Source organism: Cryptomeria japonica, chromosome 10 (assembly GCF_030272615.1).
Source record: "Cryptomeria japonica chromosome 10, Sugi_1.0, whole genome shotgun sequence".
Taxonomy (NCBI): domain Eukaryota; kingdom Viridiplantae; phylum Streptophyta; class Pinopsida; order Cupressales; family Cupressaceae; genus Cryptomeria; species Cryptomeria japonica.
Window position 1 is genome coordinate 265,554,075 of NC_081414.1, and position 72,089 is coordinate 265,626,163.

General features: G+C 36.1%; 1 protein-coding gene across 1 annotated transcript; it reads left to right on the forward strand.

Annotated features, from left to right (window-relative positions):
* Window positions 1–52,786: 52,786 nt before the first annotated feature.
* LOC131039132 (protein Brevis radix-like 1) lies at window positions 52,787–56,414 on the forward strand. Its single transcript, XM_057971789.2, has 6 exons — window positions 52,787–52,936; window positions 53,130–53,521; window positions 54,317–54,735; window positions 55,343–55,472; window positions 55,573–55,907; window positions 56,006–56,414. The coding sequence occupies exons 2-6, from the start codon at window positions 53,396–53,398 to the stop codon at window positions 56,082–56,084; spliced, it is 1,089 nt and encodes a 362-aa protein (XP_057827772.1). The 5' UTR covers window positions 52,787–52,936; window positions 53,130–53,395; the 3' UTR covers window positions 56,085–56,414.
* Window positions 56,415–72,089: the final 15,675 nt, after the last annotated feature.

Here is a 72,089-nt window from a genome sequence, read left to right on the forward strand (position 1 = left end):
TACTATAAATCAATAAGATAATCAATCTCCACTACCAATAGGGTCATGTTATGTTTTCAATAGGGAGAAAGGGAGAGGAAGAAGGAGAGATAGGTACACAAGGTGGGGATAGATAAGGGAGATAATGAGAGAAGGGGTAAGAAAATAGAGATGGAGATAGAGATAAAGTAGAGGGATATGGAAAGGGAGAGACAAAAAGGATAGGAAGCGATATATAGAGAGAGGGAGAGAGGGAGAGATATAGGGGTAGATAGATGAAGATAAATGGAGAGATAAAATAATATGGAGAGAAGAGAGGAAATGAGATATCATATATAATTCTAGGAAGAGTGGGAGAGAGGGAGAGAGATGGATTGTAATGCTGCGCTAGAAACCCTAAAGGAAAACAATACAACTAGGCAACTAAAAGGGCATAATAATTTTTTTTTTTAAATTAAGTGCATAATCATATCAATAGCATGTTTAACGACACAACAGAAGTCTAACGTATGATTTCCTAAGGGTTACCAATGAAGATTAATTCATAGATTATATTAACACCCCGGTTAATCCAATTGTACAGCTAATTAGGAAAATTAAATGCTTAAGATAAAATCTATGCATACATCTAAATTCCATAATGAAAGAGTCAAAGTACTCCAATACATTCATTTCCCATAGATCATATATACAAAAGATTAAAGCAATTGAATTAACATGCATTCCAATGATTCCCTTTACAATATCCATAAATACATGGTCTCCAATAATACCACGGATTACAAAGTTACAATATCAAGGCTACATAAAAGTTTGATACAATGACCACAAGGTCTCAATTGAACAATGATCATGAACATGAGATGGTACATGAACCACGAACCCAGAAACACCAGTGAAGCCCTTCCTCACCTAAAGATACATTCCAGAACATCCGATGGGAAGTGGCACTACCACCTGACCATGTGATCCCAAAATGGAACCACCTCACCGTGCTAGGAGATAGCAGAAAACCCTCAAGCAAGCAAAGTAAGACAAGTACGAAAGAACTACAAGACTCCGCAAACATCCATGTGACTCAACTCACAAACACTAGTGACTCTAAGGAGAGAGTGTCATCGCATAGCTTAAGATGGATACCATGGTATAGCCTCCATAGGTCCCGGCCCCCATCCTGGGTTATCCTGGTAACCTCTCCCAAACCTCCAATTCCAACTAGGTCTCATGCAGACCCTACCAATCCTTTTGTGAAGACAAGGTGGTAAGTTTTCCATTTCAGGCCTTCTCGTAACATTATGAGCCCTGTACTAGCACTCACCTATGCACGAGGTACATTATCTTAATTAATATTTATCTCACCCATCCCAAATCAATTATTAGGTTATCACTTTTTAACTGACTTTCGACGGGTTATCTTGTCATCCTCTTCAGGCACGACCCCCACTCGAAAGCCACTCTCTCATAGGACACTACAGGAAAGGTCTCTCTATGAGAACTCTATGGTGAAAGAGACAGCCATACCTAATCCTGACAACCACATGTGAATGATACACAATCACTAACCCAAGATTGACCATTTGGACAAAACACACAATGGCTCACATCAATAAGGTTATACAACAACACCTGACCAAGGAGATATAATAACATAGGACACAATGACAACTCAATCAGAATTGCAACGAAATTTAAACTTGACTGCAAACACCATTTACACAAGATCCTAATACAGGCAATCTTTTCTTAAAACAGCCAAATGCATAAATAGCTTGCAATTTAAGATTTCCAAAAAATAGGAATTACAACTATATTAATACAAATAAAATAGTGTTGTCATTTGTTGAGAAAAGAGGTAAATGAACCAAGACACATGGGAATATAGAGAGCTTAGGTGATATAAACTTAGAATTTTAAACCATAAGAAATGTCAATATTTCTTAGCAAAAAAGAAACATATTTGCAATGTTACGAATTTCGTAACTTCTATCATGCTCCCTAACAACTAACCTTATAATATAACTAAGAGATTAAATACCCCTATTTACTACTATAGCAATTAAATTAATTAACATCTATTTCTCTATGATTTCCATTCCTCTATTTCAAACGATTAATAATACATTTTCAATAAACAACGATCTAAGCAAAATCATATACATAATTGTAACCTATATATCTAAAACTTCCAATTTCACACTTCCTTAAATAATAACCAAAATCAAAAGAAATTTTGACCTCTTTGTAAGCTTGAGCTGGTTTGTGAGACTTCTGACGCTCTTTCACCAAATAGAACTACGCCTTGCTTGCAAATCTCTCTCCAATCTATCCTATCACTCTATTCTTAAAACAATTCTCTTCTCTCTTTCTTCGATACTATAAGAGTATCTTCTCTATTCCCTCTACTATTCCCTTCTTTCCTTCGTGAGTCTATCATTTCTCCTTGCTTGTGAATGTGTGTCTTTCTTTTCAATCCTACATCTCTATTTTTTTCTAATCTTTTCTTGTCCCCCCTCTCTCTCAAGCTCATACCACTATTTATCTTACTATCCTCCTATGTTAGCTGCTATTCTTTTGGCTTTGACTGGAGTTTTTAACCATCTCAGTAGCCACATTTGTTAGTTAAAATAGTTTCAATCCTATCAAAGATAGGCCACATGTCGACCAAGCTTTGCAAATATCATTTTAAACTTTAATAGGATTGATTAGTACTACTCCACGTTGAAGTGTTCTCTTTGAATTCTAACTAATGTTTGATACAACAACAAGTGTTTGATATAACGACGATCCACTATCTCGTGGTTTCTACAGTTTAGTAGATGATACCATTTCAAGACTATCGACCTCCTCTACTAACCTATCGATAGCATGCAGAGTTTGATTTGATCTTCAAACACTAAGTGTTTGTCATTTGCATGTTACCGCTATTGTTGCCAAGTATCTGCCATGTTTGCCTGTGTCTATGGATATCGACTTGCCAACCCAAGTCTATCATTTCACTATGAGTCGTGGTGCTAGGTCAACCTCTTTTCATTGGTTCCTCTGTCTTTTACTAGCAATCATGGTTTGCTTTCAATAAAAAGAAAGGAGGGGTGGTTAAATACCTTTGTTGCCATGTCTCTCGGGTTGTCCATAGACCATCGACTTGTTGTTCACTGCAGTCGTGGGATGCCAAGTCGACTTTGTCGCTTACCGTGGGCCTTGGGGTGATAAGTTGATTAGTTACATCAGCTTCCCTATCAGCTCGACCACCAGTTCAATAACTGTCGAACTTATAACCCACCACCTTTTCAAATATGATAAATAATAATATACATGACTTTATAATATATGATATATTTAAGAAAAACCTAATAAAATAGGATATATATATATATATACGTGCATATTCAAAAACATAATATCTTGAATTGACAAGATTATATAATGATAAAGTAATCATTTAAGCATAATTTTAAAATAAATACACATAATTAAAAGTCACCTTCATGCCTATAATATATAATCCTAATTTACGTATATGCCAATATTCATAAACATGTTTTATGAATAATTATGTTTGTATCGTAAAATAATGATCATATAAATTTAATTAACAAATTCACCTCAATATATATATATATATATATATATATATATATATATATATATATATATATATATATATATATATATCTGTGTGTGTGTGTGTTCGATAAAATCAAGGTTATTAACTACCAAATATATTTAACTTGCATCAATATAAAAACGATCATTAATAAAGATGCCTTTCTTTACAAAAGACAATAATCATTCGATATATGGTACGTTATGTCGTAAACTCTAATTTATTTAACTTCCAAATAATCATATTAAAATAATCAATATAATTAAACATGAACCATATTTACCTACGTATATATATATATATTGATAACTCAATGATGAGCAAATAGTACCAAAACGGTACTGAGAGGGGGGGGGTGAATCAGTACAAGCAAAATACAGTCCTAAACTGGTTCAACAACAATTACTCCAAATGACTGGCAATCAGTGACACTGGTTTGAAACAGAGTGCAACCGGTAAAACCCAGAACAACTAAAACAATCATAAACTGATTTCTCACTTAGCTTTCCTCTCAACTCAAAACTACACTACCATTTCACCCTTATGTATGAACAGGTAATCTATCATCATATCTTCACAACAACTAGTTCAACATGTTTTATTGATAGGCATAAAACACAAAACCATCATATGCTTAACAGGTAATAACAAAGCATCACAAGATAAAAGCATCACACATGACACACATATTTTTCACATGGAAACCCAATTGGGAATAACCACGGTGGGGATGAATACCCACAAGTTTGTTGTTGAACTCTTTGGAAATCCGCTTTGTTAGGAGCCTTGTCCTGTTAAAGACAAATACAATAGGTTCTGTTAGGAACTGATCCTGTTAGGGATCACCCGGTTAGGGGATGGCTACAATACCCGGTTAAGGGTTAAACCTTGTTACAGGTTACCTTGTTAGAGGATTTCAAGAACTCAATAGCTAAAGGATTTCTAGAGCTCTCTAGCTTTCCAGATCTCAATAACTTTGAGTTACCCTGTTAAGGTCCATTCAGGCTACCCTGTTAGGGGATTTTCCACCTGTTGAGGTGGTTAGAGATCAACAGGTATTTCAATGATCTGGTAACAACACTCAATGCCAATGCAGATCCGCTTAAGCTCCTCTTCACCTTTTGCACTTACACTCTGTAGGTATCACTTCTCTCCTCTGGTCTGGCAAGCATCACGTATCCCTTCTCTTGGATACTCACACACAACTTTTGCCAACAACCCTAGAAAGAGTCACAACATCGACCTTATAGAAAACAGTTAGGTTGGAAGCATAAACCCTAAACCCTAAACCTAATAGGTTAAGGAATTCAAATGATTCAATCCTAACTGTTGAGCATACTACATTAATCTCCATCATTTGTTTTCCGCTATTTCCATAGCGGCTGATAACCCATCACACGTTATCATTGTTTTACAGTCTTCTCGTATTCTTGAGGTAGATAGGCAAGATCTTCTTCATGCACAATCCTTCATGTACACAAGGCTTACGTGGCAACACAATCTTGTTCTTTGTTATCATGCTAACTCATCACACAAAGTCACCGGTTGAGCCACACAAGCTTGAAGCACTTAAACTGAAAACCCTAAAGTTGAGACTATGAATCGGTAGTCATTCAACACTTCCATGTGTCGGTTCCCATGCCCCTATGCTGGTTCACCTTTGAACAAGCACACCGCTTCACTTTGGCACAAAGTTCGGTTCACAGTGTTATACCGGTTCTCACATATGCCAGTTCACACCTCTACAAAATATTGACATCAATGACAACATACAATGTCATTATGTCCTCATACCAGTTCACATAATGCCAACAATCTCCCCCTTCGGCATTGATGGCAATATACAAAGATATCTCTCCACTTCACTTCTTCTCCCCAAATTTCTACAGATATCTTCTCTGCTTCACATCTTCTCCCCCTTTGACAACAATACCAAAGTGGAGGCACAAGCTTCCCTGTTCCATTATGCTACTCTCCCCGAGGAGTAGCATCCTTCAACACATCAATCCAAAATAAATTTGACTATGAAATACCGGACTGATGTGGAGCATATGCTTTTATTTCACCTCCTGAAGGGGTAGTACCCCTAATTCACCTCTTAAGTGTGTAAATGTAGTCTTTGGGAGAGGCTTGGTGAATATGTTTGCTAACTGCTCCTTACTAGACACATGCTCTAGTGCAATCTCTTTGTTTTGAACCTTTTCCCTTAAGAAATGATACTTAAGCTCAAAGTGCTTGTTTCTAGAATGTAAAACCAGATTCTTGGAGATATTAATTGCACTAGTATTGTCACAGAATATACTTACCAGTTTAGATACAGGGACTTTGAAGCCTTTCAGTACATGCTTCATCCAAATTGTCTGAGTGTAGTTCATGAAAGCAGCAACATACTCCACTTCCGCTGTAGACTAAGAGATACAACTCTACTTTTTACTCATCCATGAGACCAGTCTACCACCAAGGAAGAATGTAGCACTAGTTGTGCTCTTCCGGTCATCTACATTACCAGCCCAATCAGCATCTGTGAACACTTTCAAGTTGAAGTCCTTGATATATGGATACCACAATCCATAGTCAACAATTCCCTTCAGATACCTAAGAATCCACTTGACTGCAACCAAGTGGGATTCTCTTGGACTTTTCTAGAACCTTGCAGTAATGCCAACTACATGTGCAATATCCGGTCTGCTATGCACTACATAATGCAATTTACCAATCATTGATTGATATTCCTTCTCATCAACCAATGCTGAGTCATCCTCTTTGGATAGTTTACAACCGGTCACCATCAGTGTACCAACTGGTTTGTTGTCTTCCATGCCAAAGGTCTCTAACACCTCTTTGACATACTTGGACTGAGTGATAAAGATTCCATCTCTCATTTGTTGGATCCGCAATCCAATGAAGAACTTAATCTCCCCTATGAGTGACATCTCAAACTCTCTTTCTTCATCTCATCTGCAAACTCATGACTCATCTTGTCATCGACAAATACCTCACAGATCAAGATCTGATCTCCTTCAGACTTCAAGTAGATATTGCTATCTTCACTTGTTCTCTCAAATCCAATCTTCAAAAGATGGGAATGCAGGCGTTCATACCATGCTCTAGGTGCCTGTTTTAGACCATATAAGGCTTTATGTAGCCTACACACCATGTCACTGTCTTCAGATAGGGAAAACCCATCTGGTTGCTCTATATACACTTCCTCTTCAAGTACACCATTTAGGAATGCAGATTTTACATCCATTTGATATACTTTGAAGCCTTTAAAAGTTGCATATGCTAAAAGCATACGAACTCCTTCTAGTCTAGCTACAGGAGCAAAGGTTTCACCATAGTCTTCTCCTTCTTCTTGAGCATATCCTTTGCACACCAGTTTGGCTTTGTTTCTAATCACTGTGCCATCCTCATTCAGCTTATTTTTGAAGACCCATTTGGTACCAATGACATTTTTGTGCTCTGGTTTGGGTACCAAGTACCATGTACCATTTTTCTCTATCTGGTCAAGTTCCTCTTCCATTGCCTTGATCCAGTCTTCATCCTTATGTGCCTCTTTGAATGTTTTAGGCTCGAGTTCAGAGATCATGCATGAGTTTTCTCTAACTTTTCTTCTTGTAAGGATTCCTGCATCCTTGTCTCCTATGATCTGCTTAGGATCATGATTCATCTTGACATACTGAGGAATGGTCTTGATAGATTCCTCTTGCTTTTCTTCTTCATCCTCATCTCCATCAGTATCAGTATCTGCATCTACTAGTGTAGGAACATTGTTACTGGTATTCAGTTCACTGACAACCAGTTCCCAGAAGGTTGTAACCGGTTCACTTACCGCTTGCTTAATACCGTTTTCCTCAGTTTTCTCAGAGGTTTCATCAACTCTTACATTGATGCTTTCCACAATTCTCTGAGTCCTGTTGTTGAAACATTTGAGAGCTTTGCTCTTGGTGGAATATCCTAGGAATATTCCCTCATCACATTTTGCATCAAATTTGCTCTGGTGTTCACTTCTCTTGATGTAACATTTTCTACCAAACATTCTAAAGTAGCTAACCATAGGTGTCTTACCGGTCCAATACTCATAAGGAGTTTTATCCTTACCTTTCTTGATGAGTACCCGATTCATTGTGTAGACTGCAGTGCTCACCGCTTCTCTCCAAAAGGTGTGAGCTACCTTTCCTTGAATCAACCTGGTTCTTGCTACTTCAACCATAGTCCAGTTATTCCTCTCTGCTAGGCCATTCGGTTGTGGAGTCCGAGGGGCAGACATTTGCCTCTTGATGCCATGTTCTTCACAGTACTTGTTGAATTCACTGGAAGTGAATTCCCCTCCTTGATCAATTCTGAGACACTTGATCCTTTTACCACTTTCCTTCTCCACTAATGCTCTAAAAGCTTTGTACTTCACAAAGGCTTCAAAATTGTCTTTCAAGAATGTGACCCACATCATTCTTGAGCAATCATCAGTGAGAATCATGAAGTACCTATCACCCTGCACACTCCTAGTTTTCATAGGACCACACAAATCAGTATGCACAAGATCAAGCAAGTTGTCAGTAGTGAAAGATTTACCTTTAAAGGTTGAGGAAGACATTTTCCCCAATTGACATTCTCTGCACAAGGTATTATCTAGTTTTCTTAGCACTAACAACCCTCTAACTGCCTTGATCTTACTGGCCTTTACAATGTTATCAAAGCTTACATGGCAGAGTCTCCTATGCCATATCCAGCTATCATCAAATTTAGCCATAAGACATGTACTTATATTTGCATTCAAATGAAATAGGTTACCTTTGGTCTACATGCCGGTGGCCACCAATTCACCATCTTTTCCTTTGATTCTGCAAACTCCATTCTTGAATTCCAGAGTGAGGCCACTGTCATTCAGCTGGGCAACACTCAGAAGGTTGTGTCTGAGACCACCAACCCAGTACACATTGTCAGCACTGCTCTTTCCATTCAGAGAGATGGACCCTCTACCTTTGACCATGCATGGTGCATCATTTCCAAAGCAAACCACACCTCCATCATACTCCTCCAAGGATAGAAACTTGCTCCGGTCACCAGTCATATGGTGAGAATAGCCACTGTCAATGATCCACTCATTGGAATTATCAAACTGGGAGACAAGAGCCTTCTTGTCTGACACATCTTCTTTGACAGAAACAAATACAATATCTTTATTTTCTTCATCCTCTGATTCTTCATCTGTGATGCCTTCATCAACTGCCACAAAACCGTTTCTCTGGTTTCCTCCTTTGAATTTCCTGAACCTTTCTGGTTTGTCCTTATTATCACCATTAAGACAGTTTATAGCAATATGTCCTATCCGGTTACAAGAAAAGAATTTCAAAGGTAGCTTACCTTTGTACTTACTTGTTCCTTTAGGAAGCTTCTTGGCAAGAAGAGCTTCAAATGCCATCAGAATATCCTCATCATCCATTTCTCTGCTCTGTCTAGGTTCACCACTAGTGCTAGCTTCTTTTCCTTTTCTAGATGGTATAGCAGAGGCTTTAAAGTTGATTTAGTCTTTTGAACATTTCCATCAAAACTATTTAGCTCATAGGCTATCAACTTGGCTATGATGGAGTCCAAGGATACCTTAGTTTTGTCTATTGATCTTAGCTCCTGAATAGCAGCAACCCTTATTGCATAGACCTACAATAGGGATCTCAGGACTTTGCTTACCACAGTGGAATCTTTTATTTTACCACCTACACTCTTGATTTCTCCAACAAATGTTTTGATTCTTATTCCATACTACTGAATGATCTCACCTTCAACCATCCACATATCTTCAAACTTCCCTCTCAATATTTCTTCCTTAGCCTGTTTTACATTTTCATCACCACCATAGATATTTTTAAGAGAATCCCATACCTCTTTGGGATTTACCTTGTCCTGAAGATCAATAAACTCAATGTCAGATAGACTACTAATAAGGGCTTCCATGACTTGCCCATTTTCTTGTATCTCTCTATTTTGGTCATCGGTGAGAGTACCGGTAGGGACAACGTAGACATTCTCAACATAACTCCAGTGTTGAGAAACCATGCTTCTGATGAATATCTTCATCCTATCTTTCCATATACTAAAATTTTCCATGTTAAACTTTGGACCTTCCCTCTTCATCATTTGACTGGGATCTTTACCTCAAGCGGTTAAGCTTACAACACAGAGGAACTGGAGGATGCTCTGATACCAATTGATAACTCAATGATGAGCAAATAGTACCAAACCAGTACTGAGAGGGGGGGGGTGAATCAGTACATGAAAAATACAATCCTAAACTAGTTCAACAACAATTACTCCAAATGACTGGCAATCAGTAACACCGGTTTGAAACAGAGTGCAACTGGTAAAACCTAGAACAACTAAAACAATCATAAACCGATTTCTCACTTAGCTTTCCTCTCAACTAAGAACTACACTACCATTTCACCCTTATGTATGAATAGGTAATCTATCATCATATCTTCACAACAACTAGTTCAACATGTTTTATTGACAGGAATAAAACATAGAACCATCATATGCTTAACAGGTAATAACAAAGAATCACAAGATAAAAGCATCACACATGACACACATATTTTTCACATGGAAACCCAATTGGGAAAAACCACGGTGGGGATGAATACTCACAAGTTTGTTGTTGAACTCTTTGGAATTCCGCTCTATTAGGAGCCTTGTCCTGTTAAAGACAAATACAATAGGTTATGTTAGGAACCGATCCTGTTAGGGATCACCCAGTTAAGGGATGGCTACAATACCTGGTTAAGGGTTAAACCTTGTTACAAGTTACCTTGTTAGAGGATTTCAAGAACTCAATAGCTAAAGGATTTCTAGAGCTCTCTAGCTTTCCAGATCTCAATAACTTTGAGTTACCCTGTTAAGGGATTTACAGCAAGCTAGTTAAGGCTACCCTGTTAGGGGATTTTCCAGCTGTTGAGGTGGTTAGAGATCAACAGGTATTTCAATTATCTGGTAACAGCACTCAATGCCAATGCAGATCTGCTTAAGCTCCTCTTTGCCTTCTACACTTACACTCTGCAGGTATCACTTCTCTCCTCTGGTCTGGCAAGCATCATGTATCCCTTCTCTTGGATACTCACACACAACTTTTGCCAACAACCCTAGAAAGAGTCACAACATCGAACTTATAGGAAAACGATTAGGTCAGAAGCATAAACCCTAAACCCTAAACCTAATAGGTTAAGGAATTCAAACAATTCAATCCTGGTCATTGAGCATACTGCATTAATCTCCATCATTCATTTTTTGTCGTTTCCTTGGCGGTTGATAACCCATCACACGTTATCGTCATTTTACAGTCTTCTCATATTCCCGAGGTAGATAGGTAAGATCTTCTTCATGCACAATCCTTCATGTACACAAGGCTTGCGTGGCAACACAATCTTGTTCTTTGTTATCATGCTAACTCATCGCACAAAGTCACCGATTGAGCCACACAGACTTGAAGCACTTAAACCAGAAACCCTAAAGTTGAGACTACGAAATAGTAGTCATTCAACACTTCCATGTGCCGGTTCCCATGGCCATATGCCGGTTCACCTTTGAACAAGCACACCGCTTCACTTTGGCACAAAGGCCGGTTCATAGTGTTATACCGGTTCTCACATATGTTGGTTCACACCTTTGCAACATATTGACATCAATGACAACATACAATGTCATTATGTCCTCATACCGGTTCACATAATGCCAACATATATATGATCGAGTCCTAATATACATGTAAAATATGTATAATTATAGTATAATTTTGAAAACCAAACATTAAATATAGTTTCAATAATTTACATACTTCTACACAAAAGATGTTAAATCATAGAATCACTATTTAATTCACATTATCAACAATTTTTCACCCTTCATAGACAAATAAAACATAACATGCAATAATTAAAATCACTAAACACACAAACTGAGCAAACCTCAAGCAAATATTCATAAAAGATCAAACAACAAAATACGAAGGCTGAACAAACTAGCAGGATGACCAACTGATGACACTCACACGAGTGCAACTGAATAAAATAGGGTCAACTACTATCTTTTCCACTTCCATTAGAAAATATAAGGCACACTCAAACCTGTGAAGCCAGGTGGAGACGATACCCTGTACCTACCCGGTACTTGTATCTATAATATCCTGCATCACCGAACCACACATGCATATATACAATATAGAAAACATGGCATACACACCGATGAAGGAGAATCATGACGTTCCCTATCTCACTGAAATGAGTGGAGGAAAATCATCCCCTTGAATCCAATACACTCGTAGACACACAACATATAATTCCACATTGCATAGATAAGTAAAGTGTCAGTACATAACAATAATCCATAAAATGCCATAAATCACAAGTACTGAAATACTGCAAATAAATTATGCATCTCATATCCAAATAAAGCATGAAATAATGTCATATAAGTCTAAATAACAAATCATGGTGATGTATCCACTGAAAATAACCAATAATAAAATATGAGTCCAAATGAGTAGGGGTACTACATAGATGTATAGAGCGAGGGAGATATGTCTAGAGATAGAGGGGGAGAGGAAAATAGAGGTAGAGATAAAGATAAAGAAATAGGGAATAGGAAGACAATTAGATAGAAAGATGGAGATAGAGGAAGAGATAAAAATAGAGAGAGAAGTTAAAACATAGAGGAAGAGGTAGAGAGATATGGAGGAAGATGGATAGGGAGAGATAGAGAGATATAGATGGTGAGATAGAGTGATAGAGAGATAGAGAGAGGGATATAAGGAGAAATAGAGAGAAGGGGAGAGGGAGAGGTAGAGAGAGATAAAGAGAGAAAAATAGAGAGAATATATACAAATAAAGATGGAGAGAGGGTGAGGTAAATAGGTGGAGATACAGTGAGGGAGATAAATAGTGATAGATGGAGATATATAGGAAGAAGAGAGATAGGTATATGGGAAGAGAAAGGGAGAGATAGAGATAAAGAGAGATAGGGGAGAGGGAGAAAGTGGGATATATGGAGAGATAGGGAGATAGAGAAAGGGAGGGAGATAAATGGAGAGAGATATGTAGAGGAGGGAGAGATAGAGAAGATGGTGGAGAGAGGGAGAGATATATGTAGATGAGGGAGAGATATATTGGTGTAGGAGTACCTTGTTCTTGTTCACATTTTGATGTAATTTTGGGCTAAATGGATAGGATCTAGGAATAAGAAATCCATTTCATGATGTAATAAGGTACATGTGGACCACTTTTAATGTATTTGAGTCATTTGGAATCAACTAGGTTCATGTTGTTAAGTTTTATCAAAAATGCAAAATAAAATTGTAAAGTTGTCATATTGAAAAATTGTCAAAATTGGGAATATGAAAGGTCTTCATTTGAAAATTCAAGTGGAAGTTGGTTGGATAGTCGAGCCAAGGGTGGTAAATATAATGAGATGAAGATTTATCAATAAAACATTGATTGTTCCATATTTTTTACCAATTATGTGACTGGTACAACCATTTGTATGGCTCTTTATGATGACAAAATGACCTAAGGGTGACTGTAGATGATAGATAATTGTATTATCTTTCATTTTTACTTTGTTTCAGATTTTCATTGAGTATTATGAAAATTGTGGTCGTTTTAGTGACTGAAATTTCTAGATTTTTGGGTAATAGTCATGTTGCAGTGAATTGTATGGATTTGTGCAGATGTTTTATGATCTAAAAGTGATATGGTTGGTTAGTGAACTTAATTATATTTCCATTTTTACTAGTCTCGTCCATTTTCATTGATTTTTGAGTATTTTAGAGGTGTTTTACTGAAACAGGGTTTGGAAAACCCTTGGTGAATGAGCCTAGTGCAGATTATCAATCAATTTTAGACCCTTGTGTTTCAAAAAAACCTACCCTTATTTTTATATATGTTGTAATAAAATCCCAAATGGGTATCTAAAAATGGTTTTGTATCCTCTGGGCCAATTCTGAATCAAAAGTTATGGTCAAAATACATGGTTTGTTGCCCTAATTAGGTCCAGTAGCAAAATTAGCAGTCAATATTTGAGCCTTGTGTTCCAAATTAACCCTAGCCATAAATATAATATGTTAAGATATGGCCAAATGGGTACTAAACAATGTCTTGATCTCTATTTGAAATTGTCCATACAGAAAGTTGTGTTCCAAAAACCTCTATTGGAGAGCTACTAGGGAAATAATGAGATTGTGGGTGAAATTCATGGAGTTAGTGTCCTACATTTACAAAATTTGTGTGATTTGAGTTGGTTTGTGATTGAACCCCATCCTAATGCATCATATTTGTGATGAGGTTAAGTGTCCTAGCAAGGTGGAATGTGATATAAAGATCATTATTGTATGGTACAAGCATAAATGGGTCCTAGTTTAGCATAGGGATGAGAATACTAAGGTGAAGGCCCCAAATGCGGTAAAAATTGCAAAGGGGTGAAATTTTAGGACACTATAGTCTAGTTTTGAGAATGAACATCTTGTAAAAGACATGCAAAATATAGTACAAGGAGGGTGATATGTAATCCCCCCCCCCTTAAGATGTCAACATATCCCTATGTTGATGTCTTAAGGAAGATAGAAACAAGGATACACACCTTCAACACCAAGGAGATGTCCTTATAGGAAAAATTGTTCATAAATCCAAGCTAAAGAGGTAATACTCTTACAAGCAAGGAAAATATAGTCGAAAAAGAGATATCTTGCAACAAGTGTAAAGGAAATCCTTGGAGGAGAAGAGATCTTTGGTCAAATACATCTACCTCCAAGAGGATATTTTTGAACAAAAATAACATCATCTAACAAAAGAGAGGAAGGAGAACAAGAATGTATACCTCCTCCCTATTGCTAAGTGAAAGGGATTCTTGATGAAGGATGACACACTTTTGACCCTAAGTGAAAAGTTGTTTATAAGAAATATACATTGCCAAGTGTAGAAGAGGTAGTAAAGGATAACACACCTCTTTCATAAGAGAATCCTTGAGCAAACAAAAACTTCTCACAAGAAATGGCATTGTATCGTAAGAAAACACCACCCAACAAAAGAAAAGTGGATCCTTAGAAAGGATATGAGAGATAAATGCCCCCCAATCATAGGGACAATGAGAAGGATTACACAACCTCTAAGGAGACATTATAAATAAGAGATGTATCATCTCAAACAAAGAATAGGTCCTAAAAAAGGAACACACATGAACTTGCATGAAGGATAATTCTATGCAAGAAAGGACATCATGTTATGAAAATGACAACTCATAAAAGAAAAGGTGAATCCTTAGAAAGAGGAATTAAATAGAAAATTATTCTTGCCTCCCAAACATAGAGACAAGAATAAATAGACTATTATGTTGCTCACTAAGTATGATTGCACCTAAAATTGTACTACTATGAATGACAATGAGCCTCCAATAGGTAAGCTAACAATGTCACATAGGGGGGAGCAACATAATAAGAACTTGAATGTTATTTGAAATGATCATAAGAAATATGTGATTCATTGTAAAATCTTACTTTTATGATACCTAAATCAATATATTATTATATTTTAGTTTGTAAATCTTGACATTCATTAGTAGAATGGCCATGGATTTGATGGTACTTGCAAAAAGTAGAAGGTTTCAAGATGTTGTTTATGTTTCCTTCTTTGTTTAGGCCAAAGAAGAGAAATTAAATTGGCACGAAGGAGGTTGGACAAAACATTATCTTGTTGTAATGCCATATTGGAATAAGAAGAAATGGACTCACTAGATAATGCAGGACGAGATGCCAATGAGGGAGGGCTTTGGAAACCTAGACCCTTTTTGGAAAAGTGTGATGTAGATTTCTCATGAACATCAAAACTTTGTTGCACACATCCTAAACCATGCCCATTGTATCCATGTGTAGATGTTGAAATATCTAGAGGAGAGGTTCATTATTAGTATCAAAATCTAAAGAGCCCAGATCATTATGAAGACATGTGTTGGAAGGAGGTGTAAATTTATTTAGAAGAAGCTTGGATAAAAGATACACAAGGCTCCTCCAAGGATTCATACTTAGATTTAGGGATCTTATACCCATTGAAGGAGGGTGTAAATTCAAATGTACCCTAATTCCTTACTAAGGAAGTATCATTGTTAGAAAAATATGTTGTGGAAAGAATCATAGTATTAAAGGGGGAAATTCATCCCACTTCATCATGAATGAAACGATAAGGATTAGGATCAGCCTTTATTGTGTGAAGTTCATTGTTATATATGAATTTGATTGTACAATGAAGGGTAGAAGGAATTTCTTTCATAGTATGATTCTATGGTCTACCTAGAGGAAGGTTATAATTAAGATGGTTGGGCATGGCATGAATAAGAGTAGGTAAAGTCATGGGTCCTACTTTGATAGGTAATATGGATATACAACTGACTCTCTAGGAACATTATCAAAGCCTCGAACACAAAGAGTATTAGGTTGAATAGAAGAATAATCCCAACTTATCTTATCTAATAAGTGAGCACAACAAATGTTAAGTGTTGGCCCATTATCAATTAAAGTACCTCTTATCTTTGGCTCAAAAATGTAAGGAGTAGTCATAAAGGGATCATCTCTATTTTTAACCTCTATAGAAGGCAATTCATCTTGTGAGAATGCAATATCATTTGGTTTAGATGAAGGATGAGGAACCACCCTTTGTAAGGATTCTTGGATCAACTTATGATGTGAAGGTGAAGTTTGAATCAAATCCCAAAGGGAAATATTAGCTAAGATATCATGGAGTTTCTCAACAAGATTAGGTTCCATATCAACATGTTTCTTAGGATGGGGGGGAGGAAGGTAAGAGAGAAGAACACTAGGATCTTTCTTTTTGGCACAAGCATTTGTTAAAGTTGTGAAATACAACCTCATAGAACCCAGTGAACACATGTATGCAAATAACCTGTCACAATAATGGAAGATTCATATAAAACACAAAAGTTGCTTTGAAACCCCAGAGAAAGAATATGCAAATAATAATAATCAGATTGTTAAAGATTACAAAGGGATCAATCCTTATAAAAGGAGATAAAAACCTAAAATTAAAAACCCTAAAAGCAATTAATAATTAATAATGAATTAATTATTAATGTGCCTAAGTTTAGCTTCCTAAATTTAGCTTAAGTGAAAATAAAGTAAAAGGTGACTTAATTAATAAATCAATATGATTTAATTAATTAAGTAAAGAATTTTATTACTCCAAGACCCCCCTTAAGATGAAGTTAGGGAGAAGATAAAAATACTAAGGACTAGATGCATGAAAGCAAAAATGGGTCCCGACAGTAAAGCCTGATGAGGTACCCAAGTACAATGAAATCTCTGTAAAGTGGAGAAAGAGAAAAAAACCCGAACAAAACTCCTCTCCAAGAAGAGAAACATGAGTGAATGAATAAGAGGCCTCCAAACAAGAATTTTTCAAAAGATAGGAACAAAAGACGAGCATGAATAATCACTGAAGCATGAAGAAGCTGCAAACACTGTCGTAGAATGACTGCTATGATGCTGAAATAAGAACCTCCTCTAAAATAAAAGATGATCAAGATAAGGAAGACATGAATTTGCATGAGTGCCCTCAATGACACTACTCGAATCTGAATCAGATAGCAAACATAGGCAAAACATCTAGAACATAAAGATATAGATGGCACAAGTACCAATAGTCTAAAGAACTGATCAAGTGAAAAATGGAAGGTCACCTTCGAAAATAGGAATGCAAGAGTGTCCATATGGTAAGTGCTCCATCTCATCAAAATACATGGGTAACCAGCCACTGCATCCGCCTAGTACATAGGAACAAATACTGAATACATAGCTCACTCCAATGTGAAACCAAGGAAGCATTAGCACCAACAGTAGAAATCCCCCAAAATGCTAACAAGGGAGAGGTATGACAGATACACTAAATCTGAAAGCCATAATGTAGTGCATGAAGAAGAACCAACAACTAAATGTGCAAACATGAAAGTACAAGCAAATACAAAGGGTGTGCAAACCAAGGCACACACACATGAGAATGGTATGAAGGCAAAACAAAGGCAAACATCAAACCCCATGGCACTTTATATCCTAGTGCGAATACAATAAGGCACAAAAATGATGTGCAAGATCCAATATTACATGTGCAATATAGAGGTACTTTATCGCAGTGTGTTTACAAAATAATAAGTGCTTACAATGAAAGCTCAGAATGTCAAAAAAAGACACAAGACTGGAAATACATGAAGAACAACAAAAAATGAGTCATCCCACATAAACAAGAAGTTTTCATGAGCTCATATGTCCAAGTAATTCACTAGAGTGTGAAAACACAAAAAACTGAATAAAATCTACCTGGAGTAAAATCTAGAAAAAAGTGCATGGATGGTTGTGAAGAGCTCTGAAACATCGTCCCAACGTCGATAGAATCGCAAAAAATGAAGAAATTGGTGAAAAGTTATGAGCTCAGAACTGAAAAAAGTACCTCTAACTTCAAATGGCTATAGACTACACCAGTAGCAAAATAAGGTGATGAAACCCACATATCTGGAAAGTTGATGAAACCAACTTTCCAAAAATATCTTGTTTGCCAAAAAAGATGTTTATGCCCAAGTGATGGCCAAAAGAAAAGAAAAAACTCTCTTTTAGGGCACAAAGAGGGTCACAGGGGCCATGCACAACAATTTGTACTATTGATGTCAGCATGATGTCATGATGATGCAACCAAAATATTCCACAAATATTCCCCATCCACCCAAAAAAATCCCTGCCGAAAAAACTTGACAAATTTTTTTACCAACGACTGGAAAAAGGGGTGATGGCGGTCGTGGCAAGAACCACCAAAAAAGTTCACGAGGCAGGAGAAAAGGTTGTCGACCTGTTGTAGGTCGTATGGCTGCAGGTTAGACTAACTACAATAGGGGTATGCATGCCCCCTCTTACCTCTTTTTTTTTTTAACCTTTTTTTAACTTTTTGTAATTTGTTTTTTTAAATTCTAAAAAAAAAAAAAAATGAAAAAAATACCAATTTTTTTCTCAAAGTGCTTGCTGATGGTTGTACAAGCAATTTTTTTTTGCCTCAGAGGTCAATGAAGCCCAAATTGGTCGAATTATATATCAAAATTCATGGAATTAGCCTCCTAAATCCATCTATAAGGTCCTTTTTTTTCCCAAATTGCTCCAAAAAATAGGTGCTCCATAGATCAAAAAAAAAAAAAGTTGAATCTTCAAACTCTCACAAATCTGGCCCCGTGAATCAAAAATTGACAAACAAGAAGTCAATCTTGACTATTTTGCATGTGTCGAATTCAATGGTGAGATCCAAATCAACCCAAATTGTACAGAAGACCTGCTATAGGTAGAATCTCCTAATCAAATGAACAGGAAAGCCTCAGGTCTGAAGCTCTAACACCATGTAAAGTTGTAAAATACAACCTCACGAAACCCAGTGAACACCTGTATGCAAATAACCTATCACAACAATGGAAGATTCATGCAAAACACAAAATTTGCTTTCAAACCCCAGAGCAATAATATGTAAATAATAATAATCAGATTGTTAAGGATTACAAAGGGACCAATCCTTATAAAAGGAGATCAAAACCTAAAAGTAAAAACCCTAAAAACAAATAATAATTAATAATGAATTAATTATTAATGTGCCTAAGTTTAGCTTCCTAAATTTAGCTTAAGTAAAAATAAAGTAAAATGTGACTTAATTAATAAATCAATATGATATAATTAATTAAGTAAAGAACCTTATTACTCCAACAATAATAAGTGTGTGATGTATCTCAGAACCATATTTTTTTTCTATCTGCCTTTCCATATCACCTCTTTCACATATGTATTTTGTAAATTTTAGGATATTGGGGGTTTTTTCATCTTAGGCTTCTCATAACTATAAATATGAATTGTATTGACTTGTTCAGGCCATTTACTCTCCAAGTATACATCTTTTGGAGGGAGAGCATCAAGTAAATTTCTAATGATTTCATCTTCTTGCTCCAAGGTATCTTTATGGGTAAGACAAGCTTTGGGAGAAGGAAAAAATTAACTCATTAATGCTTCATCTCTAGTGGGAAAATCATTAAAATGAAAAGAGGGTATGGTATCACTAGGAAAGGTAGTGACAATATCATCCATTTGCACCAAATGATCCTCATGGGGGAGGTATATTTTTGTACAAATATGAACAACATTCTTCAAAGCTTCATTCTTAGAAGGAATATTTTTGAAAGAAATGTTCATAATGTCTTTTTGCACCAATGTGTCCTCATTGGTAGGACCAAATTTAGGAGAGGATAAATCAATTTCCATTAATACTTTTTTTCTAGGAGAGGTACCATTTATGGAAGGTAATGTAGCATTAAGGAAGGTTTTTATGATATCATCCTCTTCCTCTAGGATGTAATAGAAAAATTATGCAACCCACAAGTCAATTTTAGAGTAATAAATTAGGGTTTGTATGAAATTAACCACTAAATTTATGTAATGCAATTTCAAATATGATTTATGAGTGTAAAATTTATTATCTAAATGCTTACAAAATAGATCTAAGATCATAAATAAAAAATAAGCATGTAAGGAGTTGGGTTCACCAAAATGTAATGGTGTAATTTGGAACTAGGGTTTCAACAAGTAGGATAAGACCACTAATTAACCAAATTAGCCAATACATTGAAAGAGGGGTAAGCCTAATAGTTCTAGCTTCAATACAAATAAGGAAAGGGTTGAACAAACTGATTAGATTCATTGGTTAGGTTTTTGTTCCCTCTTTCTAGATTGAAATGGATTTGTAACTATAAAATTAGGGCAAAATGAGGGATAATTGAGGTAAATTGACAAAAATGGTAAGCTATAGACATCCCATAGAGCCACCCACTGATATTTGGGCAAAATAAGATGTTTAGAACCTATTCCCAAAAGTTTGGCATGATTTTTTGGGATCAGGTAGCATAGATCCGCCCTGGTCCTCCAAATTTTCTCCATCAAAAGGTGACCTATTTGTCACTGTTGAATCTGCTAGAATTCCCAAGTATAGCTCCTACACCTATTTCTAGCACACAGAAAGAGATGTAAATATTTTGTGGATAGGGGTTTGCCTAAGTCAAAACCTAGTTTAGGAATTAACCTTGAATGAAATAATGCAAATACTGAGATAAATGTTAAGGAGATATACCTCAAATCTGTAATTGTTGATGATACTCCAATGCTCTTTGAATGTAATCACAAATGTTGAATGTAATGGCATGACAAACATATGGACATAAAAGTCCCATCAAAACCTATTTTTTCTATAATAAAAAACATATGGACATAAAAAACCCTAATCTCACACACACATGCTTGCATGAAGATTGATATAACTTTTCTCCATAATGCTTGAATGATGAATATGCGGCCTTGAATCTCTAAAGATGCATCATGATGAATGCTTCATGGATGTACAAATAATAGGGTATATGATTGATATCAAAATGATTTGATATAATGTCTTTATATAGGGTTTCCTAGGTAATTTACCGATCAGGTCGACCTCCAACGATCATGTGTAGCCCCAGGAATCAAATGTTGCTAGGGAGATATAAAACCTACCCCATTTTAAATTGAGGCAGTCCTTCTAAAAGTGGATAAAAATAAGTAGCTAGGGGGGTAGACCATCCCATAGTGGGTCCCACCAAAGGGTGTACATGACATCAAAGTTGGATAATCAGGCCTAAACGGACCTAGAGAGGGGATGAGGATAGGACACGCTAAAGTGAAAGCACAAACATGAGGTGTAAATTGGACTGGTGACAATTTACGATGCTACAGATTATACTCTGAATATACTTCTTCTTATTTATCTATTTTTTCTCATTATGCTCTTTTTATAATATATCTTCCTTTGATAAAGAGTTTCTCCACTGTTTATCTTATTTTCTTTTCTTTTTGTATCATCGCCTTGCATTAGGACCTGTTAGCAGCAACCAAGAAGGGAGACTGAGAGGGGAGGGGGGTGAATCAGTCCTCACCAAAATAACAAACTTAATCACCAAAAATGGATCTGATAAATAGCAATAACAAAAAATTAAAAGCACTACACACAACACCAAGATTTTGATGTGGAAAACCCAGTTAAGGGAAAAACCACGGTGAGAACCTACCCACAATGAGATGATACTCTACAATAGTATGTGAAAATGTTACAATGGGGAATGCACATGCATTCAGACACACTACCTAGAGCTCACTGCTCAAATATAATGACCCAGAAGGCTACAACCCTAAAGGAAGTCTCACTTACTTACAATAAGATTTAGAATACAATCTGAAAGAAATGAACTGAAAGAATAACATCTCCAAATGCCTGATTACAGTTCTGGTTAAGCACATATGTCTTCCCAGCAACTCCAATATCTCCACAATCTCAACAATGAAGGATAAATCCCTTGTTCGCACACACACCTCTCTCAAATAATGTAGACACAACATTGACACACAAATTACTTGAATATATCACCTATATATACAATTCATCAACCTTGACAACAAGGTTGGCTAAACCCTAACCCTCAACTCACAATTACAAAATTACATGTCACAGGATACAAAGATCAACCACTAGACCAATACAATAACTTACATAGCATAGCATGGACCTAAATCAAATTCCCAAATGCTTAACTCCATTGGAAATCACATCAAGATCAACCGCAACACACTACACCACCAGAAAAAATGACATAACACGAAAATCATCACCGATTGATGAAAACCACAAATAAATCGCACAATGATCAATGAATATCACCAGAAAAAATAGGACACAACTAGGAAACACCAGAAAGCATGTTAGAATCATCAAAAACAGCTACACCAAAACCACTTATCAAATCTTCATCGATCAACGTCTGAAAGTCAAGAACACAACCAATCAACAACTTTCACGAAGAAAGATAACTTGCGGAGCACCAAATCATGATCCATTTGAATTGAAGATACGCAAGACCATCCCAAACAATATCCCAAAGTCTCAACACTAGATCTGATCACACCGGAATATACCAGAGGATATACCAAACTCTGCAAAACAGTGATCAACAAAACAATACTTACAAAACCAAATCATAAGATCTTCCCACTTTGAAATCACTAGAGAAATACACAAGAATATGTTGACATCACATATCCTATCAGCAACAATGAACAACAATATCCAACAAGGACCTACCCTCTTTAGGATTTTCATCATTACTTTAGCTTTATGTGATGTGTTAGGCCCTTATATATCATGTTTGGTGCTTGGTGTTGACACATTTTGGTAGAATGATTAGGCTTGTGGAAAGATAAATTAATTATGAAAATTATCATCATAAAATTCTTATGATTCCTTTTTATCATTTCCTTCCTATATTCACTTGTATATTAATGAAATTCACACAATTCTTGTGATTCCTTTTTATCCTTTTCTTCATGTATTCATTTTTATAGTAACCAAATTTACACACTTAAAGCATTTTACATCCTCTCAATGTCTCTATCCTCTTCCCCTACCATGGGTTCTTCTATTATTATTGCTATACCTTGTTTATTCTCTTCATCGTACTAGGAATTTCATTTAAATCTTTGTGATTGCCACAATTCACTTGCCTAAGCAAGGTTTTAATTATGAATCATCATATGGAAGTCTTTATATTATATTTTGAAATTTTTAACCTATATTAGTGCTCGAAATAACTAAGAGTATTCTCATTATATTAGGGATTGTAATCATTTTTTCCATCATAAAATAATAGCATGGTTACCCCATTCTTCATAAAATTTGCACCAAAAAATCATTGCCTTTTTGGAATTTGCACTATATTCCAACCTCAATTTATTGGATTTCTTGGTTCCCTTAATGAATAGACACTCATGTCTAAGGTTTCCTTCCTTAATGAATATCTTATTTATTTTAGCAAAAGAAGATATTCCTCAATTATCATCTTTGGCTAGTATCCTCAATTATTAATTTTAGATATAAATGGTTCCCCCTCTCTCCTCTAAGATTGGGACTCTATGCGGGTGGTCATCTCAACTACATATGCATAAGTTGCAAAATTTTTTCTATCATTTACTACTTGATGAATGGTATTAAACCTGATTTGAAACATTATATTATTTTCTTATTTTAGTAGAGATTCTTCTCTAGCTTGCTAACCATTCTTTTTGAAGCATTATTTGTATTCCTATATAGTTTCATTATTTATCAAGAGCATCTCTCTCATGTTGCTTACTAACTTAGAAGTAACACTAGGGACATAAAAATTATTAAGGAACAAAGTTCTAAGATAAGTCTACATCTTATTTGATGTTTTTTTAGCATTCTTTCATATAAAATTTTAGGGAATCATCCCTTAGAGTTCTTGCAAAATGGTATAACTATTCTTTATCATCATTAACAATAGATCTATTCAACTATGATTCCAAAATAAACAAGCGTTCACTAGCCTCCTTTGTATATTCTCAAATATAATAATATTATTAACTTGTTTGAGACCATATTTGATAATGAAGTGTTTTTGATCTATTTTTTATTTTCTAGATTCCTTCCTACTTTCCTTCTATTCATATTCTCTAGATCTTAATTTTTATTTGGATTCCCTTCTCTTCGTTTTCTTAAGTTTTATCCACTTGCATACAACCTTCTAATACTTCAGTTTTTTACTTATTACGTTATCTCTAAGTAACTCTATCTTAAATAATCCTTCACTTATGATCTTCTTAAATTCATTTACACACTCCCTTGAGATCCTTCTTTACTTATCCTCCCTTGAGATCCTTCTTGACTTATGCAATGTGGGGATGGAATTTGGTCAAGAAATTTTATCTTCTCATGGGGGCTCTTCAAGTTTAAAGATATAACATTTGGTAAATCAACGTTAATTAATATTTTATCTTTAATAGAACTTGAGTTATTGTCTTCTTCTTCTTGAGGATTAATCTTACTGGATATCTCTATGGTTTTTGAACTATAAAATCCAAAATCCTAGCAATATCTTCTCTTGTTGATTAATTATTCTATTCTCTCCATATTTTATCTATATAAATTTCAATTCCTTATTGCTTTGATTCTTTTAATACCATCAAACATATTAACTTCAATATTCCAATAGCTTGTACTAAGATGAAAAGTTTTCATATGAGAAATTGGGATCACCAACTTGTTAAACCCTAGAATGGAGTTAATTAGGATATTCATCATTAGGAAATCCTTCAATTATAGATCTTCCCACTAGCTAATCCTCCATTTTTTTAAGCCTTTTTCTTTCTACCACCTATATGGTGTCTGGAAAGAGAGTCTAAATCTCTAAATTCACCACTACTTTATACTTCATTTGTTCTAGATCACCTTAGTTAGACTTGTCCTTTTAATATTTATCTTGTCTATTGACCACTCTAGTTCTTCTATATCTATGAGAACCATGTCATTAGACGAACTCTCTAGCTTAATTCCCATAAGGATATCCATAATTTTAGCCCTTCTAGTGTGCTCCTTTAATGCTTCCTACATCTTTTCTATCCTCACTAGTATCTCTCTTCCCTTTTATGTTTTTTTTTTCCTTCTCTCTTTTCTCCCTAGTAAAGATCATATTCTTTCTTTCTTTGTAGCCCATACCAATCTTACACAATAATGTTTCCCACTAATTTTCATCCTTAATCTCCATTTTTGTACCCCCAAAAACTAAAGCAAATTTGATTTGAGAATGGCATCGCTTTTGGATCTCCCCTCATTAGTCACCACTAGGTGCCTAACTCCCTACCCCTAAGGGTTAGAACTTAGTGAATATTACTACACTTTCTTTTTTTTCATGCTTGTTAGCTACAATAAATCCCCTTTAAATATTCCTTATTGCAATATCTCCTTAACAACAAAACTAAATGTTGATAGTTAAACCTAGACTATGTCAAAGGTTTTATACTGTATTTTATTTAGTAACCCTAGTATGATATATTAAAAAGAGAGAAATTAGATATGAATAAGTACAAACTAATTTTATAGAAAATATTCACACATATACACTTTTGAGAATTCCCCTACTATTCTATTCTAAAGGGAGTGGGCCCCTTACATATATGTACATATGTACATATATATGTAGTGCCCTTCCCTGATTCATCCTTATGATAGGCTATGTTAGATACTTATGGACTTGTTTGTGTTCTTGATACTTCTCGCTTCTTGTTTGACTCTTTATATTGATATTTTCCTTGATATTAGTGGATTAATTATGATTACTATGATGATTTTTATTCTATCTTTTGGATTAATTATTGATGTTAGGTCACAATATCTTTGTAATTATTCACTATTTAGGAGACGTGGTTCATGTTTATTGCTTATGATGATTTATCATGCACTAACCCTAATTTAGTGTCTGCATTAGATGTGAAATATGTTGATGTCATTTATTATGTATGTCTTTTCTATGATGTCTTACTATTGTGGATATGAAAGGGACAATGTCACACCACTCATAAATGAGTCGGGTGTGATGTTGTGATTCTCTTTCACCTATTTGTTTATCTTATAGTTATGTAGATATTGTGTATAGATGTTTGGTGTTATGCAAGATGCAAGTATTAGGCATCAACTCCACCTGGTCCCATAGGTCTGAGCATACCTTTAATCTCAATGGCGGTTGACCAGAGGTGACATTAAAGCCCTACCATATCTTAACCCTAGTCAGTGTCCTATCCAAGTTCCAATGTTCTTGGCCTAGAGTCATATTGATAGGATTTGTGTGGTTTAATGTATGTTGTGTTTTATTTAATTAAATTATTGATTTGATGTTATTAGGTGTGGTGATTAATAAAATATTATAATGTATAGCCCTATAAGTGAGTAAATAATTATTCATGTGGGAATATTGTAAGTCTCATATTATTGTATTAATAACAATTTGTGGATTATAATATATTAGTATTTTTATTTGGTGGAAATGATTTGTGATTTACTATTTATTATTTGATGTTTATTTGGGATTTGTGATTAGTAATGGTTTTAGTTGTTTTTTTATTTCAATTGACATGTTTCGATGATGTCGTTAGGATACCCTAGGGGATAGAGGTTAGATTTTGTGAGTTTGTTTCCACTTGTGCTTGATGTTGTGCAATCATGTTAATCAGTTATGTGCATCTTCTTTAGGTTTTAATTTGATGTTGTATCTCTTTTTAAAAAAATTTATCTCTAATTTGTTTATCTAGGATGTTCGTTGGCTAAATTCTCTAGGGTTTTGTAGTGGGCATTACATCTGGTATTAATAATGTAGCTCAATCATGAAAGCTCAAATGCAATGATCAATCCTAATTACATCCAATAGAGACATGAAAAGCAAAACATTCAAAACTAAAAACTAAGCAAACCAGATGCAGATCTGAATGTCTCCTTCATGCGGCTCCATTGTCCTTCTTTCTTCTCCAAATAGCCTTTATTTGTGGATCTCACCTTCAAGTGCATAAACCTAATGTGAAAGCAAGATTGACATTGGCACAAGAATACTCAAAGAATGATTGATTCAACAAAGTAATTCAAACAAGTGATTATTCGATAATGTGATTATTAGATCGGGATTGAAGAAATTCATCCAATTTATAGGCAAATTGGAGAAATGATCAAATTAGCATGATTCAATTCAAATGGAAATTGTAAATAAAAAATGTCAATTATGACAAATTATGCACTTTCTATGCAAAATTGATTGATTGTCAATTATGACAAATTATGACAAATTGAAATGTCATTCCCATGAGATTAGGAGAAAAATAGGAGACAATTGAAATTAGGAATTAGAAAATTAGAAAATTAGAAAATGAGGAAATTAGGAATTAGAAAAATTAGAAATTGAGGAAATAGGAATTAGGAAATTAGAAATTTAGTGAATTAATTAATAATTTTTCATTTATTAATTAATTCACAAAAAAGAGGAATAATTAGCCAATTAAATGAACATTTAATTGCGATGAGAAGACTTAGGATAAATAAATAATTTATTAATCCTAAAGGGAGAAGTGACAAACAAGGTTAAATGATTAAATCATGAAACCCTAGAAGATGAATTAGTAATGCAAGGATGACAATTAGGTCTTGATGAAAGATAATTGACTCGATCATGATTATGATTAACAAAGGACCAATGTGATAAATGATTTGATTGATAAATGCGCCAATTGACGAGGAACAATGACAAATTGATCCAAATTGACATAATTGAGACAGACAACGTTCGATGGCAAATTAATCGCAAAATGACAAAATTGACAAGAGGACAAGGATCGATGACAAAATAGATTGCAAGACGACAGGATTGAAAATGACCATGATCAATGACAAATCGATCACAAAATGACAAGATCGAACATGACAACGATCGATGACAAATTGATCGCAAAACGACAAGATTGATAAGAAGACAAAACCCTAATTAGGATTGACGATGTCCAAAATGATGACAAATGAGCATGCACATTGATGCGATAGGATACGATCGATCAAAATCATGACTGGAGAGTGTTGTCGACAAGACCAAATTTGAGAGCGAGACGAATGAAGAATGTAGAAGAATGACTCGATGCTCGCAAATGATAAAGACCAAATGCATGACATAGGAGAAATGTTAATGGGACGCAAAAACCTAAAATGAGGCAATGCGCAAATGTTAAAGTATGATTCCGCAAGCGTTGACCATTTTTAGGTGTCTACAATAAGTATGTAAATGATCATGTTATAGATTAGGAGGAAATTGTATGTATTCCCTTAACTGATGCTATGTTTATATAACTAACTTATTACATTGGAATAATGCATTGTTTCCCATATGGATAGTAAGATGAAGTGTTTGTATTTTGCATATGAATATGGATTAGTATATATCATGATGTGTATGTGAAGAACTTTCATGGAATGTATAAATATATATAGTAGTTGAATGATATCTTTGCTTCCCCTTATTCTCCTATCTTGATATGAAATATAATGATGCTAACCAATGATGTATTTGTACCAATTAGAACTATTGAGTGTTTGTATATGTGATCCTACATGTAAGAAAAGATTGTTTGTATAGATCTCATCTTTCAATAAAGATTTAAGACTTCTAGTTGCATTTGTAATGTTAGGAGACCTCATGAAAGGTTAAATTTGCATGTCTCAGAGTATGTGGTAAGTAGTTACATTGTACAATAAAGATGGTATCTCTAAAAAATTTCATCATAAATGCATGATCTTGCGTACATATATTGACTAATTGACAATGCTCTCTCCCCCTTTTCCCTCTCTTTGGATATCAGATTCATAATACTTAGGAGTGTAATTGATATCAACTAGAAGTATTGAATGCTTATTGATGAATATGATTTGACATGTATAAAAGGGAAAAGATTGGTTAGAATAAATTTTGTATTGAAGATCTAAAATTCTTGTATTGGATCTATGATCCCATTTAAAAATGAATAAGTTAGGTAGAATATCTTTTGCATGAATATTAGAGGAAGTCCTATGAAATATTAGATTAATATATCATGTTATAGTATGTGTTGAATAAGGTAAAGTTATTGCATTGCATGTAAAGTGTGTATAGGAAAGTTGAAATCATTCCTTCATGTCCCTATTTGATTTGGAAAGATAGAAGTATTTAGCTTCGTAAAAGATCTACATGGTTTTGATGAGATGTTGTGTTTGATCAAATGAATAGGTTAAGCAATGATGCTATCCCCTTACCTTATTTGAATTTCCAAAAAGAATGTGGTTTCTCAATGAATTTTAATAGAATGGATTAATAATGAGGTGAATAAGGTTATAACATGTTAATAACTGACAATTTTCCTTGAGTTGCTGAAAACATTAAGTTTTTGAATGATCATATTTAAGCACTGATAGGAGATGAGTCTGATAATAATATGTATACATTTGAATTAGTGTGACATTATATGTAAATGAAAATAAATTTTTTTCAAGTAAGGCTATGGTATTTAGTTCCATGCTTAAATAGGCAAATTGACTAGTTAGTGATATGTTAGGAAAATTACCATAGATGATAGGAGTGATTGTAATTGAAATTTGATATTAAATTTTGGTTGTCAATAAGTGATGAGTTTTGTCTCTTAAAATTAATGATTTTATGTTATGTCTAAGTATTTGAATGACTATATTGTCTTATGGCATTATAATCATTTGCATGCTATTTGTTGTGAAATGGTGTATGTTGTAGTATATTATCAACTGATAATTGAGGTTTTGATATCTATTTATATTTTAGTCATAATCTGATAAATGTGATTATCTTGTGATGGGATATCTTAAATAATCGTTGGTCATGCATTGAGTGTATTCCTTGTGTGTGTATGAGACACTATATCTCTCCCTTGTATATGTCTTCTTACATAAAGGATAACTCATAGATTCTCGTGTGTAAGGAAAAAGATTGCATTGCACTAAAGATGGTAAATGGTTGCAAGTACGTAGGAATTATGATTTCTTTTAGTGTTGCATAGATTTTTCTTAAGAAAGATATATATAAATAACTGAATGATCTAATGTATTTGGTGTACATAACACATTTAGGACATTGTGTCCTTGGCTATCATGCAACGAGTACTCTCTCTAGTATGGATGATATTAATCACCTCGTTAAGTGCATTTAGATGTGTTGGTTATTTTTCCTTCAATTATTTGTGATTTATATCTGGTGTCATTATTTGGATTTCCTTATGCTAGGATTGGCCACTAAAATATTCTTTCTATCTATTTTGTGGCACTTGTCATACTTTATATATTGTGGATATTGCCAACATTTCTCATGATTTAATGTTGAACTTGATAATTTTCCCATCTGGGCTTTCTCTTTTGATGTCTATGGTGGCCATGTTGAACATAATGTACCACTAAGAGGGGGGTGAATCAGTGGTTCCTATAAACATTTCCTTTTAAACCAAGCCTTGAGTACCGATTAACAACCTAAACACTAAACAATCAAACCGATAAGATAAGAGTGGATATCAAAAGAGCCAAACACACAAATGCATAACCCACAACACCAAATGTACAAGGAAAACCCAATATGGGAAAAACCTCGGTGAGAAATGTTGTTGGAGTCTACTGCTCCAATCCAGCCTCACAATGAAACAATAGATTACAATGATTTAGGGCACCAACCCCTACTAATTTAGGGCACCAATCCAAGGAGTACAAACCCCTGCACCAAGCACCAACTCGGTGTAATATAATGCAATACAATTTTAATAAAATGATAGCACCTAGTTGGAAATGAGTTTTGCAACACTTGATCAATGGATGTCTGTCGGTTATCAACTTCCTCTGTTTCACTAGTTCTTCTTCTGTCAGTTATCAGATTGCTCTTTCTGATCCCTTACCGATTGCTCTCTGACTCTCTTCTCTTTCCCAGAACCTCACCATACACGATACCACTCTTGGATGCCTTCCTAACCTTTCAATACCTATTGGTATATTCGACTGTTAAGACTATAATAGTTCACTGGTTACTCTATCTCTACCGATTAGACCCTCTCACCAGTTCAGCCTGCTAACACACACTCTAACTCTCTGAGAAATAACTCTTAGGTAGATAGTCTTTCTTCTTGCTCGAGATCTATTTCCTCTTACACCTCACATCTAGCATCAATCATCTTCAATCTTGAGTTCACATGTATATTTCTGAATGTTCCCGCCAAAGGCAACATTCAAACGGTGGCATGCTAGGGTTTTCCTCCACCAACTCAATCCGTATCAAATTTGATCGAATCTGCTTTTTTGGAATGATGATCTGCTTGTCATCAATCAGCACTGCCAACACCTCACCTTCCAATGTGCATTTTTTATATTTGGATATCTACAACATGCTTTTTTGTATTGCTCTATCAACTACCATTAATAGCTCGGTTGTTTCCTTCGGCAAATAGGTACAAAGATCAAATCATCTTGCAAGGTCAGTTCAATCACCTTTCCACCTTGTCTTCCTCGAGCCGCAACATTCTTCCATCCTCCCATGATTTTTGGGTTCTTCATTAATGTCAACTTGCTTGTTGACTACTACATTGATGAATACTTCACCGACCTTTGCGTGCTCGTCACCTGGTTTCCACATGTCATCCTTGTCAACATCCACCTATGCTTGGTTTGCAATGTTTGTTTGGCATCATCTTCAGTCTGCTATGTCGATTTGACATCCTTCACCGACCAAGAATAACTACTGGTTCAACTCACCTTACTGGTATAACCTAACTTCACTGGTGGACCTTCATACTTGTTGACCTCTTCTATGTCGGAGAATCAACTTGGCCTTCCATCAAACATGCTGGTCCATCTACTAAGTCCATTTACCAGTAGCATTAAATTTCTCTGTGTATATCAGTTCACATCCTTTTGTTCTTCTTTGCTTGCTTGCTTGCTTTACCGGTAGATGATGCATTTTATGTGTACCAATAACATACCTTTCTATTTTCTTACACACATATTGGTTGACATCATCATGTCTTACTTCACCCATACCGGTCACCACTACTTACTCACTGGTGACCATGCCATACAAGTTGACATCAATTAAAACCTAATGCCAACAATCTCCCCCTTTGGCATTGATGTCAACTCACTACAATTTTTCACACTGATAGATTTATCCCCCTTTGACACAATGACAAAGGGTTGGGGTACTTCATTCTCACCCTTTGATTCAAACTTATCTCCCCCTTAGTCAAATCTTCTCTTAATTATTAGACCTGGTACTAAGACATACAACCCTGAACTTTCCCTATGATCAGCATGTGGTTCAAGAGATATAGGTACTGCTATGAACTCCCCCTGAACCATATATTTCCTTACAAACTTAAGTGCATGAGGTAGGTGACACAACTCCCAACTTGTGTCTTAAGTACTCAAAAGTGCTTACCAGTAAAGGTTTTGTGAAGATGTCTGCCACTTGTTCTCCTTGTTGGCGTTTTTGATGTTTATGTTGTGATTGTCATTGATGGACACACACTTGCATTGAGATCCCCTTTATATGTATGAGTTAGAGCACAACCGGTATTTGTTCCAACCGGTATAATGTACTATAGTCTTTAGACTATTGATGTTTTGCAGAATGTGTTTCTCGGTCAGAAGCGGCATGTTGACCTCAAGCGGTACGAGGGATTAAAGAGGCATAACACATTTCTACCAGTCTTCATTTTTGTCAAACTGGCAACTGGCATTTTGTATGAACCGGTAATACTCTGTGATGAGTTACCAACCGGTATTTTTGTGATGAGTTACCATCCACCAATTGTTTGACGGTGCCGACACTTTAGTGGTGCTTTTTGTGTCATGTTACCAAGTATGTCCAGGTTCATTGAACCTAGGAAATTGTAATGTAATCCTATTGGACCGACATGAAATCAGATTCCTTTATAAGGACATCATGTCTAGGGTTTTAGGTTGTTGATGTTGTTGTTATTGCGATAGTTGATATTGCAGCTAGGGTTTAAGGTGGTTGAGGAGTTGGAGAGAATATGAATGTGTAGAAGACTGAAGTAATGTAGGAGTGCATTAAGAATGAGCTATCAAGGATCTAACCAAGCAGTTTGTGCTATTAGCTAGATCAAACACTTGTTGATTACTCACATCTTTGACAAGTTTGTAGCCCTTAACCGGGTAGGCCCAAAAGCCTTTTGTAAATCCTCTAACAAGGTGGTTCACATCTATGGATCTAAAATCCTCTAGCAAGGTAGTCTTTAATTGGACTTATCTCCTAACAGAGATTGAGATTCCTAACAGGATCTGTTCTGGTAAAGAACATTGTAAGACCTTAACCGATCTGACCTTAACCGGTCTGGTTCCTATTCTGTAAATAGTTACTTGTGAGTTCCATCTCACTGTAGTTTTTCCCATTTGGGTTTCCACGTCAAAATCTCATGTGTTATGGTGTTTGTGCTTTTGTGGGTGAATGCATTATTTGCTATTTGGTTTGTATGTGTGCTAACCAGTTTGTCTGCTAAACTGTTTTACCGGTTTACTGTCAGTCTTGTAAAGTGTTTAAGTGCAAAGATTTTTTATTACTGTTAGTCTGGCTCACTCAGTCTGAGCAAGCCTATGATGATCTTATGGTCAAATACAAGGCATCTCAAGCAAAAAGAAGAGAACATGCAAAAAAGCTGATGGAGCTATCTGAAAATAGTTCTTCAGATGAAGCAGACATGGAAGCCCTAATTGCAGAAGTAAACAAGTTGAATGAATCAAACTCCAACCTGAGAAAGGACCTGGAAGGACTGACTATCCGAATGTGTCAAGAGCTTAAGAACCGGAGGAAAGCTGCAGATCTAGTGAAAGAAAGAGATCAGGAGATCTCCAAGATGAAACAAGAGATTAGTGCCCTAACTGCTCAACTCCATGCAAACAAAGTGGAAAAGGAAGACATGCAAGGAGAACTGAACATTGCCATCTCTGAGAATGAAAACCTATTGAAAACAAATGCTGCTATTTCCAAAGAACTCTCTGAGTCAAAGGAAATACTTCCTAAGTTCAACAACAGTACTGTCAAGCTAGAGCAAAAGCTTGAATCTGCCAAACCGGTCAAGAATACCAATGGACTTGGCTATTCCGGTCATGAGGAAGGTGAGACCTCTGGTACAAATGCTGGAACATCAAAGAAACAACCGGCATCAAAGGATAAAGGTAAGAAAATTTTTAAACCCGTTTGCTTTAACTGTCTTAAAGAAGGACATACTGCAAATGTGTGTAGGAGTAAGGCTTACAACAATTTTCCTTATTTCCTAAATGATAAGCCTAGATCCTATAGATTTGATGGTAACTGTTATGCATGCAACAAGTATGGGCATAGAGCATCTGAATGCAGGTCTGTTATGAATAACACTAGAAGATATCCTCAGAGGACTCAAGGAGTTGGTCCTGAACCTTTTGTGAACCAGAATCACAACCGGTTTAATGCCTTCAATCATCAGCCAAGAAGTGGTGGTTATCAAGCGGCAACCGGATGGAGAGAAAATTGTATGGTCTGTCAAGGTCATGGTCACACTGCTACAACATGTAGAAGGAAGAATGTAAACATGAACAATGGACCTTGGAGAGCACCTGGATTGGTCTTCTATCACTGCAACAAACCGGGTCACATTGCCAGATTATGTAGATCAAGAAAGGACATATCTGATGATATACCGGTCACTCCGGAAGGAGACATTGATGTTGACACTGTTCAAGTGGACATGAACAAAACTTGGAAGAAGAAATCAGCGGTGTTACAAGAGGAATTGGTTTCTGCACCTAGTGCGGAAATCACAGAACCGACAAACTAAGCTTCAGAAAAGCTTAGGGAGAGCAAACGGTGAAATGTTTCGAACCCCTGGTTTACACTGGTAAAAGTCCTTAACCCATATGTTATACCTGTCATTTGGCAGAAGATCGAAAATGATAAAAAGGCAGATTAGGGTTTATGCCCTAATGGAGGAGCATTAATGATGATAGGTGAGGAATATGTTTAAAAGAATTTTTCAAATCATTTCTCACTATCAGTTTTTGAGTGAATAAATTTTTTTCAAAGAGCAGAGCGACAAAAAGGCGATTTGAGTTGAGATTTTGAGAAATTGAGAAACTGCGAAGGAGATTCAAATTCAAACTACAAACGATCAAGTGGAGAACACAAAGCGGTGATTCAGCAACCGACGGAATGTGAATTGAAGGAGAATCGACAAGCCCTAAATTCACGTGTTTCAAAAGATATTTCTCAAGTTCTTGAAATTTCTATCATGGCTTCCGCATCTCTTACTTGTTCCAGTACATCTATCGAGTCTGCAAGTTTTATTCAATGAAAGTCCAAGTATAATGTCCTATCACAAGTTCCGGCTGGTGTGATAGTAGAAGAGGGAATTTCTGACTACATAGATTGCAAGATTGAAGACCTAGGGTCTATCCACTCCCAGTTAGGTTTATTTTGTGGCAAGGATAAGAAGATCAAACTAGAGTTTAATATTTTGGAGAAGAAGAAGCTCCACAATGTTGTTTACTTCCTGGAGGATTTCATGGAGGATCATATAAGGATCATTCTTAGTAGAGTCCATGGTGATAAGATGTACCTGGAAAGAACACATGATATCACACCGCAGGCAATTCATGCAGTCACCGGATTCTACAACATAGGGGAAGTGCCAGCCCTAAGGACAGTAAGCAAAACTAAAATGTCCAAGCTCACTAGTTTAGTGAGTGACTCACGAGGCATGACAGTCAATTCTATCAAGGATGATCTGGTGAAGTATGCATGTATGGTGATTGGATACCAGACATTCTCTGCCAGCAGAATTAACTCTGTATCTGTTGTAGCGGTAAATGCCGCTTACCGGATGATAAAGGAGGATGCATCATTTGATCTGTGCACCGGTATGCAAAGACAACTCCTGTTGAATCTGAAGTCAATCAAACAGGATAATGCACTAAGGTTCAAGTTTGGACAACTACTGGTTGGGTTGTTCTTCTATTTCCAAGGCTACTTTCCAGGAGTAGGAGATGTCCAGTGGTCTACTGACCAACTGGTGACCAAGCAAATCAAGGAAAGCATTGAAGAAATTGGAACCAGTTACCCTGATATTCTGAACAAGTATTTTGATGAGTTCAGAAGGAAAATGAGCCAAAGAATGAGGATATCAGGTGACATCGTCAAGAAATATGAAGACGATATCTGCTTCACCATCCAAGTAGATAAATGCTTCTACCCTTATTGCCTCTACCCTAAGGCAAAGAGGACCGTATCTGGAAAGGATTACACCAGTCGAGGAACCCTCTACAAAGAAAGAAAAAGAACCTGTAGTGAAGAAGGCAAAGGCAGTGCCTATAGTATCAGCACTGGTTACTACTGCAACTCCAAAAGTGACCAAGCAGTCACTAGCTAAAGTGTTCCAGAGAAAGAGGAAGACAAGGAATACCTCTCTAGACTCTAAAGAAACTGTGTCTGAGGAAAAGCCAAAGAAAACACATCAAGCAAAGAGAAAGACAAAGAATGAACCAACATCATCTGCACCGATAAATATAGATATCTCTTCCTATAAACCTTTGGCACACTATCAAAGAACAATAAAGAATATTAGGAGAAAAGTGCTACATGACTTAGTTGAGTGTTTTGATGACTTTAATGATGATGAAAAGGAAGCGGTTGAAAAGAAATAATTCAGTATTTATGTGTTAATGACTGGTCGCCCTCAGAGATCAAATCTCAGACACTAGATTCTTTATATATGTCATTAGATAATAGATGGCACATTTCCATAGAGAAAGAATAGGAAATTAGGGAGAAAGTTTTTGCACAGTACTTTCCCGACCTATCAAATTCTGAATTATTTGATGTTATTGACCAAAATAAAGGACTCTTCTTCACTAGAAGAAGAAGACTTTGGCTGTTAGAAGGTAGAGTTGATGATGTCGAAAAAGACACTCATTTGTATACGAGAACCGTTGTCCAGTCTCATAAAGCACGTCTAGCCAACCGGCAAGCTAAAGAAGAACCAGTTATATCCAAACCGGACAAAGTATTTGATGATGAGGGAAATTCAGTTGTTGAACCGATCGACACCATTGATTTTGGTGCTCTAGATGTAGAGGATGTTACTCAGGAAACACCATCTGAGGCAACAGGACAGGAGCAACAGGCTAAACAGGTTGATAAGCAAGCCGAGGACAGATAGGAAGTGGCAAATGAAGAGGAGTAGAAGAAAAAGGATGAAGAGGAGAAGAAGAAGAAAGATGAAGAGGAGAAGAAGAAAAAGAAAGATGAAGAGGAGAAGAAGAAGAAGAAGGATGAAGAAGAGAAAAAGAAGCAAGAAGATGAAAAGAAAAAGAAAGAAGAGGAAGATAAGGAACATGAGAAGAAGAAGGAAGTAGAGAGGAAGAAGAAGGAAGAAGAAGAAGAGGAAGAAAAAGAAAAAGGCTGAGGAGGATAAGGAACAGGAGAAAAAGAGAGAAGCGGAGAAGAAGAAAGCGGAAGAGGACAAGGTAGGAGAAGCGGAGAAGAGCACCTAGATGGAGACTCCGAAGACAACCGGGAGTCAAGCTAAACCAGCTGATCTCACCAATCCTATCAATCTTTAGTCTGCAAGTGAAATGGAGCTAATGCAGAGCATCAAGGTTTCTCAAGAGCGCCTTGAAATTATTCGATGGAAGAAGGAGGAGGATGTAATACAAGCAGCTGTGGACACTCTTACCAGTTTGATACCCGGAACAAATCTTCCCAACATTGATTCATCACTAGCCAGACTAAAGCTCCTATGCACAGTAGTGGATGATCAGGTGCAGAGCCTAGAAGAGGCAGTAGAGGCTAATGTCAAGAAGGAGCATCAAAAGGCTCTTAATATAGCTCTGGTGAAGAAGTTGAATGAGCTCCGGTCTGAACTAAAGAAAGAATAAAAGGATATAAGGGATGCTCTGGATGAGGGGAATCTGCTACTCAGCAAGATCTGCCAACCCCATCTGTTCTATGATGATGTGCTAGCTTAGAAGCAAAAGCTTCAAACAGACTTGCAGTCCTACATGAGCACATTCAAGCCACCTTATGATTCCTTTACAACTTATGGGCAAACCGTTCACCGGTTTCACATCCAGTCAGTAAAAATGGAGCAAGAGATTAGCCCAAGGTCTAGAGATTTGCAGGAGCTACAACTAGTTCTACTCCCATAATTGCAAATTCTTCAGAAGTGCTATCTGAACCTGGATGCCTTAACAGTTACACAAGAGATGAGCACAATCGATGCTATGGAAGAACAGGTCTCCCAGATGCAAACAGAGAAAGAAGTAGCCACCTCCCTACTTGAGTCCTGGTCTTTGTCGATGAAACAATTCTTTCAGGACTTTAAATCTGTTTTTGACAAGTATTATTCCTTATTTTCATAAACTTTTATTATTATGAAAATAGGGTTGTTCAGCTGTACTTTGTCATTGTTGGCAAAGGGGGAGAAGAAGTCTATTTGGAAAAAGTATCTGGTAATCAAAATTTTGATATATGCTCTGAATATCTCAATGTTTATGCTCTTTATGCAAAATTGTTATACATTGTATGGACAAGGGATAGTGTATATGCTTAGGGGGAGCAATTTTGCTAATGGCATGATTTTGTTGTAAAACACTTAGATGTCAAAATTTTATTTTCCTAAGTGTTGCCATCAATTCCAAAGGGGGAGATTGTTAGCATTTTTTATGTTTATGTTGTGATTGTCATTGATGGACACACACTTGCATTGAGATCCCCTTTATATGTATGAGTTAGAGCACAACCGGTATTTGTTCCAACCGGTATAATGTACTATAGTCTTTAGACTATTGATGTTTTGCAGAATGTGTTTCTCGGTCTGAAGCGGCATGTTGACCTCAAGCGGTACGAGGGATTAAAGAGGCATAACACATTTCTACCAGTCTTCATTTTTGTCAAACGGGCAACTGGCATTTTGTATGAACCGGTAATACTCTGTGATGAGTTACCAACCGGTATTTTTGTGATGAGTTACCATCCACCAATTGTTTGACGGTGCCGACACTTTAGTGGTGCTTTTTGTGTCATGTTACCAAGTATGTCCAGGTTCATTGAACCTAGGAAATTGTAATGTAATCCTATTGGACCGACATGAAATCAGATTCCTTTATAAGGACATCATGTCTAGGGTTTTAGGTTGTTGATGTTGTTGTTATTGCGATAGTTGATATTGCAGCTAGGGTTTAAGGTGGTTGAGGAGTTGGAGAGAATATGAATGTGTAGAAGACTGAAGTAATGTAGGAGTGCATTAAGAACGAGCTATCAAGGATCTAACCGAGCAGTCTGTGCTATTAGCTAGATCAAACACTTATTGATTACTCACATCTTTAACAAGTCTATAGCCCTTAATCGAGTTGGCCCAAAAGCCTTTTGTAAATCCTCTAACAAGGTGGTTCACATCTGTGGATCTAAAATCCTCTAGCAAGGTAGCCTTTAATCGGACTTATCTCCTAATAGAGATTGAGATTCCTAACAGGATTTATTTTGGCAAATAACATTGTAAGACCTTAATCGGTCTGGTTCCTATTCTGCAGATAGTTACTTGTGAGTTCCATCTCACCGTGGTTTTTCCCATTTGGGTTTCCACATCAAAATATCATGTGTTATGGTGTTTGTGCTTTTGTGGGTGAATGCATTATTTGCTATTTGGTTTGCATGTGTGCTAACCAGTTTATCTGCTAAATTGTTTTACCGGTTTACTATCAGTCTTGTAAAGTGTTTAAGTGCAAGGATTTTTGGCATAGTAATTCACCCCCCCTCTTAGTATTCATCACTCATGTAGGGACATATTCCATCTTTGCTTCCTATCCTTCAACCTTCTCTTTGAGAAAATGATACTTGATGGATATATGCTTTGTCCTCGAATGCATCACCAAGTTCTTTGATATGTTGATGGCATTTGAATTATCACACCAGATGGGAATAGGATTAGAGATGTCCACATGTATGTCCTTGAGGGTTTGCTTCATCCAAAGCACCTGAGAGCAACACGTAGCTGTAGCAATGTATTCTGCTTCAACAGTTGATAGGGAGACTAAATCCTACTTCTTGCTATGCCATGAGACCAACCGGTCACCTAGGAAGAATGCACCACCACTTGTGCTCTTCCGGTCATCAATGCAACCTGCCCAATCGACATCAGTATATGCTTCCAAGATGAATTCCCCTTGTTTAGGGTACCATAATCCATAATTGAGTGTCCCTTGCAGGTACCTAAAAATTTTGCTTACTACATTCATATTTGACTGCTTAGGTGTTGCTTGAAATCTAGCGACCATACACATTGCCTGCACTATATCCAGTCTAGAAGTAGTAAGATACAATAAAATTCCTATCATGGATCTATACAATGTTTGATAGACCACTGGTGATTCATCATTCTTTCTTAATTTGCTTCCAATCACCATGGAGGTACTCACCGATTTGTATTCCTCCATTTGAAACTTCTTTAGCATATCCTTTGCATACTTGGTTTGTGAGATAAAGATTCTGTTATCTAGCTATGATATCTGCAAACAAAGAAAGTATGTCAATTCTCCAAGCATTGGCATCTCAAATTCTGACTGCATCTGATCAACAAAATCTTTGCAAATAGTGTCCTTGTTGCCTCCAAAAATGATGTCATCTACATACAAAACCACAATGATCATGTGATTTCCATCTGCCTTGATGTATAGATTGTTGTCATAACTCCCCTTTTTGAATCTTTGCTCCTTCAAATACTGATCTAGCCTTGAATACCATGCTCTAGGAGCCTGCTTTAAACCATACAGGGCTTTCTTCAACTGACACACAAAGGATTCATCATCATGTAACAAAAACCCTTCTGGTTGCGCCATGTACACTTCTTCCAAATTTCCATTTAGGAAGGCAAATTTTACATCTGTTTAAGATACCTTATAACCCTTGTAGTCTGAAAAAGCTAGAAACATCCTAATTGCTTCTAATCTAGCTACTGGTGCAAATGTTTCTTCAAAATCAATGTTGTCTACTTGAGAGTAACCCTTGCATAGAAGTCTAGCTTTATGCCTAACAATTTTACCTTCTTCATTCATCTTGTTCCGGTAGACCCATTTGGTGCCAATGATATTGTTGTCTTTCGGTCTAGGGACTAATTCCCAAGTCTTGTTCTTCTCAATTTGCTGCAACTCTTCTTCCCTGGCATCCATCCATTTTTGACTTTTTTTGGCCTCATTGAATGTTTTAGGTTCTACTTCAATCATGAGGTAGAAATTGACTTGTTCATCATTCCAGGCAAGTCTTCTCCTAGTCTGCACACCATCACTTTTATTACCTAAAATCTGCTCTTCTGAGTGGTTTTTCTGCACATACCGATTAGGGAATTTATTAGATGCTTCTTCTGGTTCATTGTCTAACTGGGCTTCTTTACCTTCATCACCGGAATCATCATACCGGTTCACTTGTGCTTGTCTTCCTTTATGCATATCCTCATCACCTCTTACATGCACACTCTCAATGACTCTTCTTAGTCTTTTGATGTACCATTTATAGGCCTTACTATTATTTGAGTAACCAAGGAAGAACCCTTCATCACTCCTGGAATTAAAAATGCCTAAACTATCCATATCCCTCTTGATAAAACACTTGCTTCCAAATACCTTGAAGTACTTGACTGATGGTTTCCGGTCATACCACAACTCATAAGGTGTCATTCTGTTGTTTGTTCTTAGTTGAACTTGGTTCAAGGTATATGCAACAGTATGAACCTCTTCTTTCCAATACATGTTTGACAAACTTTCCTCATTTAACATGGTTCTGGCCATCTCCTTGATTGTCCTATTCTTCCTTTCTACCACACCATTTTTTTATGGTGTCCTAGGGGCTCAGTATTGCCTTTTGATTCCATGTCTTTCATAGTAATCTTCAAACTCATTTGAGGTGAACTCTCCACCTTAGTCTGATCTTAGACATTTCAGCTTGCACCCACTTTCCTTCTCTACCATCTTGCGAAAGATCTTGAACCCATCAAATTCTTGTGATTGTCATTCTTGAATAATCATCAATGAAGAGCATAAAATATCTTTCATCGACAAGAGCCCTTTTTCTAGTCGGACCACACAAATCTATATTTACAAGTTCAAGTGGTCTTGAGGTGTTGTGCTCTTTTGTCTTGAAGCTCACCTTAGTCTGCTTCCCTTTCACACATTCATCACAAAATGTGCTTACCAGTTTGATAATTGGTGGTATATTTCTTACATACCCCTTTTTGCTTACTGCAACTAGATTATCAAAATTTATGTGGCCTGATCTTCTATGCCACAACCAACTTTCATCCACTTGTCCCAACATGCATTGGGACTCAAAACATTCTTTTAGATTGTATACATTACCATTTGTCCTCTTACCTTCAACTACAACCTGACCAATACTCTCCTAATTTATCTAGCAACCAGTAGAGTCAAAGGTGAATTTATAACCTTTGTCACACATCTGAGTCACACTCAACAAATTGTACTTCAGGCCTTCCACATAATACACATCATGTGCTTTTAGTTTGCCATCAATATTTAGAGTACCTTTTCCCTTTATCTTGATAGATGAATTGTCTCCAAACCTTACCGAGCCACCATTCTAGTCTTCAAGTTTGATAAATTTCTTTTTATCATCAATCATGTGGTTGGAACAACCACTGTCTATAACCCATAGATTTCTTCTTGCAGCATGCAGGGCAGTCTGCACTATCAAACTTGATTCTGCTTTGTCCTTTTCTTTCTCAACCTAGACCGACTGAGTTTCCTTCTTCTTATCAGTTGCAATTTTGTGCTCCAATTTGGCTACTGGTTCTTGATCATGATCTATCCTCTTCTGCTTGATTTTCCTGTTCTTACAAAGCTTTTCTATATGTCTAAACTCTTGACAGTTATAGCATTTCACATTTACATTGAAAGATAAATCTTTGAAACTATTGTAGGACACCAATTTATTCTTCCTACATTCAAAAATCCTATTATCAAATCCATTTCACTGATAACAAATAACATTCATATCCCAGAGTGCATTAAATGGATTTCTACTTTCATAACTCATAGTGGGCTTATTTGTTAATCTACAATCAGCTAACCTATGTCCAAATTTGTTACACTGGTAACAATAACCATGAAAGTTTGGAACATTCCATTTAGGTTGCCTTGGTCCTACAAACATCTGCCTCACTAGGGGTCTTCCTTTCATGCTTCTAACTCTAGTGAATCCTTCACGATCAACTCTTGCATTTCTCTTAAGATCTGCATTCCAGTACATTGAGTGTGGCCTCCAGTTCATTGATTGTATATACCGGTTTGTGTGATGGTTTCTAACAACTTTTGCATAAGTCTTCTTACCGGTATCCTTGCTTACTGTGAATGATTTCTTTTCTTCACCTTCACTAGAAGAAGTGAACTATATCTCCTTACCGAATGTGTCTTTTCTCTTTGAACTTTGTCCTTCTTCAAATCCTAAGCCATTGGTATCTTTAGATTGCTTTTGTTTGCTCAACATCTTGTCTAAGGCTTATGTGCTACCCTCATATTTTCTCCTTATTTTCAGTTCATCCTTACTCTCTTCAAGCTCTCTTCTGAGATTCACTATTTTTGCTTCTAGATCTTGATGCTCCTTTTCCTTCTTCATCAAAAATAAGGATGTAACTTCATATATCCTCTTGGCTTATTCCAATTGGAGTTTTAAGTCAGAGATAACTTGATTGGACTCATCCAGGGATTGCTTCACGAGACCTTGTTCTTCTGCAACATCAAGCTTGACCTTCTTGAGTTCTCTTCTTATCTTAATTAAATCCTCAAGAGAACTTATGAGCTCACCTTCTAGATCCACTTCAGCTTCAACATCTTCTTATTCCTCATCTTCACCAACCGGTTCATCTAGAGCCATAAAGAGATTAACTTCTCTTTCATTCTCATGGTAGTCATCTTCTGATGCACTTTCTTTGTCTGTGGCATCATCCTCAATAGTATACAGGCTATTCTGCTTCTAGTAGCCTCTTCTTCCTTTCCGGTAGAAATTCCTTTCTTTGTCTTTACCGACAGATTTGCCAAAACTTCTTTACTCATCTCCACAGGTTTCACTATAAGGACATTTGCAACAAAGTGTCTAACTTTACCACAGTTAAAGTATTTGAGTGGTAACTTTCCTTTATACTTATCGGATCCTCTCTTGAGCTTTCTGACAAAGTTTTCTACCTCTGCATCCGAGTCTTCATTGGATCCTTTACGAGCAACCTCTTCCTTGCCCTTTTTAATGGAGTTGAAAGCTGCCTCTTTCCTTGAAGATGCTTCACCAGTTGTCCTCATTTCATAGGCAGGTAAAGAGCCAAATAGCTCATCCATTGTGAAGGTTTTCAAATCCTTTGCTTCCTCAATGGAAGAAACCTTAGTATCATACTTAGATGTGAGAGATCTAAGTACCTTCTTGACAATAATCTCATCAGCAATTTATTATCCAAGTCCTTTGATGGTGTTCACAGTTTCATCTACTATGTGAAGGTAATCTGCAATCTTTTCCTCATCTTTCATCTTGATCCCTTCAAGTTGACCTCTTAGTGATTGCAGCTTGGCCTCTTTGACTTTGGCATCTCCTTCAAATAACCTCTGCAATTTATCCTGTCTCCTTGGCGAATGCACAATGCATGACCTTGGCAAACTCATTATCTGACAACCCACTTAAGATAGCATGTTTAGCCTTTGCATTATTCTCATACTCCTTCTTAGCATTCGGATAAGTGGAAGGAACACTAGGGACAATATACCCATTCTTGATAGACATCCACACATCAAAACCAAGAGAGGAAATATAGGTCTCCATTCTTCTGCTCCAGAAGGCATAGTTAGATCCATCAAACATGGGAGTTTTTGAGGAGGCGGACTCATTTCTTTCCATTGTGTTTTACTTGACCAGAATCTACCCAAGCTAGGGAAAATTTTATTCAACTGGGAACCTAGGCTCTGATACCAATTGTTGAACACAATGTACCACTGAGAGGGGGCCGAATCAGTGGTTCCTAAAAACTTTTCCTTTTAAACCAATCCTTGAGTATCAGTTAACAACCTAAACACTAAACAATCAAATTGGTAAGATAAGAGTGGATATCAAAAGAGCAAAACACACAAATACATAACCCACAACACCAGATGTATGAGGAAAACCTAATATGGGAAAAACCTCAATGAGAAATGCTGTTGGAGTCTACTGCTCCAATCCAACCTCACAATAAAACAACATATTACAATGATTTAGGGCACCAACCCAAGGAGAAGCAACCCCTACTGATTTAGGGCACCAACCCCTTCACCAAGCACCAACTTGGTGTAATATAATGCAATGCACTTTTAATGCAATGATAGCACCTAGTTGCAAATGAGTTCTGCAACACTTGATCAACAAATGTCTGCTAGTTATCAGCTTCCTTTGTTTCAGTAGTTCTTCTTCTCCCGGTTATCAGAGTGCTCTTTTTGATCTCTTACCGATTTCTCTTTGACTCTCTTAGCTTTCTCAGAACCATCCCACACAACATCACTCTTGGATGCTTTCCTAACCTTTCAATACCTGCCAGTATGTTTGACTGTTAAGACTATAACAGTTCACTAGTTACTCTGTCTCTACCGGTTAGACCCTCTCACCGGTTCAACCTACTAACACACACTCTAACTCTCTGAGAAATAACTCTTAGGTAGATAGTCTTTCTTCTTGCTCGAGATCTATTTCCTCTTACACCTCGCATCTAGCATCAATCATCTTCAATCTTGAGTTCACATGTATATTTCTGAATGTTCCCGCCAAAGGCAACATTCAAATGGTGGTGTGCTAGGGTTTTCCTCCACCAACTCAATCCGTATCAAATCTGATTAGATCTTCTTTTTTGGAATGATGATCTGCATGTCATCAATCAACACCACCAACACCTCATCTTCCAATGTGCATTTTCTATATTTTGATGTCTGCAACATGCTCTTTTGCATTGTTGTGTCAACCACCATTAATGGCTCGGTTGTTTCCTTCGGCAAACGAGTACAAAGATCAGATCATCTTGCAAGGCTAGTTCAATCACCTTTCCACCTTGTCTTCCTTGAGCCGCAAAATTATACCATCCTCCCATGATTTGCATGTTCTTCATTAATGCTGACCTTCTTGTTGACTACTACGTCGATAAATACTTCACCGACCTCTGCGTGCTCACCACCTAATTTCCACCTATCATCCATGTTGACATCCACCTATGCTCAGTTTGCAATGTCGGTTTGGCATCATCTTCAGTCTACTATGTCGATTTGACATCCTTCACCGACCAAGACTAACTACCGGTTCAACTCACCTTATCGGTATAACCTAACTTCATCGGTGGACCTTCATACCTGCTGAACTCTTCTTTGCTGGTGGATCATCTTGGCCTTCCATCAAACATGTTGGTCCATCTACTAAGTCCATTTACCGGTAGCATTAAACTTCTCTGTGTATACCAGTTCACATCCTTCTATTCTTCTTTGCTTGCTTGCTTTTCCTTGTTGGTGGTCTTGCTTTATCGATAGATGATGCATTTCATGTGTACCGGTAACATACCTTTTTGTCTGCTTACACACATATTGGTTGACATCATCATGTCTTACTTCACCCATACCGGTCACCACTATTTACTCATTGGTGACCATGCCACACCTATTGACATCAATGACAACCTAATGCCAACAAGCCATTCTTAATGTTGTGTATTGTGGGCCCTGGTTTTGTGTTAAGTGTTGTCTCTATCATGTTCATATCAAACCTCTGATAGTGATTGTAAGGGAGGACACCGCGAAGAAGTGCACTAGACATATTGAGAAATTCTATAATACTAATGTTGGTTGAGGTAATGGAACATGTTTTCCAAGATGAAATGCATTCGTAATTTTCTAGAATATGTGAAATGTTGGAGAGAAGTGTGTTTAGATTAAAGAAATTTGTACTATATGCAATAGATAAATGTTAATGGACTGCAGATTGTCTGTCTTCAATGAATGCTTATGTATGCTTCATGTATAACTATTTAATAGAAGTGCCTATGCATAATTTACTAAGTGAAGAGTGCATCGAGTGTTTGTAACACATATTGAGGTCTCTTCTTCTCTTTAGTTGAGACTATGTTGTGCTTCGTGCTTAGTGCTTTTGGTGTAGAGATTGAGATGTTTTATATGCCATGAATCTTGTTTTCTCTTTTTATGAGTATGGACTATGGATTTTGGATATTGTATGATATCTTAATTGTGATCAAATTTGAGAAACATATCCAGAGAAACATTCCACTCATTTAGATGTATGATGTGACTTCTTTGGTAATATAGAGGAGTGTGTACATGTTCGATATCGTGTAAAATGTATGTCTATCTTCCTTATTGTGTATATGTTAAATAAGTGTTGTCATGCTTGAAAGTGTAAGTTATTGTGATTTGTGTTTTATGGATACTAACTTGGTGATGATATTTATGATTGAAATTTTTATCCTACAAGAATGTTGTAGAAATAATGGTCTCTTGAAGGTATTTGAGTAAATTAGTATGCTTATTGTAGTTAGTAAAAAGTGATGTATCTTGTTGCATCTCTTAAATAGTGCATTATTCTGAATGATTGAAGAAGATAAAGGAAAACCCTTGTTGTTACTATCTTACTTTAAGTTAGGAAAATGATTAGACTAAGATGTTTTTATCGGTTAATGAATCCTAAAATGAGGAGATTAGCTATGTTGTTTGTATTTATCCTAAAGGAAAGGTATAATTTGGTATCATTCAAATAAAGTTTCAGGACTAATGTGAGTAAGTTTTCATCCTAGCTTTGTGACTTCCAGGATTAATTCAAGTCTTGGGGGGGAGGATGTAGTGTGCTTCCCTGATTCATCCTTATGATAGGTTATGTTAGATATTTATGGACTTGTTTGTGTTCTTGATACTCCTTGCTTCTTGAATCACTCTTTATATTGATATTCTTCTTGACATTAGTGTATTCATTACGATTACTATGATGATGTTGATTCTATACACTAGATTAATTATTGATGTTAGGTCATTATTAGCTTCAAAATTATTCACTATTTAGGAGATGTGGTTCATATTTATTGCTTATGATGATTTATCATGTACTAACAGTAATTCAGTGTATGCATTAGATATAAATGATGTTGATGTCATTTTTTACATGTATGTCTTCGCTATAATAACTTACTATTGTGGATGTGAAAGAGACAATGTCACATCACTCATATATGAGTGGGGTGTGATGTTGCAATTGTCTTTCACCTATTTGTTTATCTTATGGTTATGTATATATTGTGTATACATGTTTGGTGTTATGCAAGATGCATGTACTAGGCATTGACTCCACCTGGTCTAATAGGTCTGAGTGTGCCTTTAATCCCAATTGCAGTTGATCAAAGGTAACATTAAAACCCTACCATATCCTAACCCTAGTAAGTGTCTTATCTAAGTTCCAATGTTCTTGGTCTAGAGTCATCTTGATAGGGTTTGTGTGGTTTGATGTATGTTGTGTTTTATTTAATTTAATTGTTGATTTGATGTTATTAGTTGTGGTGATTAATAAATCTATTATAATGTATAGCCCTGTGTGTGAGTAAATAATTATTCATGTGGGAATATTGTAAGTCTCATATTATTGTATTGAAAATATTTTTTCGATTATAATATATTAGTATTTTTATTTGGTGGGAATGATTTGTGATTTATTATTTATTATTTGATGTTTATTTGGGAGTTGTGATTAGTAATGGTTCTAATTTTCTTTTTATTACAAATGTTGTGTTTCAATAATGTCATTAGGATACCCCGGGGGATAGAAGTTAGACGTTGTGAGTTTGTTTTTGCTTGTGCTTAATGTTTTGCAATCATTTTAATTAGTTATATGCATCTTCTTTAGGTTTTAATGTGATGTTGTATCTCTTTAAAAAAAAATAATCTCTAAGTTGTCTAGCTAGGATGTTCGTTGGCTAAATTCTCTAGGGTTTCTTGACGAGTGTTACATATACATATATATATTTACATAGACGTATGTAAATAGCCCAAAGTATATGTGTGTGTGTGTGTGTGTGTGTGTGTGTATGCATATACTATGTACACGCACACACACACTTTAGTGGCCTATACAATGTCTTTCACGTGTCTTCTATAATTTATCCCCATGCTTTGATTTGGCATTTTCATCTTCCTCATCCCTAGATCTTTATATCACTCATATGTGAATTATCAATGTATTAAATTCTTTCCATACATGTCTTTCATATGTTTTTCATACTTTTTTAATATTTATACCTTTTAAATATTATTTAAGCACAATGTATTATATTTAAGGCTCATATAACCATGTGTGGACCTGTGATGACACTAATGATATGTACAATATCTCACAATATTCTACCAACAACTATCATTAGACAAATAAGAGTTGTAGGTGCTAAAGCCCTAATATTGCTTTGAATAGAATTGGAAATACTAGAACATGATCAAACCCTTGGATAGAATCATTGTTTTGATTTTGTCCTAGGTTTGCATCTTCTCAAAATTCAATTATCTTAACCTTTTGTTAGTAATCTAGTTCTATTTTAGTTTGTAACTTACTCTCATTATGTGTCACTAGTTATTCCAATTCAACACATGTTTTATTTCAATCTTTATTAGCTTGAATTAGTCAATTAATCAAATTCAACTCCATGTATCTAGAAAGCGATCTACATTTATTGATTTTATTAACAATTTAGGTATTTCGAAGGGTGGTTTTATTTCCCCTCAATTTGTAAATAGATAAATATTTTTAAAAAATAGGTTTAATTAATATAATAACTAATACAATTTGATTAACATAATTTAGAGTTGTGATAATTATGTGACATACTTACAAAACCTAGGAATTATGATAAGTGTAAAGGCAATTAATTTTATTGTTTGATTGTGAGTTTTTTTATTATTTTGATATTCGCTTTTGAACTGTAGTTCAAAATTGCTTAATATTAGATGTATTGGAAGCAAAATGATGAAATATGAATCAAAACATTCTTAAAATTTGCATGAGGTCGATTTCTTGATACAAATTTAAACTTTTTCTCAAGTAGAAATGACCTTTGACTAAGGATTTGATCCATATTTGTAAAAATGACCATGTTGCCTTCAAAATTTATGTACATACAAATATTTTTTGAACCAATGCTTGCAATTTGCAAGTGAGACGTTGTTGATGAAAACAATTTGGAGCTTGTTATGCAAGGATCTTCACTTTAGACTTGCCTTGTAACCAATTTAACACATCTAGAAAATTTTAATGATGACAAGTAATATATGCCAATGATGTTAATATGGATACAATGATGTCAGGTGACTGAAACTTCTTTTTTGATAGGTAAATAGCAGCAGAGGGGTTGCACCCATTTATTTTGAATTTTTTTTTTTTTTACATTTGATCATGGCGTTAAGCACTAAGCCACCAAAGCCCATTAACAAGAACCAACAAAACAAATATCCAAACTAACATAATATCACCACTTGACACATTAAGCCATAAACCTCAGTACTCACCCAAGAAGACCACACCCATGAGCAGGTCTCTAAGACCACGAGGGCTTCACTTAGTGAACCTAGGTTATAACATGTGCATTCATAGTATACTAAATAATCTCCCTATTTTCAGAAAATATTGCCCTAAACTCCTTTTTTGTCACCCCCTCCTAATACAAAACCTGAATTAAAAGCCCCCCCATTTTCACCAAATACTGTATTTTTTCATAGCCCGAATTAAAAAGCCCACTTTTTCACCGATAGGCAATATAATGTACCCTCATTTTTGGGATATTAAACCCCCCAATAGGAATGCATGTGATATAATATTGCCTAGCCAGTGAAACTCCCGTGTATAAGACAAATTAAAAAATCTCCTCGTCCAAAATGGTGATAGACTTGTATATTAAGATTTAGGAAATTGCTTCATCTTTTGAGTGGGAGTGAAGCTGCATGTTAAATTTGATCTCATTTTTCTTCCTTTTCCTTTGAACCATTGTCCATTTTTTGCCAAGTGATAGAAACTTGATGCAATGGAATGTTATGCAATATATAGTAAAATAACTAGAAGATGATCAAATGAGGTAGGTAAGTTGCCTTTTTATACTTGATTTGAACCCCCAATATTGTTATAATTGGCATGGGAAACAATGCACAACGACTAGTTAGATGGAGCTTGCATGGGTCCAACTTGAAATTTAAATTTTAAGGGTTTCCTTTTGTATCGTAGAACTAAACCAAGTTCAACTTCATTCTGATGAATCAAATTTGAGAAATGAACGAACAATGTGATGATTATGGATTGTTATAGAAGTTTTAGGATTGTGTTTGTAAGGTTCAACATATAAAATTAGGTCAAAAAAGACACTAGAAGAGCCAAAATTATACACTAAGACCAAATACTCAAAACACCTTTATGAAATGACAAATGAATGGTATGAAGACACATAATATACTCGTTACCATAACAATATGCCCCCACTTTGGTATGGTTTAACTTATTTGAAATCAAATTTTAAAATTCATTCAATTTCATAATCACTGTGGTATGGTTTAATATTTACATTTATCAGAAACATATAGTAACAAGGCTTAATAAGCTTTAATTACAATGCAATTACAAGAATGAAGCTACTAGCAAGTAGTTGAAGTAAAAGGACAATACAAAATACAAAACACTCAAAGAGTGACAGAGAGAAAGCTACAAGTCATTTCACAACTTTACAAATTTGATAATTTGTCTCTTTATACTTGATTTGGACCCTCAATTCAAACACTTTGGCATGGGAAACAATTTACAACAATTAGTAATTGTAAGGGGGTTGCATGGGCCCAATTCGAAATTTAAATTTCAAAAGGGTTGATTTTGTATTGTAGAATTGAACTAGGTTCAATTTATCTTTGCTATTTCTAGATTTGATTCTGATTTACTTTTTTGTCATCAACATTTCGAATCACATTCTATGATCCATTACCAAGATGAGAGAGAGTTACAAGAGATGTTAGAATTGGTTCAATTTCACACCATTGAATTGAATTTGAGAAATGAATGGAAAATCCAATGATGATTATAGATTATCATAAAAGATTCAAAACTTCATTCCTAAGATAGAAAATTTGAATCATAAGAAATACTAAAAGAGACAAAATTATACATGTAAACCAAAATACTTAAAAAACACCTACATAAAGTGACAAAAATGAACGGTAAGAAGACACACTATACTTTGTAGTATTTCAATTTCTATTTGTCCTTACATTGCTCTAGTTTTAACTTATTTTCTCGAAGTCTTCCAATGTTCCTCACATTGGGGGATGAGTCCTTACCTTAGAGCGTACATCAAGTATTTGTGGCCAGCATTTAGGGGGTAGGGCTATAAATAATTAGGTGGGTTGCATAGTGCATGGTGCAACGAAAGGCCACTCATATATAAAAAATAATCTTTGATGATAGCGACGTGAGTTAAAATATTTAAACGATGCACCACTACTCTTGGGGTGTTTAATATTTACATTTATCAGAATACGTGTAGTAACAAGGCTAAATAAGCTTTAATTATATTCGACAGTCGAGGCCCACGTGAATTCTTACAGTAATGATAATCATAGGCGTAATCATAATAATAATTAAGTGACGGAGCGACATCCGTCTATTGACGGAAGAGTTGGCGTCAAGGGAGCGGATCCCCGATAAATCGTAGGAGCAAGCTGTAGCTATGGCGGAGGACTGGCAGAGGAACGGCGGATTTGATATGATTTTCACGCTTCGCAGGTACGTTAAATTAAAGAAGAAATTGATTTGACGAGATTACGGATGTTTTTAGGTGATGGTGGGGTTTGAATTGACGGATTGAGCATAATTTAGCGCATGCTCTGGTAGATGGATTGCTTTGCTCTTTGCTTGTTTTAAGAGAAATTTGACGGCAAAGGCTGCCTTAACCGGCTTTAATTTATGCTGTTTGCAGGGGACAAGAAACGGAAAAGAAAAAGATAAATTTGTGTTTTTTCTTTTGCTTTAAGTGGAAACGACTCCCGAGGCAGATTGTTGAGGAAGAAGAAGACTCCAGGAAAAACATATATGCACAGCTTTTGTCGGTGTTGTTATACAACGGAAAATTTCATCATTTCTTCTGCAGATTTGAGCCGCTCCTGCATCTTTTTGGCTCAGAAGCGGTTGTTACAGTTTTGCATTGTCTGTGGGGGTATTCTTTGCTTATTTTGAATAGAAATAATGTTGACCTGCATTGCGTGTTCCAAGCGCTTCGATGATTCTCTCCATGAAAACCACCAGCTGGATGGCTCGAATACACCGAGGTCGCCTGCTTCGAAAGAAGCCATCAAGAATCTCACTTCTCAGGTTTTTGTTTTGATCTCTGCACTTTTTCAGTTTTTGCATCTGGTTGTGTACCCTTGAAATAGGACGATTACTGAATATTTTGAAATATGTGCAAAATCAATTGTCGAGTAGACGATCTTTGAGTTGAAAACCTAAGGGAGGTTGAAACATTTGGTAAAATCATCCAATTTTTGAATCTCTGAGCGTCTGAGATAATTTGCAGATTTACTGTGATTGGAATAACTCATTGTTAAAATATTGTCCATTAAGGTTTTTCGATTTCCTAGGTAACTGAGAATAGAACCTTTGCGATTTTGCTGTTGTTAAATCCGGAAAAAATGCCCAAAAATCGTCATATTTTTGAATCTGAGAACTTGAGGAAATGTATTTGAGTTTAGTTAAAATTTGAGGAAGTTTTTCCTTTTGCAATGTGAGGAACATGTTCATATCTTCAGATTTTGAGTGGATGAAACTCCTAAGTTTTAAATCTTTACCTGGTTGCAAAATTTTACCCTTTGTTTTTGCCTTATATGAAATGTGCCGAGTCCGCATAAAATCTGCACTAGCGGAAGCGTTATTTTACACTTTTTCTTATCTTAGGAGATGAAATGTGACGAGTCAGCATAAAATCTGCAAAAGAGGGATTGTTATTTTAATTTACAAAAATTTGGTTGACATTTGAAATTTATGTCGAAATCCTCAGTCTGAACTTTTCAAGTTCTCTAGAAATCTGAATTAATCTCTAATCTGAGAACAGTACATTGTTTCTTCTTATGTGAAACTTGACTCAGATGTAAACTGCTAACCCTCTTTCAGATCAAAGACATGGCGTTGAAATTCTCGGGAGCATACAGGCACTGTAAACCGTGCGCCACGTCAAGCGTTTATCGTAAGGGAGTGCCACAGCATTCTCTGGAGGTGGACGATGCATCAGAAGGAACGCAATATGGCTACCGCGTCACAGGAAGCTCCAGTTCTACCCCTGCCTGGAACTTCTCCAGAGATCACGTCCTCGGCGAATACAGATTTCGAACCGCTAATTCCAGCGCCGAAGGCACCCCTAGGTTCGAATCCCCGGCCGCACGCCGCCGCGAAAACAGTAGTCGTGCCGAAGCCGTCTCCATGGAAGAGGAAGAGGAGAACAAAGAATGGATTGCGCAGGTCGAACCGGGGGTTCTCATCACTCTGATTTCTTTACCAGAGGGCGGAAACGACCTCAAACGTATCCGCTTCAGGTAGACTATCAAACCGGATAGAAACTTCATTACCATATTTCTATTTAAAACGCACCTTATATTAAATCAATACCGCTACAGATTTACAATACAGGTCCTTTCTTAAAAATAGCTGCATATTTGACCTATCGTCTTTGCTCTGTGATTTTATTCAAGAAATTGATTCAATATCTTCTCTGTTCTCCTGGATTTACCCTTGCAATGCCATTTTTTTGGAAGGAAAGAACGCAATGCCAAAAGAAATATCATGCCTGTCTTTGCTAAAAATTTACATACAGCTAAAATGAAAAATGTCTTCCCTATCAGATTTTTTTCTTTTGAGATGCACTGATTTACTCATAAATTTACCTTGGGACTCACTAAACTCAGTTTCCACAAACATAAATGAGCAACCTCACCGGAACGCAGGCAACAGCTTCGTTCCGTTATCTGCTCCGCTTATACAAAAAAATGTGAAATTTCTCCTGAACGCCTTAAAATATGACTTCATATCTTGTTTCTAAAAATAAATTTGTCAGTCAAGGCTGTGCAACTACAGTATGCAGCTATGCGGGACTGTTCATTTGCATTTATTTCCTACATTAATAGTTGTTGTTGCTGTTTGAAGCCGGGAGATGTTCAACAAGTGGCAAGCGCAGCGATGGTGGTCGGAAAATTACGACAAGGTTATGGAGCTGTACAACGTCCAGCGATTCAACCGACAGACCGTGTATCTTCCCACGGGAGAAGAGGAAGAGGTAATAAAATAACCTTGTTTTTCTGTTTTGTGTCCGTAATGGATGTTTTACATTGTGGGGATTTGAACTCGGTACCTACTTTTACTGAACAAATTCGCAGAGGGCTCATGCGGAGGAGAGTCCGGTGACGCCGCCGCTGCACAATGAGCGTTTACCTCGCAACTTCTACAGGCAGTGCAATGCAGCAGGGCAGGGCGTGGGTTACTCTTCTTCTGACTCAATGGACCAGCACAGCAGTTTGGCCGCCACGCCAAATCTCTCCAGCAAAGCGGGAAGCTCGTCCATGGACGCGGATCGATCCGACGACCTCTCGGTTTCTGCAAGCAACGTAAGTGACCAGGAGATGGAGTGGGTGGAGGAGGACGAACCAGGCGTGTACATCACCATTAGGTCTCTGCCTGATGGCGCCAGGGAGCTAAGGCGCGTCAGATTTAGGTAGGTAGCCTAAATCCATACTAGTACCCCCATCATTTATTACATTAAGCTATCAATTGCAAGGAAACAGACATTAATGAGTGGATATTTTAATGCAGCCGCGAAAAATTTGGAGAGGCACAGGCAAGATTGTGGTGGGAAGAAAACCGGTCTAGAATTCATCAACAGTACCTGTAAAGCAAGGTTAAGTTTGATTGGGACTTGGGAGATATCAGATAGACGTGTATTTCTATGCATTTATTTAAGCAGGTGTAGATTGTAATGGAGTGTATTATAGTTTAGTGTCCGTATAGCAAATCCTTGCTTGTCAGCAGGGGATCCACATGCTGGTCGAACAGTCTGTGGGCACTGGGCCTCCCAACTACCATTCTGGGACGAAATTCAACGTTGTCTATACCATATACGTCGACTACAAAGCTTCCAGTCCTACTTGAGTGTATGTTTCTTGTCACGTAACTTTTATTGAGATCTATTGGTTTTGTAGAAGTTATATAAAGTTTTGTTTTATGTGGGCTTTATAGAAATTTTAAATTGAATATTAGGTCCTAAATAATAATATTCAATGGTAGTAAAAGAATTCTGTTACGTTTAATCTGTCTCGAGCTTGTTGCTACATACAAACAGTTGGTCCGATAGCAACAATTGATCCAGCAGTGAAATTTCGTTTATAGAAAACGTAAGCTTCAAGCCTCCCTTTTAAATTATATGATAAAAATTGGTCCACATCTAGTAATGAAAGCGAAGATTGTCTCCTGAGGTCCGATCTTCATCATCATTTTGAATTTTTCAGAGTAAAATACTCGGACTCTCAACTATCATCATTTTGAATTTTTTTCTAATGAAATGCTCTTATTTTCCATGTTAATATTATGAAAAGATTGAAATTTACATCTCTGTCAATGTCCTTACGTACTGTGGGATGGAATCGTGGATCTCTTGCCTATACTTAATATTATCCAATTCAAAAGTTTGATAAAAAAAAAAATAACAATTATATATTTTTTAATATGAATCAGATGTACTGTTAAATTTGATGATGTTTTAGTAGAATTTTCTTGTTACTCTCACAAATGTAATGATCTCGTCGCTGTCAAATCATCTAAGACAAATACTAATCAGTTATTTAGAGATGTATACTATGTTTGTTACTCCATAAAAATCTACTAATAGCTTGTTTCTTAGAGTTTGTTCCTGTCACACTCGCCGGCTTTTTTAAGTCTCCAAGAATTTTTTTGTTCTTCGGTCGGCTTCTTTAAGTCAACATATTGCTTTGGTTTCAAAAGCAATTATTATTTGCAGTAAAGTAGCCTTGTAGCTTTAACAACAATACAACTCTTTTTAGTGGTGATGGAGATGAGATGGCTTCACTTGTGAACGGTGAAATTCATTAGTAGCTTTTTTTTTTAACCCAAAAAAAAGTGTAGGTTATGAATGAAAGTTCAAGAAAAACGTAAAGTGTAGTTTATCAATGAAAGTTCATTGAATGGTGCGTTAATGCATAATGTTACTTCTATCCCCTCTGTTCAAAAGTTTTTTTCTCTGTATTAAGCGTGTAGCGAATGATTCTTACATTTTGATCTTCGTATGTGCGAGATTACATTCTACTATAGGACTCACAAAATTAGATTTATATTTAGAAGCTTAAATTTTATTTTAGGATTATCAACATCTGATTTTTTTAAGTAGTTGATTAATTTCTTAGACGACAAGATTGCATCGCTACAAAGTTTTTGTAGGAGGATTTTGTTTCTTGTTTTTTGATATGTAGATAATTGGGATTAGGCGTGAAACCATTGACTGTTTTCTTACTAGCAGTTGCATGTTTTTGTGCGTGCAACAAACCGGCCGTAGGCTGGGAATATTCAAGTTGGCTATTGTATCAACAAGATAATAAAAATGGAAAATTGTTAAAAGCTTTTATATTATCAAACTCTTTATTTTACATGTAATAGATAACTCTAGTTCAATTATTTAAGAAAGTTTGTTTGATGAATACATTAAATTAAGATGGTTTTGATCTGATATATTTATGTGTGTATATATGTATATGTATGCATGTGTGTACACACATACATATAAACATATTCATATACAAATAAATACACATACACAAGGGTATGTATGCACACATATGTACATAGACACAAAGACATAAATACATATATACATGTTTGGGTGTGTGTAAATGCATAAGTATCTTTATTTGAAGTTCCATATGACATTATGTGATAGAAAATATGCTTAAGTTGTTGAAATTACACCTATATTTGTTTATATGCACAAATACTTAGATAGTTACATAGAAATAGGGATGTACATGAATTATAAAATTAATAAGCACATTTACATGCACAAAAGAAGAAGTGTGAACTTCTAAAAAAAAAAAATTGTGTTCTTGGAAGAGAACGAATGCATTTCTACATGTACATACATAAGCATGCATTTAAAGACACGTGCACATGTGCAAATGGATAAAAACAAAAACTATATGTATATGTATAGATGTTGAATATGCGTATCTATATACACCCCCCCAACACACACACATACATATATTGTAATAACCCACTCCATTCAACCCAAAAATTCTGTCTATTTTTTAATTTTTTAATTTTTTTAATCACTTATTCTTAATAGTGTTTGATTCAATCGCATACTCAGGTACATCTATCCAAACGAGATAGGCATCCATCCAACCGAGATGAGCATCTAACCATACAGGTTAGACATCTAGCCATACATGTTAGGCATCTAACCATACGGGTTAGGCATCTGTCCATACTAGACAAGAGGTTTCATCTATCCAGTCTGGGATAGGCATCTAACCATGGGTTAGGCATCTGTCCATACGAGACGAGGTTTCATTTATCTAGTCTGGGATAGGCATCTACCCAAACGGGGTAGGCATCTATTCATAAGAATAGGATATGCTTTGGCCAGAGACTTTAGACTCATCGGGACCATCCGGGTCCTGAGCCACTCTCTAAAAACTACACTCCCCTCCTAGGAGTTCACCGAGGTCGCCGTCCTTAGGAGTATAAAGATAATTACATAAACAAGCTTGAGTTTCGCCTCGGAATTCGGCCTAAAGCCCTCAGCAAGTCAAGCGAATCCATACGGGATTCCTTCTGAGTATGCATTGAATTAATTTTAACCTTTCAATTAGTATTTGCACAATTTGGTGAAAAGACCAAGGAGCTTTGAGAACCAACTACTCGCCCAAAATTGAATTCTAATCCCCATCCCCGAACGTCTGAGTACAAGGGACAACTCTATCCCTAGACTGCCTACATACCTGTTTCAGCACGAGATCAAGGCGTAAAGTATGTAGTTATGGTTTCTAACTATGGTTCAATGTAAACTGTTTGGTGGGTACACAACCCTTTCTAGGTTCAATGTCCCAGACAGTTTCTCTATGGTTGCTACCCACGATGGTAGCTCTATAGCAAAAAGGCTCAAAGTGGCCTCATGCTTATGGTCTAAAACAACTAGGTCCTACTTCCTATTAAATAAGTCACCCCTAACCCATTATCCTCCACCAAAATCCATCAAGATAAATAAATTCTAAGAAGTCACACACAGCCAACCCCAATGGGGTTCTCTAAGGTTTAACTGGGTGGATGTAAATTCATTTAAAATTTACCCCTTTTTTTTTGATAGCTTATAAAAATGACCATTATACTTTAAGTACAAATCCTAATACTCAAAAGGTACTAAGTTGCTTGAAAGAAAATTAAATGATTAAATAGAAAGACTTTGGAAAATAATTTAACATTTACTTGTTGAAGGGAAAAGCTATTTAGTTATAAGCTTGAGAATAACCATGACTAATTCTTCCATTTGAAGTAACATAAATTTTATCTTTAATTATTTTCTACAAATGATAACCTCACTTAAATATGAATCCTAATACTTGAAAGGAAATCAAATTATCAAATAATAATACTTTGGAAATGAATTTAATACTTGCTTGAAGGGGAAAACTAGTCAACAATAAGCTTCAAATGACCACTTTATTATTCTTATTTTATTACACATTGTATAGAAAACTCTCAACAGGGTTAAACAATGACTTAATAAATCATCAACTAGTTATGCACTAAAAAAAATCAATAACAATATATAAGGAAAAATCACTTTCATTATTGTAATAATATAAAACAAGGCACTAGTAAGGATGTTTACCACGATTATAACAACTTGTTATCTATTGTGTTTATTGTTAAATTTAATTTGGCAATCAAATATGTCAATGAGTGCATTGTGAACAAATAAGCCAACTGTAACACCATTTCAATATTATTAATAATGCTATCAACTATATAACAACTACAATGGTGGAGGTAGCATGGGTATATCTTCCCACTAAAACAACCTATATGCTTGGATGAAGAATAGCCAATTGTAGGTAATACTTTAGGGGTTATAGTTGGAACTATAATCAAAAGATTATATTGTCTAAATATTGACCAAAATCACTAGATTAATCTCCCAAGAAATAAATTCTAGTATACTTAAATTCACTAATTTTACCCACATTAATTTCGTAATATTCCGCCTTCAATGATATAATACTCTTAAGCTTTAAAATTAATATAGGTACTAATGCATTCTCATCTATCACTTGCATTTACTTTCTACTCATGTGACACATTCTAATATTTACACTATTATTAGCTTAAATGAATCCTTATCAACAATGTTGTCATTAGTCTATGACATTAGCAATGATATTACTATTAACACTCTCATTTAACCCTTAATCAAAATATTTAATTATCTCATTGTCGTTATTACCAATGCATTACATTCGACAATCCTAATTAATAATAACATTACTAATATGGTTGTTAGCATACCATTAATATTAAGGATCATGAACATAACAAGGATCCTATTGTAAAGACAAGATAGTCTAGGTAACCCTTCATTATGAGTCAATATCTATTACAATTCAATGCTTGCCAAAACAACGACTACACAATTCCATCAACCATCCTACTCAATAGCTAAGCATTTGATAAATAACCGATGACTCCAAGTTTAAGGAAAAATTGACATTATATTCACGATCTTAGAAATTCATAAACACAAAAATTCTCAATTTTTAAACATTGAATCAACCTACGTTAATATCTACATGACCCAAAAACATACAAAGGATCGTACAAACGTAATATAAAAAGGATGCCTTAACGTCAAACAACATAATGTCATTATTTGGATTCTACCGTTCTAAGGGACGGAAAGAGAAGCTCCAACTCGAATCATTTTAAATACTAATTAGCCACTTTATTTTTATTTATTCCTCTAACATGCAGAATAGTGGTTTATAAACAATGGATAAGAGTATTGAGATGCATGACTAAGTTCCCTGTTGATTTTATATATATTAAGAGTATATATATATAAAAACTTATATTGGCATTAATCTACACAAGCCAAAATACTCAAAGAAGCGTTAATTGAAACTTCTACAAAAGAGGAGGGGCAAGGATCTTAAACAAGGCATAAAAATATAATCCCATGCATTGAACCAGATGCCAATGAATAATAAAATTATATCATATCACTGTGCAAGTGGCAATCTGAAATTCATGACCGTGAGGATAACATAGTAAAAATTCGAAAGGGAATAAAGAAATATTGAATACCTTAGCAATACCGCTGAGCAACACATTAACAGATAAACATGAGAACGTACACCTATAAGAGGAAGGGCTATCAGAATGCCATAGAGGTAAATAAAAGGCAAGTGACCCCAAGCGTGAAATAAGGAGATCAGAATGTGTATCAGTGAAGATAAAAAGAAAAAATGGCAGGGTCATAGCTCCCATAGAAAGCATGAACATGCATTCGCAAGAAAGGTCGTGAGGGCACTGGTCGATAATCTCAGAGCCAAGCAACAATTTTAGATTAATGTCTATGCTATAATCATCATGCAATCATACATGATTACGAAAGAAGGAAAAACCATCGATTCTAGGAGGAGTATGATATTCATACTCGGATATACATACACATATATAAGGATTCTCAGATGTAAACCGTCATAGCACAGTAAACGTATACTGAGATAACATAACCTCAAAATAATATGCACAGGGTAAAGAGTGAAGCAACATGACAATGATGAGATAACATGAAAAAAACCGATTAATCCAAACATCAACTAAAGCAGGAGGACCAGATCGACTTTGATCACGAGAACCATAAGCTGATCGAGGCAAGAGAAGAGTAACATGCTACTACCGGGGGAAAGAAAATGTAACAACACTATTGATCATAATTACAAGGGTTCGAATCCCACCACAAATCCACTCACAAGTGCAAGTCAAGAGGAATACATGCTCAGAAATGGACTAGTGGGACAAAGGTAGAATTTGCAGAAGTAATACAAAATCTAGAAAACTTACAGTTGGTCTTCGTCAAAGGCAGGAGGAGGCATAAGCTTCCTCGTGTAGTGTGACACCCCCCGTATTGCAGCAGTAGACCACCCTATTTTCATTTTGCAGCCAACCTTTCGAGCCCCCACTGCCCCCTTCTACTTGAAACCACCCCCTATTCTTGGTGTCCACCCCTGACATATTAGCGTGCACTCCCTTATAACGGGTTTGACAGATTCTATTCACCCTATCACCAGTGCCATTGTATTCCACCAACTCACCTTGCGTTAATCATTTATTGATTTTCTTTACTGCTATCACCTCTACTTAATTGGTAGGCATGCATAGTCGCTTTATTTCATTAGCTATATTTAGCTTCAAGATGGTAGATGGATTATTTCATTCAACAATAGACATTTATAATAATAATAATAATAATAATAATAATAATAATAGTAATTAATGAGTCTTATCAATATTTAGAAAAGGAGGGTTATGATATATATATATATATATATATATATATATATATATATATATATATATATATATATATATATATATATATATATATATATCAAATGAGAAAAAATAGTAACTCACGTGTCACAAGTTATGTCAAACATAAAAGGATATGCACAAAATAGACTGTTTAAAAGGCATGGAAGCTTACATATGTGTGTCTCTATACATAGATACATATATATATATCAAGTGAAAAAAAATAGAAACTCACACTTGTCACATAAACTATGTTAAACATTGTAAAGCGGAAAATCGAACCTTAGGTGTTCCCCCACTCCAAGGAGAGAGAAAGGAGGTCACTAGGATTGACGGTTTTCACTTAGGAGAGACTTTACATTCAAAAGAGGGGTTGAAACTCACAAGATCCAATCCCACACAATGCAAGATTGAATTCTAGATGAGTTTCAAGGGTTGAGACAGCAAGGATACCCTCTTTTGTAAAGAATGTAGATAGAAGGATTGAACTAGGAGTGTATGTAAAAGTAAGAAAGATTCGCTTGTAGACGGAGATAGGGACATGGGATGAAGTTATGGACCTGAAATTAGCAGTAAAATGTCGAGACGATGCTGTCCTGCCAGTTCGAGCGAAAGTTGACCGGACAATGGCGCCCGGAGTGCACACGGTCCTTCGAAAAATCCGCGAAACGAAGGGGGATATGTTCGTCTCTGCACAAGGATTCCAGATCTTCAATTACAGCCGCGTACCTGCAACCTACACACAGAAAAGAGAGGACAATTGGGGGGTTAGGGATTAGGGGTTTGCCTTCAGGTCAAACCCCGGTTTTGGAATTAACCAAGAAATGAGAATGTTGTAAATGTAAGTGTTTGTAATGTAATCAAGTATTGATACCTTGTTGTAAGAATGTTTGTATTCTTACATGCGAAGGTGTAATGATGCTATATGTTGTACGTTGTAGGTGATCTCCTCTTCAATGGTTGAATCCTTGTCTTGAATGCAACACCTAGCCTTGAATGGAGACCTAGAATGCTCAATTGCTTGAAGGAATGCTTGAATGCTTGAATGTTTGCCTATTGCTTCCGCCTCTTGCACACATATGTTTCTTTCTCTCTCCTTTCTGGGAGGGGAAATGTAGTTTATATACTTGTCAATTAGGGTTAGGAGACTGATTTTTCCGACCTTAGGCCGACCTAGGAGCATTATTTTCCAAATTGAAAACTTGAAGACCCGATGCCCAACAAGAGACCAGGCCCAAAATAGGGCCAGGGACCAGGGCGCTAGGCGCCATGGTCCCACCTCCCGGGATAGCGGGGTGCAAGGAGGATCAGGCCAAGGTGCAGAAAGATGCAGTTTTTGATGTCGTAAACAGGTTTCGGGGTCTCCATTCAGGTTCAACGTTGCACCGCCATCGTGAAGACCCAAATGCAGTCGAAATTGCAAGTGTCGCAATTTTACGACGCTACATTTAGCCCACACTTTAGCGGGAGTATAAGCGTACGCCCATACTTCTGGTGAAGTACAAGGAAACAACATTGGAAGACTTTCACCACGTCAAGGAGGCAAGATACACCAAGCCCCCTAGTGGACTAAGGATCTTACGACTTCGATTGACAAAGTAAAAGGGAAGACCACGAGGGAGAACCATGACTGTCAGTAGTAAAGTTCCCTCACTATGAGTCATGCAAGAAAAATACCAAAAATTTTCAAGGCAAAGCTAAGTTCGCCAAGAAATTTTCAAGAATCTTGAAGAGAAAAATACCAAAAATTTTCAAGGCAAAGCTAAGTTCGCCAAGACATTTTCAAGAATCTTGAAGAGATATGAACGGAGTGTATGCCCCCTACGTTAAAGCGATCACACATGCCTCATCGGGGGTGATTGCTTTAAGGCAGTGATACACATAAGAAAGGAGAAGGGAAATGAGCATGTTATCACAAAGATTTAGCCCCCAAGTGTGAGATAAACCCAAGGATAATAGACACAAAACACAAATCACGAGGTGACTTCGCTTTCCTTGGGGTCAGTATGCTGTATGATAATTCATGTATATCATATGTATGTATGCATAATTGTTCTTCATTCCCCAATCAAGGAAGGTCACCTAGAAGAAGGGAACACATGTGTCTTTTGAGTCAACATGAGAGAGACCAAAAGAGATCTCAATGCTTTGCATCGTCCTCAAGTAGACAACACTAAGGACAACAAATAGAAGAATAGGAATAACACATAGAAGAAGTAACAAAAGCGATCAAGAGAGGAGGAAGAGTCTGCTATGCTAATGAACTAGTCTAGCACGTCATCCACCCCCCAATCTTGCTGATCAATATTTCGAGAAGGCAGGAAACACGCTAGAGGAGGAACATCCAACATAGCAGATGGAGCTATCACAAGATCCAAACAAGGGCTATGTTCATGTTCCAAGCCACGTTGTTCTTGTCTAGGAGCTAGGATAAGTGCTTTAGAAAATTCGTTAGATAAATGGTTATCAATATCAACATATTCATATTCACTATCAGAAGCAAGAGGAGTAACATTTTCATCATGAATAACATTTTCATCTATATCATCATCAAGATTTATAAAAATAGGATCTTTAACTCGCATAGGATCAAAATCATCATGCATCTTATGTTTAGGAGATTTTGACTCAATTTTCGGCTGAGGAGAAAATGGAATAATACTAGTTGAAGGTGTCTTTAGGGATTGCAAAGTTTGAGAAGCAACTACATGAGCTCTAAGATGACGCTTTCGTCGACGTTCACGCGCAGAACGATTTCGTCTAGTCTTAGTAGGAAGCTGAGAAGATTGAGGAGGAGGAATGTTCTCATCCTTATCACTTGGGTGTTTAGGTTGTGGTCTCTTAGGTTGGACAATAGGAGAAGAGGAAGGTCTCTTCTCTCTATAAGAGGAAGGAGGAGGAACTGCTCCATATAAAGGAGGAATATCTGGTTTAGGAAGGAGACCAAGTCCATCATGACGAGGAGGTATAGGTCTACCTTTAGAAATTTTATTAGACATAGACATAATCACATCCATAGGGATGGGTTGGGAATCTTCTTGAGAAAAGACATTAGTTTTATCTTTCAAAGGAAGAACTTCCTTCTCAAGAATGATAGGAATATCAAGTTTGGGTGTTCTAGGTTCACTTAGAGATAGGATCATATCTTTTTTCCACTTTTGATAAGATTTGAAAAGATGATCACTTCGCGATGGGAGAGATTGAAATTGTTTAGGCCAAAGATAATCAATAGGAACGCTAGAAGTTCTTTCAGCTGGTTTAAAGAGACTATGATTAACAGTAACAACTTCACCATTATAAGGAAATTTCAAACACTTGTGAATAGGAGAAGCAATAGCTTTCATGGAAGATAGCCAAGGATAGCCTAGCTTCACACGAAATTGTTCGGATGATGGAATAATAGCAAAGCTCACATCAAGGGATTTGTTATGGACCTCAATAGGTAATGTAATAGAACCAATTGCAGGAGAAGAAAATGCATCAAATAATTTCACAACCATATTTGTTTTGTCATAGATCACTTGATTCAATTGCAAAGTAAAAAGAAATTCTTCAGTAATGACATTAACCATGCAAGAAGGATCAATAAGCACTCCACGGCAAGGTGTATTCTTGACTTTTGCAACTATATTTAAAGGACCATCAGGTGCCCTGATGGTTTCACTGGAATCAAATGTGATGGAAGGTTCTTTAGGGATTTTCTGCTGCTCTACAAAGTTAACCACATTCGGAGTCATAGACACAAGACCATCAGGTGAAAAAGAGGAATCGTTAGTCTCAATCACATTAGAGGTATGAGAAGGTAATGGATCAGTAAAAATCTTAAGATTTTGGTTAGGAAGAGCTACAGATGTGTTGCCTTTATCATTCACACCTGAAACAAAGATAGTATTATTATCAATCAAATCTTGAATTTTACCCTTTAAAGCAAAACATTTTTCAGTATCATGCCCAAGTTGACGATGAAATTGACAAAAAGATTTGTTATCAAAATAGGGTGAATTCATCTTTGCAAGATCTATTTGCTTTATAGGAGGGAGAGTAAGCACATTTCGTTCCAATAACTTATTCATAATACTATGCAATGATTCGTTCAAAGGAGTAAACTCTCTTTCTTTCTTGAAAAACTTAGAAATAGGAGGCACACTTGATGCTACATTCACATTGTTGTTGGTGATTTTTTCATTGAACTTAATGAGCCCTCTATTCGGTTTAATCTTCCCAAATGGTTGTTGACTACTATCACCCTTATCACTCGAAGCCATAGGATTTGCTTGTTCCATTTGACTCACAGCCAGTTGATAATTGTGAAGAGTTGCACACAACTGTTGGAAAGAAGTAAACTCAGAAAACAGAAGTTTTTCTCTAATATCTTTTTGTAAATTAGAAATAAAGATTCTTTGAATATCATTGTCAGGTACTGGGAAAGAAATTTGAGCACACAAATGCTTATATCTACCAATGAAATTAGTCACTTTTTCTTTAACACCTTGTTTACAATGCATTAAATCAATCAAAGTAACTTTAGGACCTATATTGTTTTGAAATTGTTGAATAAAAGCATTTGCAAGTTGTTGGAAAGAAGTAATAGAATAGGAAGGCAACAAGCAATACCATTGTAGAGCCTTATCTCTTAATGTTCTAGTAAAAAGTTTTGCAAGCAACCTTTGGTCATGAGCAAAATCGGTACATATTGTTTGAAAGGTCTTAACATGTGTTAGAGGATCACCTTTACCATTATAAAGCTCCAATTACGGGATTTCAACATGCTTAGGGGGGATAGCTCAAACAATGTCAAGAGAAAGTGGGCTCGCAACATCAAATGCGGGCACACTAAACTTAGATTGATTCATAGAGGCAATTTGTTGCTGTAAAGAAGAGACAGTTTGTGCAAGATTGTTAATGGTCGCTTCAGTCGAAGAGTTCATATTAGACATGTTAGATTGTGATGGAGGTATTATGTTATTGAAAGAAGGTATTGATTGAGAGTAAGGTGGCGGGACACTATGATAGTTAGTCATAGGAGATGATTGGAAAGAAGGAACACTACAAGGAGGAATGGAATGGTTAAATGAATTGCCCCCTTGCGTCATGTTCATTTGTGGAGATGTAATAGGGACACTCATTGAAGGAATGAATGAAGAAGTTGGATTGAATGAAGGAAGAGGGTTGATTGAAGAAGGAGGATTGCCCCCATGACTGGTGATCATAGGTGAAATGTTTTGTATTGAAGTAGTCATTATGTTTGATGTAAAAGTAGGTATACTAGCAATAGAAGTTGTCAAAGGAATATAATGATTGACTTGAGTAGGAGGTTGTGTATAACCCAAAGTTTTGGCACAACTCTTCGTAGGCATCACATTCGAATCCACAATGTGTGCAATACTACGCAAAATATCAATTCCATTCTTATCACTTTGAACCATACGTTTTAGACTCTCAATTAATGGAAGAGCTTCACTATCGGGGTATTCTTGATACATCCATTGCTGAAAATCATCAAATTGGTTATCCAATTTCGAAAGTTGTTCTACAGAAACCTCATGGAGAGCTTCTTCATCATTAAGAGGATTAGAGGAATTACCCATGTCCTCGTTAAAAAGGCCATTCAAATTAGGTTCCATCTCCTCGGTAATTAAACCTTGGAAAGACTTAATTCTAAGGCTTCGTCTAACGGGAATAGTGTAAGTAGGGCTTATTGTTGTAAAACTCATGCACTAGAGAGAGAGAGAAGATTTTGAATTTTGAAAATAAAGTTGGCAAAATTGAACAATGAGATAATGATTATCCAATTTGAACTTTGTGAAAGAAGAGGGAAACACAGCTTCCAAGAAAGGTAGGCACAATTGAAAATTAGAGCCAAGGGGGTAGCACTTAATTTTAATTGTTATCTTAAAAATTGAAATCTTGAATTTTGAATTTATTTTCGAATTTAGAGGTAGCAAATTTCAATAAAATCAGCCAATCTCCTAGATTTAAGCTGTTAAATGCAATCATGACAATCTCCCGAAATTTCAGAAAAAATGTCGGGGACCGTGGCAAACGGAATGCACATGGTCCTCGCAACTTTTTTCGAAATTTTCAGGGATGAAAGTTATGATGATTTTAAAGCTAATCTGAAAAAAATGAGTGATTTTACGATCTGTAGATAGACCAAATTAAAGTTACAATCTCAAAATTGAACCCTACCAAGATTGTTGAAAAATGCAAAATTTGAATTTTGAAAAAGAGAGGGAAACTGAAATTTTGAATTTTATGATTTTAGAGGGAATACTAAAAGCAATGCAAGCTTTGAAATTTAAAAGTTGACTCAATTTCATGCAAAATTCAATTTTGAAAGCGGAAATCAAAGTTGTTGCAATTAAACACTTAATTTCAAAAGTCACAAATTGCAAAAATTTGAATAAAGCACTGAAACTTCGAATGAATGCCAACACACTTTTCAGATTTAGGACAGTAAGAAACACAATTTTAACACAAAATTTCAATTTCAACAATTTTTGAATGATTAAAAGTCTTAATCCAAGCAATCACTAGACCAACTTTGACTTTAATTTTGAAAGTGTTAGAATTGATGAAATCAGCCAAGATTCTGGATTCTAGAAGAAAAATACAGTAAGATCTAGCCCCCGAAATTTTGGAAAATATGTCGGGGACAATGGCGCTCGGGGTGCACACGGTCCTCGCAACTTTTTTCAAAATTTTCAGGGATGAGAGATATTATGATTTTGTTGCGGAATCCAAAGTTACAGCCAATTTGGAGGTGTTTTGATCAGTGAAATCATCGGTCAAAGGTTGAATCAAGAGGGTTTTAAAAATTAGGGTTTTGACACTTAACCACTTAATTTTCAGAATTAAAGCACAAATATGAATTGACAATTTGCAATAGAAGGGTAGATCTGAAACAAGCATTAACAATTAAAAATTTCACAAGCTCAATTACTAAAAAGAAAATTTAGGGTTTTTATGCAATTAACCTCTAAAATTTGCAAAAGATCAAACATGGAAATGTAATTAAGGAAGCAAATTTTTTTCAGATCTAACCATGAATAATCAAAATTATGATGTTTCACGTCGGGTTCACCAAAATGTAAAGCGGAAAATCGAACCCTAGGTGTTCCCCCACTCCAAGGAGAGAGAAAGGAGGTCACTAGGATTGACGGTTTTCACTTAGGAGAGACTTTAAATTCAAAAGAGGGGTTGAAACTCACAAGATCCAATCCCACACAATGCAAGATTGAATTTTAGATGAGTTTCAAGGGTTGAGACAACAAGGATACCCTCTTTTGTAAAGAATGTAGATAGAAAGATTGAACTAGGAGTGTATTGAAAAGTAAGAAAGATTCGTTTGTAGACGGAGATAGGGACACAGGATGAAGCTGCGGACCTGAAATTAGCAGTAAAATGTCGAGACGATGCTGTCCTGCCAGTTTGAGCGAAAGTTGACGGGACGATGGCACCCGGAGTGCACACGGTCCTCCGAAAAATCCGCGAAACAAAGGGGGATCTGTTCGTCTCTGCACAAGGATTCCAGATCTTCAATTATAGCCGCGTACCTGCAACCTACACATAGAAAAGAGAGGATGATTGGGGGGTTAGGGATTAGGGGTTTGCCTTCAGGTCAAACCCTGGTTTTGGAATTAACCAAGAAATGAGAATGCTATAAATGTAAGTGTTTGTAATGTAATCAAGTATTGATACCTTGTTGTAAGAATGTTTGTATTCTTACATGCGAAGGTGTAATGATGCTGTATGTTGTATATTGTAGGTGATCTCCTCTTCAATGTTTGAATCCTTGTCTTGAATGCAACACCTAGCCTTGAATGGAGACCTAGAATGCTCAATTGCTTGAAGGATTGCTTGAATGCTTGAATGTTTACCTATCGCTTCCACCTCTTGCACACATATGTTTCTTTCTCTCTCCTTTCTGGGAGGGGAAATGTAGTTTATATACTTGTCAATTAGGGTTAGGAGACTGATTTTTCCGACCTTAGGCCGACCTAGGAGCATTATTTTCCAAATTGCAAACTTGAAGACCCGATGCCCAACAAGAGACCGGGCCCAAAATAGGGCCAAGGACCAGGGCACTGGGCGCCACGGTCCCACCTCCCGGGACAGCAGGGTGCAAGGAGGATCAAGCCAAGGTGTAGAAAGATGCAGTTTTTGATGTCGTAAATAGGTTTCGGGGTCTCCATTCAGGGTCAACGTTGCGCCGCCATCGTGAAGACCCAAATGCAGTCGAAATTGCAAGTGTCACAATTTTACGACGCTACAAACATAAAAGGATATGAACAAAATAGAGTGTTTAAAAGGCATGGAGACTTTTATTCAATGCAATAGAAGGAGCCAAAGCTAAGCAAAAGTATCTATATAATACACATATATATACATGCATACATATATATATTTATATACATATATACAATCAGTCACACTACCCTTGATTGATATGTACAATTCAAAGCAATTGTTCAAAGGCAAGGAAAGATTTATGGTCTGGTGCTAGTTGTGGTTCTATCTGCATCTGACAATAACATATGATAGTAATATAAGGATTCATGTGATTTGGAGCTCACACAACCTATAGCATGAAGTATTTCTTTATGGTGTTAATTTGATCACATTTTGTGATGCAAGGGTAGTCTACCATTTGTTGATTTATTTTAATTTCAATAAATGAACAGTGATATCTGTCTGGAAGACCAATTATGCTTTGTGGTTGACAGACAATACTATTACAGTCATTCCCTTTTTTGTGGGGTTAGTTATTTCCAATCTAATTGTACGCACAAAAGGGGCATTCAAACGAGTTATCTACCATAGCTAAAGAAAAGATAATGATAATAGGATATGGATGACAAGGACACAGGAAGCTGATGAGGTTTTCAATATTATCAAAGCAAAGAAAATAGAAGCATGGTTTTATGAAGTCTCAAGAGGCTATTGACAAATCAATAGTAGATCATCAATGTATTCTCAAGAAGATTTGCATTGGAGCTGTTTAAACCCTAGTTTAGGTGTTAAAAACTCTATCAAAATCAAAACCTTTAAGTTGGTTACAACAAGTCTCTTAAAAGTTGGAAGTCAGATCACTAGTTTTGTTTGAATTCTTGAGAAATATTTGAAGAGGCAAAAGGCCATGAGAAGGTTAGTGAACTGTGCTAAAACATCTTTACAAAAGAGTTAAGGAGATTTCAAAAAACATGTTTGCATAATAGTACATGAAAGGCTCAACATAGACCATTAAGGTTAGTCACGTTTAAAATAGGATAATTATGCAAAAACATTATATTAA

Coding starts and splice junctions, on each gene's coding strand:
- LOC131039132 (XM_057971789.2), top strand. CDS start 53,396: ATGTTGACCTGCATTGCGTGTTCCAAGCGCTTCGATGATTCTCTCCAT. Junction 55,473..55,572: donor CCACGGGAGAAGAGGAAGAG/GTAATAAAATAA, acceptor ACAAATTCGCAG/AGGGCTCATGCGGAGGAGAG. Junction 55,908..56,005: donor CTAAGGCGCGTCAGATTTAG/GTAGGTAGCCTA, acceptor ATTTTAATGCAG/CCGCGAAAAATTTGGAGAGG.